The sequence below is a fragment of the Glycine max genome, chromosome 20 (genome assembly GCF_000004515.6).
Source record: "Glycine max cultivar Williams 82 chromosome 20, Glycine_max_v4.0, whole genome shotgun sequence".
Lineage (NCBI taxonomy): Eukaryota > Viridiplantae > Streptophyta > Magnoliopsida > Fabales > Fabaceae > Glycine > Glycine max.
The window spans coordinates 11486638-11558726 of NC_038256.2; the positions used below are offsets into that span (position 1 = coordinate 11486638).

At 33.6% G+C, this 72089-nt stretch overlaps 3 protein-coding genes across 3 annotated transcripts; all 3 read right to left on the reverse strand.

Annotated features, from left to right (window-relative positions):
• Positions 1-6565: 6565 nt before the first annotated feature.
• Positions 6566-10079, reverse strand: LOC100777079 (protein ETHYLENE INSENSITIVE 3). The gene is made up of 2 exons (XM_003555612.5): positions 9730-10079; positions 6566-8937 (listed from the first exon to the last, which is right to left on the reverse strand). The coding sequence occupies exon 2, from the start codon at positions 8820-8822 to the stop codon at positions 6948-6950; it is 1875 nt and encodes a 624-aa protein (XP_003555660.1). The 5' UTR covers positions 8823-8937; positions 9730-10079; the 3' UTR covers positions 6566-6947.
• Positions 10080-12556: 2477 nt separating this feature from the next.
• Positions 12557-13801, reverse strand: LOC102661778 (uncharacterized). The gene has a single exon (XM_006606692.1). The coding sequence runs from the start codon at positions 13799-13801 to the stop codon at positions 12557-12559; it is 1245 nt and encodes a 414-aa protein (XP_006606755.1).
• Positions 13802-70771: 56970 nt separating this feature from the next.
• Positions 70772-71266, reverse strand: LOC102661388 (uncharacterized mitochondrial protein AtMg00810-like). Its single transcript, XM_006606691.1, has one exon. The coding sequence runs from the start codon at positions 71264-71266 to the stop codon at positions 70772-70774; it is 495 nt and encodes a 164-aa protein (XP_006606754.1).
• Between the last annotated feature and the right edge of the window lie 823 nt (positions 71267-72089).

Genomic DNA, 72089 nt, shown 5'->3' on the forward strand with positions numbered 1-72089 from the left:
GTTGAGTTAATTGTGAAAGGTTTTGTAAAATTTCATCCTCTACATGTTAATTTAACCCTTTTTTTTATAAATTTCTCACAATTATTTGACTTCGTAAAAAGTTCAAAGTTTTTTAAAAATATTCTCATAATTAACTTAGTTGTGTTTGCAACACACTTCATGAGCATCGCTCTATTGTCTGTCTCTCTAATTTGATATTAGTGGTTAATTTTTTATAACGGTAATTAGACAAAAAGACCTAAGTAAAAAGAAATTAAAGTTTAAGAAACCAATTAAAAAAATAATCAGAAACCTAATTAAAAATTTAGTAAAAGTATGATTCACAAAATATTAAACCTTTTTAGTAATTATTTTATCTGTAATAGGTTAATATGTCATTTTGGTTGGAGAGGTAAGCATCTTACTTCTAAAATTACATGACCCTAAAACTAAATTAGTTGGCACTTGATTTCAAACCTAACAGAAAAATTGTTTAGTACGTTGGTCCCATTGAATAATAAGGTTCTTTCATATAAAGTGAGAGCACAATGTATGAGTATAACTTCAACGATGTAACATATGGATAAATCACGGGCTGATAAAAAGAACATCAAAAGCGAATAGAACCTATGAAAAACTTATTACCTTTTTCATTTGGTAATTGCCAAAATCTGTGTAATTAATCAAGAAGCAGTCGCTATCAACGAGTTTGTCACTTCAGAAATTTGACCTATTTCGTGCTTTTAGAATCATTCGCATTTTTTTATACCCGTTTGAATATATTTTTTTTTTAAAAAAAAAGGAAAGAGGGAAAATAGTTTAGCGACATTATACAAGTTATTTTAATTAACTTTTTATTTTTTATTAGTTGAAAAAAAGTAGTTATTTGATAAATAAATTTTTTTAAGTAACATCTAGCATTTCTTATTAGTTCGCCTCTAACTTTTTTTTAAAATACTACTTGAAATAGAAATTTTTAAAACTCTAACTTCTAATTTTTTATATTTTATTTCATTTTATTCTCACAATATTTATTCAATTTCTTTATAATCTTTTTTAAATATGTCATTTTATATTTTTTAATTATTTCAATAATTAATTTTACAAAATACTTATAATATAATAAATAGACTTAAAAATTTTCAATTGGTTTTCAGCTCCTAACTAATTTTTTAATTTTTCAGCTGGTTTAAGCCATTGTATAACTCTATATCAATTAGTTTTTAGAATAAAAAGTAGTGATGTTATAGGTGGGCTGCAATGCTGATAGTGAAAAAGTTGCTCACAATTATGTAGAACAGCAGATATAGAATGGCCCACTTCAATTTATGGTAATTAAATTTAGATGGAGTCATATGTACAATCTTGCTATGTGTGGCTGGAACAATTGTGGTGATAAAAAGACATTGTATTTGCTTTCTCATTAATTTCTAATTTTTCTAATTTAATAAAGCTTAAACCGATCAAGATGTTTATTATATAAACAATCAGATTGTCAACTAAATATGGGAAGAAACTGTGGCGCTTTTTATTTTTAAGAGTATCTATAATATATATGATTGTTTAAATTAGTTGATTATCTAAAATTTTTAGCCCTACGATATCATAAATTTAAAAACTTTACACAAAAAGTTACTTTAATACTAAAGTTGTTAGAATGAGTATTTAACTTGAATCACATGAAATTTTATAATTGAAAAATGATTTTTTAATTGATAAGAATGAATTAAACAACAATTACTTAAATAAATAACTCACTTAAATAACCCATTGTCAAGTTATCTATTCCAATTATAAAAAATTGTTAAACAATATTACTTAATTTTAAGCAATTTATGAAACACCCTGCGTTAGAGATCGTCTAAGAAGATAAGACTTCTCACCTTCATTTTTATTTCTGTTTTATCGTAGGACACACCAAAAGAAACCCATATGGCCAACAATGTTGTTGTTGTCTTCCTTTATATTTAAGTAAAACAAAGACAAAAAAGCATAGACTGGGATCCCAATCCAGTTTCTTCCTTTATGTGCTACATCAGATCCTTAAGTATCAATCAAGAATTTAATTTATTGTGTGTGTACTAAAAAGTCAACCACTTCTCAAAAGCTAACAAGTCTTTCAGTATGATTGCCACTTTTTTGTGTATGTTTTTTCTTTTATATTCTATCTATTTGGATTTAATAAGCAATCCCTCCAACAAGCAAGAAGCAATCCTGTTAGAGGATACATGATTGAGTATTAAATATAAATACCTCTTTTAGCATAGATTGGAACCTAAACTCACTTATATTGTGATTGTGAGAGAGACTTGCACCTTCTACTAAACTTAACTCTGATCGATTGTTTAAGTAAACTAAAGTTTTATCCACAAGTACTTTCAATTTGTTTGACATATATATCTTCATACATGTTTGTGGACTATAATTGGTGTTTGTTTCTTGTGGAATTGATAAAAAAAAAAAAAAGCGTTGCAAAGTGTCCAGGTGCTTGCACTTAGAACCCTGCATGTTCTTTTGTCAGATAAGTGTGTAGGACCTATGGCCATAAATAGGTTTGTCCTTTACAATAACTGGAAGACCAAAGGGAGTGGTCCTAAATGCCCTTCAAGATTGAGAACAAAGATTGAGAACAAGAACATGTTCTTGGTGCACGTCTACAATAATTTTTGGATTTTGACATTGTATATAGCTGTCAGAAAAATACTTGGGTAATAGTGGTGATTGGATAAATTCTTCTTAACAGTAACAACTTCTAGGTTCAAACTCCTAATATTTGTAGGTAATTAAAGACATGGCAATGGGGGCACGACACACACAGGTATATATGGTTTCATGTTCCTATTTTTAATGGGTATGATTTTTGGTTCTCATTCCCGTATCCAGTGGGTACGACAGGTATCGGATATAACCGTATCTATCCTATAATTTTTCAAAATAAAATTAAAATATAAAAATTTAATTTTAAGAAAAAAAATGAAACAACATTTAATTTTCTATGAAATAGCATTGTATATATCCAAGAAAAAAATTCTATAAACAACAACATTTGATTTTTAATTAAGTAATCTATGTTACATAAAATACAAATAATTTAATTATTACATAAAATACAAATAATTTAATTATTAAATAAAATACAAATAATTTAATTAAATCAAATATGAATAGAGAACAGATGTACATACTCATCCTCATTTCTCTACCTAATTTTAAAAATCGAGTATTATTCATTTTCATTCCCGATCAAAGAGGGAATTTCCATTGCCTATTTTTGCTGCCTGTATCAAAATTGGGATTTCCTTTTATTATACATTCATAATTAATATAATGAGTGTGAAGTCAATCCTTTGTTGTGAAGGTCATAATTGTAACAATATTAATGAGAGCCAGAGAAGCACTTGAACTAAGAAAATCACGTCAATAATGACTATTGAATGTGTAATCAATTTATGCAAGATTATTTTTATTTAATAATAGTTTTGAATTGTGTTAAATATATTTAAAGAAATTTCTATTCTGGAGTATATTTAAACTAAATAATTAATTAAAATTTTAACCAAAACAAATTAATTGTTATATTTGTGTAAATATTATTATTACTCCATACACAAACGACAAAGCATAGATAAATACACAGCCAACCATCCAACTGTCCATAAAGAACAAACACATAATTGCAAGTCTTCTTTATAAAGTGCTTTGAAACAAATCATCTGGTCACTAAGTTCCATAATGCATTGGAAGTGTCAGCCTACTAAGATGCTAAATCGGTGGAATTTTGCATCACCAAGTTATCTTTTCAATTAAAATAGTAATAAAAATACTAAAATCTTGACACTGAATAAACAATTCATATTACGGAAAAGAATATTTATTCTAATTTCCAATATTTAGTTACATGGTGTATTATTATAGGAATCATTCTTGCTGTTAGATATTATAACTTTAACAGAAATTGATCTATTTAGAATTAGATAAGAACGGGCCTATTGTGGAAGCTTATCAAATGTTAACAAAAGTTTAAGTAAAAAACTTCTCATTTTAAACATTATTCCACGATAAGGTCAAGTTAATTTCTCGGCTAATAAAAAACACTAGAAGAATGACATGCAAGCATAAACCACACATTTAACTCATGTAATGAATGTATTTTTCTATTTTTTATTGATAGAAATTAAATTTTATGTGCTTGAAGTTTATAATAACTCTTGCATATATATCACTTAACTAATTGAGTAAGATTCTTTTATAATTATTTTAGTTTAGTCATAATTACACAGTTTATCATTTAACTTTTATTATTTTATAAATTTAACTAATGTTGGTGTGTCAATAAAAAGTTACAAATTTATACTAAAGGATGTTTTGCAACCAACAACACAGTAAAATTGCAAAATTGAAAATATAAATGATAAAATTTGCAAAACAAAAACATAAATAGTAAAATTTGCAAAATAATGATAATTAAATGGTAAAATGTGGAATTAAGCCTTTAACTTTTTTAAATAGAGCCTTTAATTTATTTTAATACATACGAATATGTTATAGAAATAATTAAATATCAAAATATTGATATTTGATAATACAAAGGCTTATTAAACGAATGAACTTGAAGAGTCAACATAATCATTGCATTAATAAAATTGTCATATTTTTTTCTTTAAGTAAAAGATCATATGTATTTTTTAATTCATTACATAAAAAATTAATTTTATTCACAATATGTGATTATTACTGACTAAAAAAAATTATATACAATAAAAATCAAATACAAATTATCCCGTTGAATAAGATTATTTTCCTTTTATGTGAATACAACTGCACCTTATATTATGCGCCAACCCTATGAATTTAAATGTTCATAAGTTTGATTCTTACGTAAGCTAACTAATTACATTTTGAGAAAAATACATGTAAAGGCCCTAATCCCAACATAGATTAATCAAGATGCATGTAAACTGGTTTGGGTATTATACTAATTGGGTATTTATTTTTTTTACGGCTACTGATTGGGTATTAGCTATTACAAAATGGTATAAATATTAAGGTTTAAATCAAATTTTATATTAGAGCTAGTTTAGCTCTGCATAATATAGTTAAAAATTTATGAAAGCAAAAAATAATTTACTCAAACTTTTATCCAAATATACACATATATTCTGTGTTAGGGGCTTTTGTCATTACCTACTTATCACTATTTGACTTTTTGTTAAAAAAAATCCCTATGAATCTTACAGTGAACTAAGAAATTCATTGTCATTATTCTTAAAAAAATCAATTAGAAAAACATTTAATTAGCAAAATTTCTTTATCTTTTTTACTGTTTTCTTCGTCCAAATAAGAAAATAAGTCAAACCACAAAAAGTTAAAGCTCTTTATTTGCTGGTTTTTCAAACCAATGGGTTAAGTCAACACTGACCTCATACCCCTTTGTAATTTTTTCAACACGTGCTATTATTAACTACAATACAATTTCAAACAAAAACTTGTATTCACTGAATTTTATGACACCGGTGCCAATCTACATCACTAGTTTTCAACTCGACAAGTTCCTCCAATAACACGGAAAAGCAGGTTTTCTGGCATGAAAAATTGAACATCTGAAAGGGTAAAACCAAAACTAGCCACTCACAAAATCGAGTAAACCCCTTTTATTATTCTTAACATTGTTATTGGCAATGAATTTAGGTAAAGTTTAATCCTTTTTTTAAAAATAGAAATCTTTAAATAAAACATTTTTTAAGAGAAAAAAATCATGCACTAATCATGTATAATAAATAAATTAATTTTATAATGATTATCTTAAAAATCATATTAATAATCATTTGTAATTAAATAATAATATAAAATTATTTTACTTTAATACGTGACTAATAAATTCATTCTTCAAAGGGTAAAGCCTATTTCTTAAAAGATCATTTAGAATAAGTTCATTTTTATAAAGTAAATTAAAAAAGTTGGATAAAAATTTGTTTATGAAGTGACTCACACTCTCTTTCTCCTCTCACTTTGTGCTCTCCACAAACATTTTTTTAAAATTTTTTATTACGAGCTTTAATTTTAAATTAACTCCAAACAAAAAAAAATTAAGACAACCCTTAATCCTTGAATTCTCATTCATTTTATTCTTTTCTACTTCAAGTAATATTTTATGAAGTCAAAATTAAGAACCTTATCAAATTAGAGACTAAAATGAGCAATAACTATAATAATTTAAGGGAGACAAATTAAATTCACACAATAAAAACACTTGTGTATGTATTATGTTCAGCCGCCTTGACCAGGTTATGACTTCTTATGAGATGGCCTTTTCACTATCCATGACAAGACATGTTCAATGGTGGTGAACAATGAAAACGCCAATGACTCAGCAATAAAAGATGTTAGCAATGATGTGGCCCCACCACACACAAGCTCAACACGCAATCCAAAAGGAATTATTCAAACTAGGCATAAACCAAACAACTGTAATGGGGTCCATTTTCACATGGGAAAGGATAAGCATAAGAAAGGGACACAATAATGGACAAAACAAAATCATTCATCTATCCAACAACAATTTTATTTTTTAACCTCTTAACTAAAATTTAGAAGAGAACTTCATCAAATCTTATTTATGTCACAGTCTTACATAAGAGTAATAATATTTAAGTAACAACAAGATGGCTACACTGATATAGAAACACACAATCACAATTCACAAAGCTACATATAATGGGTAACATGCAAGTTTTTATTATATATTATTATTATTATGTATATAACACATACTAGACCTGCCAAGCTTAAAATATTATTTAGTTCTACTGGGCCTACAGGATTACATGTGAAGAAAATTGCAGTGAAACCCTTTTTCGGCCAAAGGAACTTCACATGATTAGGGGGGTGCCAACCCTTTTAGAAGGAAAATAAAAGAGTCCATGATAGATGAAGATGATGAGGAGGTTTCAAGCTTTAAGCTGTCATTTTCACTGGTACCAAATAGAGATATCAGGCTGTTTCTGAAGAGCATCCATCCCTACTACTCCTCCTTGCATATCCTCCTTGAAATCAAAGGATGCCAAATCACAAGGGGAACCAAACATCAAATGGAAGTTGTTGTTGTTGTGATTGGTCTCAAAGGGTGGTGCATTCAAAGCTTTGAACCGGTCAAATTGACCTTCCTCCCTTGCAAACATGTGATGATTGTTGTTGGACATGTTGGCTTCTTCAAAGAAGTTTCCTTCCATACTGATTCCTTGACTGCGAAAGAAGTTGTCATGTTGCTGCTGAATGCCTGGCTGAGGAAGGTTTGGATTTTCTGCAGATACATGGTTACTGGAACTTAGATTTTTGTTGCTTTGAACATTTGTATCATAGATTGACATAAGGTCAGTGATCATTTTCTTGCCATCTTCTGGAACTCCGAGTCCGGTTAGATCAATAACAGATGGAACCAAGTTAACAACAGACGGAGTAGTAGTAGGTTTTGGTTGAACAAAGGACTGTTGGGGGAATATGACCGGCTTTGCCTCATTAACATGAAAATTTGAACCTCCATAATCTGTTGAAGCACTGCCTCTATAAGGACAACTCAATCGATGGTTGTCCCTAGAATTTCTGTCAGCAAAACCATGGTGAATTTCACTGTAAGGGCACTGAGGTTGTTCGCATGTGTAAATTTTCTGATCCATTATCATGTTGAAGTCACCAGAGATCTTCCTCTTCCGAATGAAATCCAAATTTGTAACAGCCTCTCCCTTGATTGGGAAAGAAGGCAGTCTTCCCATCATTCTGTCCATCCCAAGATTCGGTGCATGAAGATTCTCAGGTTTGCGATCTTCGACGTCAAAGTTTGGCTCATCGTCACCCCCTTCAACATCATACTCATTGCAATCATTGATTACCATAGATCCACTACCTCCAGAAGAGGCTGCTAATGGAGGGCAATAATCCGGGTAAAGCTCACGCGCCAAGGCCTCCTCTTGATTGATTATTGCAAGCCAGGTTGCACTTTCCTTGGCTGTCATCTTATCTTGAAGGCATTTGGATTGCCTCACGAGCTTGCGAATTTTTGCGATATCAGGAGACATGTGCTTGATAACTGCAGTCAGAACACCAACTTTCCATGCCTTCTTCAGGTCATGAGGTTTCTTGTAAGGTGGAGGACCTTGATCTTTAGGCAAACCTATTTGGGGCCACCACTCTTCATTACCATTAGGCCACCATGGTGGAGGAACGCCCTTCTCCAATGGATAACGCCTCTGAGGAGGATCACAGTGCTGCATGAGTGCTGACAAGAGAGAACCCAAGGTTGTGTCTTGCAGCTCTTGCAAGGTGTGTGGTGTTGGACCGATCGGATTGCATCCATCATTCTTCCCCGGAATAGCGTTATCAGCTTGATACTTGGTTATGGCAGCAGGACCATTTCGATCAAACCGGACTTTGTCCTTCCACCATTCACGAAGATTATCAGATGCTCCAGTCACTGGCTTTCCCTTCTCTGGAATAATGCCATAGACAAAACCTTGGGCCTTACAAACCTCCATCATCTTCAGCATGTACTTCAAGATTCCATCTTGAGCCCTTGACATCTTTTTCCTCCTTGCTTGTTCTTGGGACTGCCTCTGCTTCACAGCATCAATTCCTTCCTTAGGTTTACTTTGCTCCTTCAATCGCTTCAGACGCATTTTGTCCCTCCACATCCTCCTCTCGAGCTCGTCTACATCAATTTCTTCATCACTATAATCATCCTCAACTATCACCTCTGGCTCAGTTTGCCGGGTGGTAATGTCCCCTTCTCCAAGGGGAGCAGAAAACATATCCAAATCCCCACAAAAACCCATATCTTCAAACATCATCATCGTTTGATTCCCAGAAAGTTATGGATTTGACCTGATGATGCAACTAGCAGGCTAGGTTTCAAACTTAACCCTTTAGCACTGTACACCTATTCAAGTGAACAAATTAGCTTTTCACCTGCAAGAAGCAATAAATCAAAGAACAATTAACACGGTTCAAAAATAAAATAAAAATACTTTGTCAGATAACGATAATCTTTAGATCAGAAAGTTTCAAAAATAGAAACTTCTACCATTCACATCCAGCAACAACAATATAAGCTAAAAACATCAATAAAAAGTGTCTCAAACTGGTAAATCAACACAAGAACAAACTTTAAAATTTCAATTACAAGGACAAATCACCACAAACTACTAGATCAGATATGTACAGGTCAAACCCACCCACGAATCAAACATGAAAACAGAAGTAACATAAGCACAAACTCGATGATGATTCAAAAAGATTTGCTTTATCAATCCTTCATGGAAATGTTGCAGCTTTCAGATAGACAAAAACGAAATAAGAAAACACAGAAACATTAGATAAATTGATAATAAGAAATTACCAAGCTAATTGATGAAACACACAAACACACGACAACCACCACCACACACACACACACAACATCACCAAGCAAAAAAAGAAACATTTTTATAAACATGGACAAAAAAAGAAAGAAACTTCACAATCACAAATCAAAAGGGTAATAGAAAAAGCCCAACCCAAATCACAAAACAACACAGACCCATGAATCAGATTGACGAAGCATATAAGCAAAAAGGAGTTGAACAGTGAAAAGGGTAATCCAAAAGAAGAAATGGGAAAACAGAATTTTATAAATATGGACAATAAAAGGAAGAAACTTCACAAACACAAATCAAAAGGGTAATAGAAAAAGCACAACCCAAATCAAAAAATAACACATACCCATGAATAATCAGATTGACGAAGCAGATAGCAAGAAGGAGTCGAACAGTGAAAAGGGTGATCCAAAAGAAGAAACGGATAGAACCTTGCCAGAAGATACAGAAATGGGTCACAGTGGTGGCCACAAGTCAAAAACATAAGAAGATGAAGAAGGGTGGTGTTGTGTTAGGACTTTCAGCAGGAACTAATGGAAGAAGAAGAAGAAACAGAGAAAAGGTGGGAAGAAAGAAAGCGAGAAGGAGAAAAGGGACAGAGAGTTGAAGATTATCCTGATTTTATTACTTTCAGAAAGTGGGGACAATCCAATCCTAGGTGAATGTGAGGAAGGTGGTGAGTTATTGGTGGGTTAAACCACAGTTTCAGGAAGATTAATTAATTAATAAATAAATAAAAATGAAGAGATTCTCACGAGTTTCATTGACCTTCTTCGGATTCCAGTCATAAATGAACTGCTCAAGCTTAAACAAAATTATTTAGTTAAGTTACTTTAGTTTTTTCATTCACCAAAACAAAAAAAAAAAGTTACTTTTTATTATTAAGACTGGCTTTAGTATCTGTATTTTGAAAATGATGATTTTGGTTTGGGGTTAAATATATTTTTTATTTCTTTAATTTAACTTTTTTTTTTGTACATGTAAATTTGTATTTTTTTTTCATTTTAGTTCTTTTGTAAAATATATTTATTCTTTTTAAAATTTTAATATGATTTAAATAATATTTTTTTATTGTTTAAAGTGTCATTTAATATTTTAAGGATAATAAATATATTTTATAAGAATTAAAATAATTTTTTATAGGGATGAAAATAAAAAAACATTAAGTTACTGGAAAATATATATTTAAGTTTTTTTTTTATTTTTATTATTTTATATTGGAAATTTTTTAGTTTTTTTCTATTTTTTGACTCATTTTATTTTTTAGTTTAGCTCTCAAAATTTTATATTGAGCGACGGAATTTGATTATTATATAAAAATGCATAAGGATAAGAATAATTGTTTTCAAAGTATAAGAGTTAAAATTAATTTTGATAAAAAAGAAAGGAATTGACGGAGATTAAACATAATTTACCTTTTTTTATTAAAATTTAGTATAGTTATAATTTTTGGACTTATTCAATTCAAAATAACTTGATACACGAAAACAACTCATTATTAATTGAAAAATGGAGGGACGTTTATAACATGGGTGAAGTCAAGGTTATCAAACTCGCGATTCTACATAGAATCGTGGAGGCTTCGTAAACTCGACTCGTTGAATCGAATCGTAGAATTGTAAGAGTTTACTCAAATAAAAGAATATATTAATATTCTTTTATATAAAATCATAAGTAAATATTTCAACCCTAAAATAAATAAAAATAATAAACCTTAACAATAATTCAATAAACTAACATAGTCCACAATCCACACTCAATTTAACATAAATTCACACTCAATTTAACATAAATTCATACAATACAAAACATAAGTTCTTAAATAAATTCACACTCAATTTAACATAAATTCACACTCAATTTAACATAAATTCATACAATACAAAACATAAGTTCTTAAAATAAAAACACTTAAAAAAATAATTCAAATGTCCATCAATCATCTAATAAAATCATCTCCAATATCATCACCACCACCATCATTTTCATCTCCATCATTTTCTAGCTCTTCCTCAGTTGAAAAATCATCTTCAACATTGTCATTCAATACCAAATTGTCAATATCAAATGCAACCAAAGTTGGATCAGTTAAACTTCCTCCAACCAAATCAACATTACTTCCGCTACCACTTTCTCCTAAAGGTTGCTCTTGCTCAACTTGAAAATTGTCTTCATCAAATATATCATCTCCCTCTTGTGTTATCCACTCATCATCAGATTCCATATCTTCAAATGGAAGAGCAACTGTTTTTCTTGTTTGTCTACTTTTGAGCTTCAAGTTGTACATGACATAAACTAAGTCATTCATTTTCTTTTGATGCAAACGATTTCTCCTTTTTGTATGAACCTATAAATAATAAAAAGTCAAAGTTTATAACTTAACTAGAGTCTAGAGTGCAAACTAAACAAAAACAAATATTAATAAACACAAATAAAGTCATGAAGTTCAATTACCATTTCAAATGAGCTCCAATTACGCTCACATCCAGAAGAACTGCAAGTTAAGCTCAAAACACGAATAGCAAACCACTTTAATTCTGGACATCCATCCCCGAACATTTCCCACCATTCTACAAGTGGCATAGTCTTCCTAGAGTTTATTGCATTCTCCATAGAAAAAAGACCTTTGGCAAAATGAAATTCAAGAAGCTGCCCATTAATTTTGTTCCTTACCCCAACATCCTTTACCAATCTCATCATACAAATAAATAATCCTTCTTTCACTTCTCCATTATCTTTTTTAAAATCATCTTCAAAATGCAATTGAGGATTAAGATAATATGCAGCTGCATGCAAAGGCCTATAAAGTTGGTTCTCCCACCTCTTATCAATAATTTCCCAAACAGGTTCATAATTACACAGATAAATAAAATAAAATAAATTTAGAATTAGGCATAGTCACATAGATAAATAAAGTAAACTATATTTTTAATTCAAAAAACTTACTTTTTCTTCACATTATTGAAGTTACTTTTAATCCTTTCCTTTGCACAATCCATCTCAACATATATGAAACCCATGGCAGGTTGTTGATCAGAATCCACCAATCGAAGGACTACCATAAGAGGGGCAGCAGCTTTGAGGCATATGGATACATTCTTCCAAAATCTATTATCCAAAACTGAATCTTCTACTTTTCTCCCCTCCTGTGAAGTTCCAAACTTACTTTTTTTTCACTCCTCAGAACTGAACAACCTCATCAAAGATGCTTTCATTTCATGGAGACAAGCTAAAGTCAAGTAAGCAGTTGCAAATCTAGTCATACCTGGTCTAACCAAGTCCCTACCATTTGTGTACTTCTTGAGCATGCTAATAAGCATTGTTCTACCATATATATAAGTTGTTATATTTCTTCCCTTCTTTATAGTAACTTCATGAACCTTCAAATGTTTCTCCAAGTCCTCGAGTATCATATCAATGCAATGGGCAGCACATGGAGTCCAATACAAATGCGGCCGAGTATGCATCAACAATTCTCCTGCTGCTTTGAAATTTGCAGCATTATCAGTAATCACTTGAACTACATTCTCTTCTCCAACAAATTTGACAACATCATCTAACATCTTAAAAACTTTGTCAGTTGTTTTTGAGATGTCAGAAGTGTCTAAGGAATACAGAAATATTGTTCCTTTTGGGCTGTTCACCAAAAAATTACAAATTGAACGCCTTTTTTTATCTGTCCACCCATAAGACATTATTGAACAACCAGTTCTCTTCCACTCATCCCTAAACTCTTGCAAACTATCATCAGTTTTCTGGACTGCTTGTTTCAATAGCTTCTCTCTAATATCATGATAAGATGGAGGTCTATAGCCAGGTCCATATTTCCCGATCATCTCACACATCTTTAAAAATGCAGGATTTTTGACAGCATTGAATGGAATGGCACTTGTATAAAAAAAATCAGCAACTTGTTCATCAACTAAAGGTTTCTCTTTTTTTTTCATCAATTGATTCAAAGTTGCTTGAACATTGCCACTTCCACTACTTGCACTACCTTCTTTTCCTTTTGAACCAAAACCCCTTCGTCCTTGTAAGTTGGTTGCCTCCTCTGCCCTCTCAACACTTTCTTCATCTTCATCAATACTATTCAATCTCTTTTTTTTTTCTTTTGTTGCTTTAGAATCAGCAACAATTTTCATCATTAGCAATTTGATCTCATCCGGCACCGTAGCACAAGGCTCAGAATCTTCTCTAGTCCCAGCAAGATGGCGCTTGAATCTAAAAACTCCACCACTCACAATCTTTGAACAATACTTGCATTTGAATTTCTTACCACTTCCATCAACATCAATCCCATGTTTCCACCCAATATCAGTCCTATTCCCAGGGGCATTTTTGTATTTACTTCTAGCAACCGAAGAAGAGCCACCCGCAGTTGTATCTCCACCACTTGAATTGGATCCACTTCCACTCATTATAACAAATTGGCCTACAAACAAATTAGGCTACAAACAAATTAGGATGCCTTGTCAAATCTAAAAAGAATCAATGTAAACTCCAAAATTGATTCAACCATTGTATCTTTTTTTCTCATCTAGAAGTTTGCGTAGATTTATAAGAAAACTAAAAAGAATTAGTGTAAACTCCAAAATTGATTCATCTAGAAGTTTGAAGTATTAAACTGGACCAAAAGTCCAACAAACTGGTCAAACCCAATTCCACAATAACCATAACTAGGATCTTGAATACCACATTGTGCTTCATAATATAAACTATCTACGACTTGTGCCCCGGACATAGGGAGGAATTTGTTGCAAAGTTAAAATTTCACAAAATATTTATGAATAATAATCTCTGAATATAAAGTTACTTTCATTTTCCTTAAAAATATGATATCCAATAATCCACCATGTTATGTGGGAGAAATGCTCTAATTTTTTTATGCATGGACCTGCCTTAAAAACAAAACATATAGGATCCACGTCAAACAATTGTCAATTTTTCTCTTATATCATATTCTACATGCATATTATATATATTATGAAATATATATATATATATATATATATATATATATATATATATATATATATATACATATTATATATTCTACACGTCAAACAATTGTCAATTGTCAATTTTTCTCTTATATCATATTCTACTTGTTTATTATTATTATTATACATTTTTTCAAAATATTGAAATAACTTTTACTATTAAATTTCAATTAAAACAAATGGTTATTTTAACAAAAAAACTAACAAAGGAAGGAAACAATGGTAATTTCTAATGACATTTTTTTATTAGAAGAACCAATAAAGAAATAAAAAAATGGACCTGAAAGACCAAAATGGAAGGTCAATATACAAATCAAAATTGTAATTTGTAGCATAAGATACAAATCAAAATGAAGTAGGACTCTGGTTTTTGCTTGGAACAGACAGCCTTCAAAAAATACAAATGAAGTAGGACACTTCACAAATTGGAATTCGTAGCATGAGATAACAGAAACAGAGAAATAGGAAAGGCAGAGAATTTAAGGAGACAGAATTAAATAGAAAAAGGAATATCAAGAGAACTACATAACATGACTTGTAAGTTGTAAGATTGAAATGAAATAAGGAAAATGATTGGGAAATCTTGTTAAAATGAAAAACAAATCCAATGTAGTTTATATAGAAAATAAACAGTTTGCAGCTGATGGAGCAAAATTGCAGGTTTCTTCTGGTCCTATTATAAAACAACAATGTAAAGTCTAATATAGATTATGAACTATATCACCTCTTTTCAACAACACTCAATGGTGCACTGTACTAACTCCAGAAGCCCTTACACTTCTAGAAAGCACGGGTTCACCACAATTGGTTTTATCTTTGACTTAGGAAAAACAAGCTTTGCAAAAAGATCTTAGCAGTTCTAAAATTGACAAAATCAAATACAAACTTATTCAAAAGGAAGATAACGATAATGAAGGTAAAGGTTTCAAATTACAGCCCCAAAGCTTTCCTATCTGATACACAACAGATTTGGCACAAGAAATGCCTAATCAAGTTAATTATACTTGCAAAAACACGTGAAATGTTATTGTCAACACGAATATGGAAACAAACTAATTGGTACATCACAATTGCCATTTCCCTGGTCAGCACAAGATTACACAGAAACAAATTTACAAGACAAAGCCAATATAAACATATACACACATCAATACATGAGTCCATACACACAAAGGCAAACACATTCACCTAATAATTGCCCTTAAAAGCACAAAATTCATCATAGAAAAATAAATGTGCATATCATCGACTATCTTATGTGCACCCTAAATGGTACTTTATTTTATCAGAGTAGTAGGCATGACAAACCAAACAGATAACAATGAAAACATTACAAGAAAAAGAAAAACAAGTTATTTATGATTGCCTCAAAACTAAATGGTACTTAATTTTAAGCGATAAATTTCTATACCAAAACTCTATAAGGAATATACATTAGAAATTGAAATGTATCTAATTTGTTTTGTTCCTTTCTATTCATTTCACTACCATCTTTCATTTTTTGATTTCATTACCATCTTGATCGTTGCGGCAAAGGAATGCAAAATGCAAGAAACAGTGAAAGCAAGCCTCGTATCATCAAAAGGGATTTCAACCTTCCCTGTGTTCCCCTTTAGTAACCAACAATATTTATTGCCTAACTTCAACAGTTTCTAATTTTCCAAACACAAGCAAATCAAGAGGTGTAAAGGTACATAAAAAAGAAAAAGAGGTGCAAAGGAAAAATGTCTTTCGGTTGTGTTATGCAATTGTATTGAGAAAGAAGAGGACTCAGAGGAGAAATTACCTTATTGTTGTGACTTGAAGCGAAGCTTGGAGCGACGGCGACGGAGGACCGCGAGGCAGCGACGGCGACGGAGGACGGAGGACCACGACTGAGGACTGCGAGTGAGGGCTTTCAAAGCAGAATAACGGTGAGTAGCAGCTTCAGCACAACACGACCACGGAGTCGCGACTCGTGAGTAAAGGAGTAGTTATGCTTCAAAATGACGCTGTTTCGAAAATTTCATGAACTCGCGGACTCGTCGCGGACTCGCGATTCTACCTAAACTCGTTCGAGTTTGCGCTAAATCGGACAAGTCTACTCCGATTTCGATTCTACTTCCGATTTAACTCGCTGACCCTTGGTAGAATAGTAAAATTGTACGATTTTACGAGTTAAATCGCGATTTTAACAACCATGGGTGAAGTCATATCTTTTCGGGTCCAAATGCTCTTTTCATCTTTTCATTTAATAAATAAAAGGCTAATATAACAAAAATATGATCAAATGATGGGGGTGTTCATAGGGATAGGTCACGTGCGAACTCAAACTGATCTAAATTAATTTGAACAATTTGGGTTAAGTTGGATCATTTATGTATTTGGATTAAAACTAAATCAAATTCAACAAAATCATTCATGTACGGATTGGGTCACGGGTTTAGATGTATAGATCTGTTTAGTCATTGAAATAATCCATGAACCCATAATTAAAATATAAATTTTATTATATATATATTAAAAAGGAAAAATTGCAAATTTTGTCCCCTAGTTATTTTCAATTTCGATTTTAGTCCCTCTTTAAATTTATTAATGAATTTAGTACCCCATTTATGTTTAATCCTGTAAATTTGGTCCCCAAGTCCAGATTTGGACATTGATTGTTACAAACGAAAATTGATTGTCACATGTCACATTCTGATTGGACCATAAACAGGTGCACCATTTTAACCGAGAGCGAAAGCATAAGAACCCTAATGTTTCTCATGGAAACATGGGGCATTCTTGGCAACCACCACACAAGAAAATCACCACCAGTGTCGACAGTTTCCCGACGAAAACTCTATACGACCATGTCTACGATGGCATGGCAAAGTTCACCGACAGCCACCACCACCACTCCCTCTCGTCGCGCTTTGAGGACTATGGGGAGATTTTCGCGAGCTTCCATGTGCCACACACCTCTACCTTTTTGGTGTTGGATCTTCCGGCGCTCGACGCCACGATCTAGGTTTTCTTCGACTCCTGAAACACCGCTTGTGAATACTCCAAAATCTTTTGTGGCGTCGGCAGCCTTAACTTTTGGCTCTCCTACGAGGACTTGTTATGCGACGGCGTTTCAGAAGAAAAAGAAGCCTGGTATGAATGAATGCGATCGTGGTCTTAATGTTTTCACCTTTTTACCATTTGGTTCTGAATATTTGATTAATGCATGATTTGTTAGTGTGTCAAATTTTGTTTTTGTTTGAGTTTTTGCAGTTTAGTGAAGACCAAACTCAATGTTTAGAGATTTTCTGATAAGCTTTTAGGGTGGGGGTAAAAAAAATTACCACACTCGATTAAAATGGCACACCTATTTATGGTCCAATCAGAATATAACACGTGGTAACCAATGTTCATGTGTAACAGTTAACATCCAAATTTGGGTTCCATGACCAAATTTACGGGATTGGGCATAAATGGGGGGCTAAATTCATTAATAAATTTAAATGAGGACTAAAATCGAAATTGGAGACAATTAGGGGGACCAAATTTGCAATTTTACTTATTAAAAATTAAAAAAATAATTTGACAATCAAGGAAGGTGTGGTAATGCATTATTTCCTTTAGTGCTTTTAATAAACAATAACAATTTAATAAGTTAGGGGATAAATCCACCTCGTCAATGCAAGAAGCCAAATAAATGTTTTTTATATAATTAAAATTTATGATAAATAACTTATATTGTGACATAAGACTAATTTAACAATTGTTAATTTTTTTAAAAAATATTGAAATTAAAATTTTAAAAAATAGAAAGGATAGAAAGAGATAAAAAAAATCCATAAAAAAAACATTAGTTGAAGATTTTTTAAAATAAGAATACTTTTGTTAAAAAATAACTCATAAAATTGGTCTAATTATTATCCTATTTTTTCCTTGTATATAAAAAGAACTAATTTTAAAAGATTTTTTTGTGGGATAAATTCAAAAACTTTTTTTTCTTATATAGGGCCAAAATTTGAATTTAACCTAATTTGGAATAGTTATAAAAATCATCTAAACCCGGACTAAAAGAAGAACCGACGTTCTGTTGTGTTGTGTCGTGCCGCTTTGTTTCTTAGACAGCATGTAACAATCTCTTCACTTCATAACAAACCATGTTTCATGTTTCTTTACATTCACTTTCGACTCTTGAATTTTCTTCACCAACCAACATAATTAACAACTTTTTTTATATGCCACTTATTTTTTAATTGTGTGTTGTGCACGTCACTTATTTTTATAAATATTATTAAAATTCTATGTGGTATCAAAGTAACTATTACGGTTAGATTATTGAGATTTATATTTGTTGATGTATTTGATACCCAAATAAAATTTGGTTATTTTTCTAATTTACACAAACCCTAATTTAGTTTTTGGAAAAATATATTGCATTGATATGGATATTTGTCCCGATCGAGATTTTTTTTTATCTAAGATGTGGTTATTTTATTTTGAGTGGCAGACTCCTAATTTTAGATTCCAAATTAGTAGCATATTTTTTTATTCTCTAGAATTGATTTATCGAGATCATATATTGTTTTATTTATTTTGAGCTTATTCTTAGAATTATTTCCTTGAGGATCCAAGCATTAGCCATTAGCATAAGGTTTTGGGAATTAAATAAAAAAGCTGAAATCAATTTGAAATTCTCCAACAAAGGTGTAAAGTGTTTTATTATGGATAGGTTCTTTAGGATTTGCAAATGAGACAATTGGAAAAGAAATGTGGTACAGGGAGTGTTAATGATTCATCTCCAATTCCACCAATTAGCAATCCCTCTTCATGTCATACTCAAAGTCCATCACAACAAGGGACAAAAGCTCCTTCATAACCACAAGGACACATAAACTCCACCCCAACAAGGGCAAGGACAACAACCTGAATCTGCACAAGCAGATGCAAGAAAAAATAAGCTGGTAAACCCCCTTCTAATGTTTGCATCAGGAACATTTTATTAAGAAGGAAGATGGTAGGCTTATTGTAAGTGTTGCCATGCATCATATGCAACAGCTAGTTCTATTTATGGACTTGAAAATTGAGAAGGCATGTGTTCCAAAAATGTAAGAAAAACCCACACATACATGTTGATAAAAGCAAAAGACAATTGTTTTTGGAAGTGATAGTGAGAGTGACCCTAATAAAGTTAGTATGAAACTTGTTGATTTTAATCAAGAGCAAACTCTAATAGCACTTGTAAAGATGATAACTATTGATGAACTTGCCATTTGTTGAAAATGAAGGGTTTAGGGAGTTCATGGAAGATTCTCAACCTAAATTTAAAATTCCTTCTCGTGTCACTATTGTTAGATATTGCATACATGTGTTTAATGATGAAAATGAGAAGTTGAAGCATGTGTTGTCTGCAAATAAACAAATGGTTTCACTTACTACAGATACTTGGACGCCAATTCAAAATGGATAATGCAAGTGCTACTAACTTGGCTATTTCATATTTAGCTAGAGCATCGAGTATTTGGAATGGGCATGCTTTGTTGAATGGAGAGTTCATGCATATGCGATGTTCTACTCATATTTTGAATTTAATTGTTAGTGATGGATTGAAAGAAATTGACCTATCCATTAGAAAAATAAGAGATGCATGTAAGTTTGTGAAGTATTCTCCAAGTAGATTTGCAAGTTTTAAGAGGTGTGCTGAAGAAGTAAGTGTATCCACTAAGTTTTAATACTTGACGTACCAACTAGGTGAAACTCTACTTATTTGATGTTAGATGTTGCTAAAAAATATAAGCATGCATTTTATCACTATGAGTATGTTGAGGTTGCATATGTGTTAAATCTCATATCTAGTGAAGGGGAAGGATGTCCCAAAGAGATTGATTGGCAACGTGCTCGTATTTTTATTAGCTTTTTAAAAACTTTCTATGATGCAACTCTTTCTTTTTTGGGTCATTGCATGTTACTGCTAACAGTTTTTTTAAGAAGCTGGTTAGTATTCAAAAATCACTAAATAAGTGCAGGCATAGTGATGACTTAGTGATACAAAGGATGACAATAAATATGTAGTTAAAGTTTAACAAATATTGGAAAAGTGGTGGAATTAACTACCTTTTACTTGTTGTTTTTCTTGATCCTCGTTACAAATGTGAGTACATTCAATTTGGTTTTAATCGTATGTATGTTGTTGAGAAGAGCATGAACATGATGAAAAAAATTAAAAGATCCTATTCACAAACTGATTCAACAATATTTACTAGAGCATTCCATTTCTGATTCTAGTAACTATTCACCAATTCTAGTACATTCATTGGCTTCAAACATGACCGCACAACATAATGATGACAAAGATGATAAGGATGATGATTGAGATGATGAATTTAGAATGAAAATCAGGGTTGACTTAAGACCCAAGCAGCCCAAGCAAGGGCTTTAGCCCCCCCCCCCCCCAAAAAAAAAGCCCCAATTTTTTAATTAAAATATTATAAGTAACTATTAATTTTTTTTATTGGTATTGTAAGTAACAATTAATGAGCAACAACTCTTCACCAATATCATAGCTTTATTTAGAAAAAAGAGATTTAATAGTTAATAACTAAAGAAATTCAAAAGCTTTTCTTTTATTTCTATTATCTTCCTATTCAATTCTAATTTTGTCATCTTTTATCACTGTCTCTCATATTTCTCTGTCATTTCACTTGTTTCTTCAGTTTACTTGATTATTGTTTCACTTTGACACATTAGCCAATAGCTCCTCAATACCTATTTGTTTATTTTCATCTCTTATGTGCATGTGTCTCTATTTGGAGGGTAGAGGGAAAAATTGACATTTCTTCCTTTTGAGTGTGTCAATATCAGATAAAAGCCAAAAATAAAACTTACTATACCCTTATTTACTCAAATTTTCTTTTGCTGATAATTATTACATACTTACATGTTCCTTTATCAAATTATAATTGCCTTTTCTATTGAAAAGTGTTAAGTTAATAATCTAAAATCTTATGCATACAGTAATAGTCTCATTATTGTATTGACAAATGACAAGTTATATATATATTATTAAGCTTCTACCCCAAATCTTGATGAATTGCGAGATTGATCTAAAAATAAGTTTATTTTTTATTATTTTATTAATGAATAACGATTGATTTCAAAATAATTTATGCAGGTTTAACAAAAAGGTTGAAATTCAGAAATTAAGTTTAAACACTTACCAAAGAAGAGAAAAAGACTTGAGACTTCAAGATACTACGATCAAGTTCATTTTCTTGACAACCAGAATCAGATTTTATTGTTTTAGCTCATTCTTATTTTATATACTCATCTTTGTAGTGTTTTACATATTATAATTTTTAATTTCATACAAATATATATATATATATATATATATATATATATATATATATATATATATATATATATATATATATATAAAATAAGTATGTCAACTAGAAAATATGAATCAGGCTATTCAAAACTTCAGAAAAAGAGAAGAGTCGAGGCTTTAATTGCATCACAAAAAGGAACTATGGATAAATTTATAAAAATAGATGAGAAAAATGAGTTAGAAAATAAAAAGTCTCATTCTTAAATTTGCTTTAGGTCTCTCAAGTCCTTGAGCTGCCCTTGATGAAAATGAAGAAAAAATAGGGTGAGGTGCAAAAAAATGAGTTAGATAGGTATTTGGAGAATGATGTTGAAGATGACCACGCTGAGTTTGACATTTTGAATTGGTGAAAATTAAAAACATTCAAATATTATATTATTTCCTGTATGACTAGAGATATATTGGTTATTTCTGTATTGTATCACCTGAGTTTGCATTTAGTACACGGGGTAAAATTCTATATTTATTTCGTAGTTGTTTGAATTTTACTACTGTTGAAGCTCTCATTTGTGTCCGAAATTAGCTGAGATCTACTAAGAAAAATGTTAATGACTTGCAAGTTGAAATAAATGAAGTGGAAAAAGATTGAATCAGGTGTGCAATCTCTTATTTCATCTTTTATATTTGTATAAAATATCAATTAATTTTTGTGTTAATAGTATTGTGCTTAGATTTTTACAATTGTTTGATTTGGTTTTAAATGTTGCAAGTATTGAGACTCTAAGTGTTAGACTACTAGTGTTGGAACTTCTTAAACTATTACTTTAAGATATATTGTTATTTGTTTCACCTTTTTTCAAATTTATTTTTTTTACCATGTTTATAATATTAATAGATCATATTTTGTTCATTTATTTTAACAAATGTGGTTGCAGCAAATCTGGTTGCAAGAAATTAGTTTGTAGAAAAAAATTGTGTTTCAGACTATTATAGTAAATCTCGTTGAAAACATTTTGTTTTAATTTATATTAGTTTATTTTAGAATATTATATTGATGGTGCTAAATGAATCAATTTTATTACTTTAAGACATGTGATAATATTGTATTAATTGTATTGAATATTTGAAAGAATCATGATATAAAATAATAGTTCTAAGAAAAAAAGATTAAATTTAAATGGGTAATCCGTTGGTCCGAATCGAATAAAACCGTTCATGAATGAATTGAGTTGAATTAGGTTAAAAAATATCTAAAATACTTTAAAGATGAAAAATAAAACAAACATATTTTTTCATGAATAAAATGAAAAAAAAAATATAAAAACAAAAACAAAAAATACTAAATTACATTACCGAAAAAAACATTTAAGTCTATAATAATATTATTATATTACTCACTAATATATAAGAAAGATGTAAATTCATCACATTCCAATGTTAATAAATATTATTTTTTTTCCTTAAAACACTTTAAATAATACTTTGGATGGTAAAAAAATATTTTGAACAATAAAATAAAAAAGAAAATATTATGAGTGCTTTAATGGTAAAAAATAAAACAAATATATTTTGTTAAGAGTAAAATAAAAAAAATTACAAAAATAAAAAATACTAAATTACAGAAAAAATATTTAAACTTATAATAATAGTATTATATTACTCACTAATATATAAGAAAGATGTAAATTCATCCCATTTAAATTTAAACGTTAATAAATAAATAAATAGAACCAATACCTGTGGGGTGTGGTGTGGGAATATGTCTATTCAATTGTTGATAATTGATAGGGCCACCGGACCATTTATTTATGAAATTCAAACGCATTACACACACAAAGGCTGGCTTAGTAACAAACAAACATTGAAGTGACAAGATGAAATATAACTAATTTTCAATTACTTTTTTTTTCTCCAACAAACAAGATTTCTCGTCTCTTTCTAATGTGAATAAATTATTATTATTATTATTATTATTATTATTATTATTATTATTATTATTATTATGACAAAAAATATTATGTACTTTAAATTTTTTTACAAGTATAATAAATTTATTAATTTTTAAAATAATTATCTTAAAATAATTCAAATAATAATTTATAATTAAATAATAGAATAAAACTTTCAATCCATATATATTAAACTTAATTATTATATATCTTTCCTAATTACCCGTGAAAATCAGTTTCATTCAATAACATATCATTGGCAAAAAACGTAAACCACAAATTGCAATTTTTAAGTAGATACATATATCCCTCTAAAAATAAAAGTAGATACATATTATAAGTTTATACCTAATTTTATCTAAAAAACGATTATACCTAATTTGCATATAACAAAGTTTTATCCCTATATGCAACTTATATTTTTTGTGATTATATTTATTTCATATATTATTAGTGAAAATAGAATATTGTTTTTTTAGATTTTAGATTTATTTACATATTTTATCATTTAATAATCATCATTTTATAAATTTTATCATGTAAGTTTTTTTATTGCATCACCCAAGTTGTTTTCACACGTTTTACCATAATTTGTTAATTTTCACACATTTTATTATTTAATTTTTTCTCATATTTTATCATCATGATTTTCATGTTTTTTTTATATTTTATCATGTTGGTAAAAAATGATATTATTTCATAAAATTTGATGACAAAATGATATTATTTTGAAAAGATACATTAGCACTTCATTGCACATTCAATGGATCTATACAATATGCAAAATTAAAAAATATACTAAAATGCACCAGAAAAAAACTAGATGGTTAAATTGTAAAATAGTGACAATGAGGTAATAAAATGTGCATTTAAGCCAACTTGATAGAGATTATAGAAAGAAATAAAAAAAAATCTTTATTCTTTTTTATTGTTGTATAATACTATCTTCGATTTTTAACAGTCTTTTAAGGTTGTTATATAAAAAATAAAGAAATATAATAAAAAATTACTCTAATAGAATAATTATGAAATTTCTTATTTTATCCCTTTTCTTTCCACTTTACAATAAATATATATCTAAATTAATTAAAAATTAGGAGAAAAATAAAATAATTGATAAAATAATAATTAATATAATTTTAAACTTTACAAATAACAGATAAATAACAACAAAAATTCTTAAAAAATCCAATATAATAACAAGCAACGGTCTGAGTTTAATTTTGCATTCTTAGAATGCATCGGTCGTAAAACTCAGTTTTATGATATTGGAATTTGAAACGAACAAAACTTAAAAAAAAAAAAACTAAATATTGTAAAATGTTTGGTATCCTATGTTTACTTTTTAATAAGGATCTATCAAACATCATATAATCCAATTTAATCCAAATACGATATCAAATCTATGACGATCGATACCTATGGGTAATAATATTATACGGCTGGATCGCGAATCAACTAAAAGTAACTGCTTGTGTATTAAATGATTTGTTTAAATTTAATATTATTCGTGACGATGACTTGTTATATAGAATAATTTATTATTTTGATCAACAATTATTATATATATTTTTGGGATTTTGCCTTTAGAGTCAGACACAATTCATTCTTGCATTCAAAAAGTTATGTCGTTTTTTTTAATGAAATTTTTAATCCTAAACATTCCTATATATATATATATATATATATATATATATATATATATATATATTCCATCATTCTAAACATTCCTTTTTTTATATATATCACATTTTTTTATAGTCACATGTCATTAATCTTATTTAGTTCACCATTAATTATATTACTATTTAATATTCAGCGATTTTTTTTTACATTATACTTAATGGGTAGAATTCGAAAGTATGACCAATTCAGATTGTATTTAATTTGCTAAAAAGTTATGATAGACAAATAGCACAAGATAAATAACTTAGTTACATGATAATTTTTTGTACTATATATCATTTGGTAATCAATGCATAATATAAGTAATTTTATGTTGTATCTTGTTTGATATATTTATATACTGAACAAACTAATGTAAATTTTATTATAATACCATTTTAATTGTGCAATTTTTTGTTTGCACTAGGAAAAAATAAAGAACAAGATTTTGAAACTTTTGAAATTATTTTATTATTTAACATAAAATTTATTATTATATTTTACTAATATTGATAATTTATTAATATTATGATATATTTTAATTCAGACCAGGCCCACCTTTCCTATCCATTTCAATTCTTCTTTTTATTATTATTATTATTATTATTGGGCTAGGGTTGGAATCGGGTCAAAGCGACTCAGCCTAACCCGCAAGTAAAAAGGAATGAGATTGGAAAACCCAAAGTGCATTAGCAACACCTTGACAAAGCAACAAAGAAGAGACACCTCCAAGGAAGAGGCACGATCCTTGATGCCACTGGGCCCAAGGCCTGGCAGGGCGAGGCCGCCATAGGGTCATGTGACGCGGCCTTGTCGGTATTGGCCAAAAGAAAAAAAAAAGCATAGCAAGAAGGAGGAAGATGACAATGGGGACATTTGAATAAATTAACAATGAAAAAAAAGAAATAATGAGAAAAAACAATAACAATAGTCCATACGGTCCTCGCCGGTGGCCAAGGTGCCCACCGACAAGATGAAGTGAAACAAACCAACAAAAAGAAGAAAGAAAGAATGGAAAACAAAAGGGAAGAAGAGGGAGATACGATGTTTGGAGAGGGAGGTTTGGAAATGAGGCACATATGGAAAAAGAAAAAAAGGTGTGGGATAATGAAAAGTCAAAAAATAGGAATAATATTGTATTTTTACTTTTGTTAGACATTGAACAAAAAGTCGTAAGGGATTTAATGAATTATAAGTTTTTGGGTATTTGTTCAGTCCATCATTCTTTATTTTATATTATCCCTTAGTCCTTTTTTAAATCAAGCATTGGACAAATATTTTTGTGTTATTGAGTCCCTTATTTTTCGATGAATCAAACACGCTCTTAATGTATAAGTAGCACAAGCACAAGTTTATAAATTGAGTTCTTGTAAAAAAAAAGTTTATAAATTAAGTTTAATGAGAATATTTTGTTAGTGTAAAAATTTAGACCGTCAACCAATTAAAAATTATCATCGGTATAATCTTTAAAATAGTTATTATAAAAATCTATAAACTTAAAATATTCTATGATAATATAAAATTATGTTACATTATCGATACATAACATATTTATTTTTTACCTAACTTTCTTTTCTTTATTTTGGCTAGCATATTTATTAATTTAATAAATATGCTAGCAAAAATGAAGAAAATGACATTAAATAAAAAGTAAATAAATTTATTTTTATATATTGTCGATGTAAAAATTCTTACACTATCAACTAATAAAAATTCTGATAAATATAACTTTTGAGATAATTATTATTAAGAGTCAACAATATCATTATACATATAAGTTTGTATAGAGGTTTGGCTCAATTTGTTGAGCATTATGTATTAATTGTTATAAACCTTCTAACATTTGAGTTTGCTTCTTGTCAATAAAAAAATACATATTAGTTTGTGATTAATTGAAAGTATAAAATTTCTTTATACTATTAGTGCAAATACTTTCTCTAGTCTCAAATATAATGAAAAATATTTTAATTAGTCTTAAATATAAGAAAATTTCAACTAATTTTATCTCATTTAATGCTACTATCTCTTAAATATCTTTTATTTAATTGAGGTTTTATTTCCAATGACTTTTTTAATCCAAATATCAAGTTGCAATGAAGGATAAGTTGGGAAAAAAAATCTAAATTTACATTGAGATTGATGCAATTAAATATGATTAATTAACTAACTTTCTTAGTTAGCGTAAATTATTTTTTTCTTCTTATATTTGAGTCCGGAGGGAATTTATTTATTCAACATTTAAAGAAGAGCCAAGATATTTTTCTACAAATGCAACAAATTAATAAATGCGCCACCTCCTTCACCTTCCCGCGATAGCAACCTTTTCCTCCACCGCACAAACCCATGCACCCTCCTTACGATGTCGCGCCACCACCTTTCCCCTCCTTCCTTTATATGTCACCATCTATGGGTTTGGGTGGGTTTCAGGTTTGGGGAGGGATATCTGTTGTGGAACAATAAATTTGGAATGATCATTTTTTGATTTACAAAAAGGTCATTTCAGAATAGTTTTGGAGCACTTTATTTCAAAATGGTCATTCTATAAAGTAATTTTTACCTTCCGGAATAAAAATAAGTGCTCCGAAGTTATTTTGGAATGGTCATTTCGGAAGTTAATTTTTTTACCTTTCAAAATAGTCATTCTAGAAGGTAATTTTTACCTTCTAGTAGGGTTATTTTTTGTCACACATAAAATGGGAGGTGCAAGATACAAGTTAAGAGATGCAGAGTTCAAATGCCCTGACCGAGTCAATCACATGACCAATATGACGAACAATCCAACCCAATCAAACATTCGATTTGGTCGACCTTGTTGAATCGATTTGAGTTTTAAAATTATGGTTTGGATACATTCCAATCTAGAAGTGAACTTGTGTTATTAAAATTCTGAACAATATTTAGAGACAGTTTTTAAAGTGTTTTTTTTATCTATACTATTCTCTAATTAAAATTAGAATTTTATCATAATAATTATGATTATAAAAGTTGACATTTTAAAGTCAGAGTTAAATTTTGAACTGAGAGTCCATTTTTTATTATGAAAGAATATCATTAAAAGCATCTAAAGAATTGTAACTATTTTTCTAAATTTTCATGTGGTATATGGGGGCTGCTCATACCTTGGAAAGCTTTATATCCATAGAATTTAACTTTTGGTGACTATCACAAGTCGTTCATGGTTCTAAGAAGACATGACATATACTGATTTTGTGTAGATGAATATATATTAAGTGGCTAGCTTTTCAGTTTGTTAACCTCTTATAGATCTATTGCCCACCTATATGACAAATGGTGGGATATGAAATTCAAATTGGAATTTGGAGGTGACAAGTAACATTTATGATCAGTTTCCGTAAAGAAGAGGATGGTCTATGATAGATTTTTATTTGAGTTCTAATTAATTGCACTAACACATGATCACTTGTATCATGTGTTTACTTTTTATTTTTTCATTTTCTATTTCCGTAACTGAAAAATAACAACTAAAAAAAAACAATAATCGGATATGTTAGTTGGAGGCTGTATTGGAATTCTAGGAATAGAACCTCAACCAAATTGAACAGCTTGAACAGAAGAACAAGTGTCAAGTGCATGTTAGTTGTCCGCGTTTAGATGTAAAAACTTCCAGTTTTCTGTCGAGCCTTGATTACACATAAACTTCATATTCATTTGCTAAATAGATATTTGACATTGTTAAAAATATATGTAGATAATATTATATAAAGTTATTTACTTATTTTAAGGACTTTGTGTTCTTGATAGTAATTGGGTAAAATACGCCCAATTCAATTAGTTGAGACCACCTCGACCAAGAATATAAGCCAACAATCATTATGTAGAGTAAGTAGGTTGAAAATTTGAAATCTACAGTGTCCTAAAGGTAAATATTTCCCGAAAAGGATCCTGAGCCCTGCATTTTTCCCCCTCTGTTCATCTTAATTAGAATATCCCTATAAGTGGTCTTAGCATTTGTCATTCGGAAGAGTGTTAAAAATATGATTTGTAACACACTCCTTCAAATACACTTTATTTAATTATAAATGTTAACTTAGAATATTATTAAGAAATTAAAATTAAAAATATACTTTATTAAAATATATAAAATTACGACTCTCATGATCTTTTTTGTGTTATTTTGTGATTCTTACTATGCATACTTTCTTATCTAATGCTCTTAGCAAGATTCTTGTCTAAATGATGGAAAGGAATCTAATTAACAAGATCATTATCTAAATGGTTAAAACTAATTGAAATAAAAGGAAAAAAAACATTAAATATGATGTTATACCCACCAAATTATATATCATTTTCAATATGATGTGATTACTTGTTTTCTTTTTACTTTAACGGACATTAGATTTAAATTTGTTTTTAGATAATTAAAAGTCTACTTTGCTTTGCGAAATTGTTTTCCATCATCATGTGATTGTGTTTTTTTAAAATCTGTGTTACAAAGTGTTTCTTTTAAATGAAAACTTTTTTATTACAAAATATTAAAAATTACTAAAATTATAATTCAATTCTTTTTCTTTTTCTTAATATTTGTCTTTATACATGATATGTCACTGATTTTATTATTATTTTATTATAATTTATGGTGATTAATTTTCTGATGGTTAAAACTGCTAAAAAAATTATTTTCCTGAATGTTTAAAATGAACTATACAGCCATAAATTGCTTTGGTCTTCTCTAATTTTCCTCATTCCTCTGTCAATCCAGATCAAACATAGATAAAAAAAATTAAAATCGAAATCAGTAGGGAAACAAGTCCATATCATAATCAAACAATTAAAAATCCAAACCCAAAATCATTCTTCTTCCTCTTATTGTTTGAAACCTAAACCGAATCCAAAACCCAGAGGGCGACAACGTGAGCCTTTCACCTCTCTGACTCTACATCACACCGCCACTGTAGCTTCGATCATTCCAAAAGTGAAATGCGACTTTTCTGATGATCCATTCGACGAATCCCAACATTGATTCGTAGAGGAACATAACGATGGAGAGGTTGCGACATTCGCTGTCGGAGACACCATGGTGGCCCTTGTCGCTTGTCAACGGGCTTGTGTTTGGGGGGTGGGGTCGTGGGTGGGCTTTTTGGGCAAAGGGGTGGTTGAGGGAGTTGTCGTTGAAGTGGTTCGGCTGCTAAAGGTTCTTCATCTGCCACTTGTGATGCACGACGATCACAGAGGCTGACATTACTCGAAAATGCAATTGTTAAGAATGAGAGCCAAGTAATTTCTGGCGGTTTTCATCTGCCACGAAATAAATACCCCGAAAAATAATTTGAAATTAATTACTTGCCAGCTTTAACACTTGATGGAGATTTTAAATGGTAGGGACGAGAAAAGAGGTATAATTTAGGAAGTGATCAATTTTTTTTAAGTACTAAAAGTGAAAATTCAAAAAAGTTAAGGAAAACAAAATATAATTAATCCTAAGAGAAATATGACTCGCAAATTTTTAGATTATTTTATCCTTTAACTAATTCTAAAACCCACTTTTCAATCAAAACAGGTATCATTAAAAAATTCTTAATCATAACTGTTATTTAGATCCTTTAACTATCCTTTTATTTTTATACAAATGAGGTACAGTATGCCTGTTTTAACTACTAAATTATATTGGTAAAAAAAAAACTATTCAATCCGGTTCTTATTATAAAACATCATTTTAAAAGAATTGATGGTGTTTTTATAAGGTATTTTATAATTCCTATGCAACATTTAATTTTTTTTCTCATTGATTGTTCTTACTAAATATTTTAAGTATTTATAATTTTTTATTGATAATAGTACATAATCCTCTTAGACTTTAATATTTTCACATTATTAATAACAAGTTAATGATTATTAATTAGGAAAAAATTGGAAACATTAATAACTTAAAAAATCAATAAAATCAACTGCATTAATTTTTTTTATTGGTTTGCATAATTTATGTGTAAAGTGTCTTGTAATAATTACTAGATCGGAGTACTAAATTATAATTCAAATTTCAATGACTTTTATTTTCGTATATGACATCTTAATTTTTCTATTTTCTTTCTTTCAATTTCCTTACCATTTTCCTAGATACCTTTCGGTAATGGGGCAAAACTAAACCACCTTTTCTATTTGCACCAAAAAAACAATTCACCTTTTCGTGTTGGCCGAAAGGGTTGTTGGGTTACATCGTTTGAAGCCATGTACTGGCCAATCTTTGTATTAATCTTATAAGCAATCACCATCAGGCATCAACAAAGTAATCACTTCAGAATTTTGACATTTCATGCTTAGAATTACTATTTCATCTTTTAATACCTCGTTTTTTTAATGGAAAGAGATAATTTAGGCCAAAGGGGAAAATAAATAGTTATAACCGCCGTAAAACTCAAAGTTAAAATGAAATTATGATTTTGCAATGCTGATAGAGAAAGTTGCTCACAAGTTTGTAGAACAGATAAAGTACGGTCTCTTTCAACTTATGATAAATTAATCTGTTAAACATATAATTTATTATTGTATATGTGTCACATTCTTAATTTGGTTTTACATCTAAAAACTTATTATTATTTTAAATAATTATATTGAGCTTTAAACTTTGGAACCTCATGCATCAGATCCTTTTTTAGTGGGCCGATCCTGTCACTTTAATATTTACACGTTTATGAATCAAATTAAGAAAACAAACCATTTTATAAACCATTTTGGGGAATCGCTGAAGCATTAAGGCTTTTATTTCTTTACTTTTGTTGGTCTGTTTCGTTCCTAGGTTGCATTGGTCGGTTAATAGTTATTTTTGCTAAAATATAATTTTTTTTCCAATTTTTTAAATATGTGATTTTAGTTCTCTTATTTTCTTATTAGAATATATTATTTCTCATTTTTTAAAAATACGTGATTTTAGTCTTTTTATTTTTTAATTGAAGCATTCCGTTCTCTCATTTTTTTAAAAATTGTAATTTTAATCTTATGATCAATTTTAGACTTGTTAATTTTTGTGTATTTTTTAATTATATTTTTAATAAATTAAGTTTGTTACAATTAAATAATTAAAAAAAAATTGTTATGTGAATAATAGACAAACATGTGTCCGTTAATGTTTAGGAAATACATAATCAACATTTAAAATTTGTTATAAAGATTAAAATTGTATATTTTTTAAAAGTGAAAACAAAATGTTTCAATTAAAGAATTAAAGAATGAATGATTAAAATCGTAAATTTTTTAAAAGTAAAAAATAAATATCTCAATTAAAAAATTAAGAGATTAAAAGTACATATTTAAGAAAATAAGAGATAAAAAATTACATTTTAACCAATCATCTTGATAATGTTATTAATATCTATTAACCCTCTTGATTGCACTTGGTCATTGTTCTTTTGTATTGTTATCTTTCGGGTATCTCTATCTCTTGATTTAGGTTTGCTGATTTAATAAAAATTTAAGAAAATGTTACAAATCAATTAAGAATTTATTGTATAGAGACAAAATTAAAATTATGCTGCATGTATAAGGACTAAAATAAAAATGCATAAATAGGTTAATAGTTAATTTGGAACTGTTGGAAATAACGTCATGACGATAGAGACTAAATCAGTAATATTTGTATAAATAAAAACTAATTTAATATGTCTTTTCATATGTAAACCAAATTGAAAATCTACACGCATTGGGACTAAAATATGTGTTTAATTAAGATGATAAATTTAGATGGAGTCACATGTTCAATTTTGCTACGTGAATGAAATAAAGTAAACAAAGGCAATAAGGTATAAGAGGCTCTGTGTAGGAGGGTTTGAGAAAGACTTGCCCTTTAACCAAGACAATTGTGATGAAAAAGGTATATATTATACTGAAAGTTTGCTTTTCAATGCCAAATTCTGTGTTTTTTCTTATTTAATAAAGGTTAAAGTTCAAAATCTTAAATGGGAAAAAACTGAGGCGCTATCCTCTTTCTTTCAAAAGATAAGATACATATCTAATAACCTTCATTTTTTATATTTGAATTAATCACAAATTTTATCATCAAAATTTCATTATTTTATAAATTTTAGTGTCAAGTTTTATTCTCTTAAATTTTATCATTTAACTTTTATAATTTTATAAATTTTACCAATAAAGTTTTTTTCCCCAAAGATTTTACCATTCAACTTTTAATAATTTTACAAATTTTATTATCTATTTTTTTTTTTTTTACATTTTATTATCAAGTTGGTAACAAAACATGTAAAGAGTCACTTTTGATATTTTTGTATATATGATATAATTACGATGTAGAAAAATAACTTTTTACATAAATTATAATTACAACTAATGTTGAAAGTTAAAATCATGTATCTTTTGTCCTTAGTGATAAAATGGGTAAAAATTAAAGACTTGGATGATAAAAGTTACAAAAATAAAATTTAAATGATAAATTTTGTAAAATAATAAAATATGAATGATAAAATTTACAATTATTTCTTTACATTTCTGGTTTTGCGGGCTATTTCACTTTCAGGCACACCAAAAGAAAGTCATATGGGCAACTATGTTTCTTTGTCTTCCTTTATATTTAAGACAGAAGCAAACCCTGACGATCCCAATTCAGTTTCCTTCCTTGAATACCAGCAACAGTTGAATTTATGTGTAATCAATGAGGCCATTTCAGTTTCACTAATAACTAATGTGAAGATATGTACAAAAAAAGTCAACCACTTCTCTAAATTATTGAATTAATAAGTCTTTAGTGAATAATTGCCACTTCTCTTATCTTTTTTTGGTTTTTATCTTCTAGCTATTTAGAGCTAAGCAATCACTCCAAGAAGTAACGGAAAGATGTCACTCTATACTTGATTTTTTATTATTTATGTTTAAACTATAGTTTTATTCATAAGTACTTCCAATTTGTTTAATATATCTACATACATGTTTGTGGACAAACATATGATGTTTGTTTGATGTAGAATTGAAAAAAAATTGTTGAAGTCTCCAGGTGCTTGCACCCACAGATGCTTAGAAATGGATTAGTAAGAACCCTGCATGTTCTTTTGTCAGAACTGTTTTTGAAGCATACATAGGTGTAGGACTCATGTCCAAAAAACAGTTTGTCCTTTGCAATAACCAGAAGACCAAACGGGTTGATCGAGGCCGTACCCGAATCAAATAAACATTAAAATGTAGTAACTAGGAAGTGATCCTAGGTCGTTTCCCAACGAGCAGTGACAAGCCAAATGTTCATAATATACTTGCAGTAACAGTAACAGTAACGATGGGGGGGGAGTTGTTTCCTTTTGTAAATTAAACAGCGAATATATGTGAATTAGAAAATATCAGAATTAAAAGACGTTGTTTCCCCTTGATTCACAAGCAAGTCTCTTATCCTAGGTTACGAGAGTTTATCCTTTATCAGTTTAACCACTTAATCCAACCTTAAATTAAATTACTAAGCGAAATTCAACATAAGGCATTCATTATGTGATTAAGCATCACATACACCAATTACTCATAAACGATCATTAAGCATGAACGTAAATTAAGCGCAGAGACAATTAATCAAGCACTAAGCATGCGTGAATTAAAAGCAACAAATTCAAAGTAATTAGTGAAGAGGAAAAACTAAACAGAATTTAACAGTAATAATAGAACCTCAAAGAGAATTGTGCTTGATCCTCAAGGGAAAACAACGCTGCGGACTTAGCCTTCCATTAACAAATAGAGAATGAAATTTTATTGATAAAACTAAAAGTCTGAACTGGAATTGTAAAAAAAACGAAAATAAAAGAGAAAGAGAAGAGAGACTAAAACTAAAAACGAAAAATAGAAGAGAGAGGAGAGAGAGAGAGTCTCCCGCGAGGGAGAGAGGGAGCCCCCTAAACTAGAACCTTGGTGCTGTTATATAGTTTTTTTCAGCCCCAAAGCTTACAAGTATGTTTTAAATCCAAGCCCATAAGTAAAATCAAATCAAATCTAGATAAGATAAGATAAGATAAGATCTAGATGAAATAATATCTAGATGAGATCAAATCTAAATAATATCTAGATAAGATAAGATCTAATTTTATAGAATAAATTAGTCTGCCCTCTTCAAGTCCAAGCCCAATTCTAGATTCAAGCCCAAGCCCAATTCTGGATTCAAACCCAATGCTTCATTAATTCCTGAAATTAGATTAAAAACATCAAATTAGTTGAATGGGCCCAAATAATAAAACTGCCTAATAAATTTGACAATTAAGACTAATCAATAATTAGAATGATGCAAAAAGGGTTTAGAAAATAGAAGAAAATGATGGCACATCACGGGTGGTGCTAAATACCCTTTAGGGTTGAGAACAAGAACATGTCCTCGATGCACACATTTATTAAATCTTTTTGGTCTTTGTTCACCATGTGTTTATGTAACTGTTAAATTAATACACGAATCAAGGATATTTGGATGTTAATGTCAAGTAAATTCACAAAAATGATTGATATAAGTGATAATTACTTTATTTAATCAAATAATTTGGAGTTTGAATCATTATTAGTCCTTAAATATATAATAAATTATATTAAAAAAAATATTTATTTTATATGCCTTCACGATCCTTCATATAAGTCTATTTAGTCATAGTCTAATTTTGTTTTGAACCCAAATTAGGCCGAATTGAAGCTTAGTAATGATACAGATTTAATCTGGGAAGTTCGTTAGCTCAACAATTATAGTCCGACTAAGTTCTCTAAAAGAAAACTTTAATTTTAACGTGTGTATAAGCTAAATAACTTGTGAAAATAGTTTTTTTTATGTGTTTATAAATTTTTTTATCTAAGCAAGAACTTAATTAAATAAGGCGCCATGACACATTTACGTAACGATAATTACACTTCTAAAAGGTGAATATATATCCTTTCAAAATCATACTCTTATATATATATATATATATATATATATATATATATAGTGTGTTTGGATTAGCTTTTAATTCAATCAAAGTTAATTCTAAAATCAGCATGAGATAAAAATATTAAGATTATATTTGGTAAAATTAACTAAAAAGTTAGTTGAAAGTTGAAAAACTAATTAGTAGTTGAAAAATTAATTTATTAAGTTATAAATATTTTGTAAAATTAACTATTGAAGTATGTGAAAAGTATAAAATGACATAAAAGTAATAAAATCATGATTTATTTTAAAAAAGTAATCAGAAAATTTGATAAATATATATATTAAAGATAAAAAGAAAAAAAACAAAAAAATAGAAATTACTAAAAAGACTTGTACAGTCACACAATTTTTTTATCTAATAAAAAAATTAAAAAATAATTAAAATGTGTTGCCAAAGATAATCTAAAAGTGTGTTTGAGAAACAAATGAATCTAATGGTAACTATGACACTTTCTACCCCATACATATATGTACTAATAAAAAGAAAAGAAATCATAATTAATTAATTTTTTTTAAAACACATTTAATACAAGTCTTTCAAAAGGGTAAAATGCTCACATTCACTTTCTTTTACATCATATTCAAACTTGTCCAAATAAATAATAAAGTCATCTCGGCTCAAACAAGGTCGCGTAAGACTTCATACAATTAATATAGAAACTTATACCCCAATGTTACATCCTATTAGAGCATTGTGTCCTGACGTCCTTCAACACAAGGTTCCTTAAAGCAATTCACCTAATCATCTGCTCCCCCGAATATAAAGTTCAAGATCATCACAGGATCCAAACACAAACAACACACAGGGAGTGAGTTATCACATTCCTAATTTATAGAGAAACAAGACAACTAGATATACATATCATATAAATGAGATACAACTTACTTAAACATAACTCATGTAATTCCACCACTTTGTAATTTAAAATTCACTTTTCAATCACGAATCACATTACGCATGAATCACACACTCCGATCAAGATATAATTACACATCAATTTCATAATAAACAATTAGCAAACGTATGCAACAGTTATGCTAAGACTCAAGCCTATATGCAATGCGATATCATGTAAGTGAAAAACCACCCTGAGACGCTTAGGAGTACATAACAAGACACACCACAACATGGGTATGTCAGGTTACTCTCACTAAGTAAAATCATAGGGAGACTAGTCAGGGTCACGCTGTTTTGCGAGAATGCTCCAACCATGTGGGATCGACACAGACTTAAAGGAGCACTCAAACCGGGTGTATTTACCCCCAAGGCCTACACTTCGAAGAGTCCGTCAGGGCCTCTCCCTCCTGATTCAGGTCCAACCCCTAAAATATTTTTTTTTGCATGCAAACACTATTCATGAATTATATAATACCCACAACCTCACACTCGTGTTTTAAACACGTTTAACACATTGCGCTATAATTTAACATTGGTTCCTAAATAGGAAACCTACACTTTTTCTTTAACACTGCGCATCAACACTTTTCTCAAGATAACACTGATCGAGTTATTGTATAATTCACAGCTCATAACACAAGTAATGTCACATCAAGTGTTAACCACACACTTATTCACAAACTAAAACTTGTTCACAATTTCAATCTCATAATGTCACAATCCACCATCACATGTTTACATGTATATCACAGATTAACACATATTCAACTTTTCACTTATACTCAATCTCAATAACAATATTATAATCTCAAAGCAACATGTTATTCCACAATTCATCACAAATTCAATTTATAGATACTGCTCATGAATTATACAATACCTACGACCTCACACTCGTGTTTTAAACACGTTCAACACATTGCGCTATAATTTAACATTGGTTTATAAATAAGAAACCTACACTTTCTCTTTAACACTGGTTCCTAAATAGGAAACCTATACTTTTTCTTTAACACTTCGCAGCAACACTTTTCTCAAGATAACACTGATCGGATTATTGTATAATTCATAGCTCATAACACAAGTAATGTCACATCAAGTGTTAACCACACACTTATTGACAACTAAAACTTGTTCACAATTTCACATCTCATAATGTCACAATCCACCATCACATGTTTACATGTATATCACAGATTAACACATATTCAACTTTGCACTTATAGTCAATCTCAATAACAATATTATAATCTCAAAGTAACATGTTATTTCACAATTCATCATAAATTCAATTTATAGACACTGCTCATGAATAATACAATACTCACGAGCTCACACTCGTGTTTTAAACACGTTCAACACATTGTGCTATAATTTAACACTGGTTCCTAAATAGGAAACCTATACTTTATCTTTAACACTGCACATAAATATTTTGTGAATATCAACACTGGTCGGGTTATTGTATAATTCACAGCTCACAACATAATTATTGTCACACACACACACACACACACACACACACACACACACACACACACACACACACACACACACACACACACACACACACACACACACACACACACACACACACACACACACACACACACACACACACACACACACACACCCACCAACCATAACATATTGATCATCATCGATAAGTCATTGAATAATATTATTTAGAATATAATTCACGTTAATAAAAAGAACTCAATTTTTTAAGGGTTCACACTCAACATAAGAACACATCAATTTCGCAGCCATTTCTCATTGGGACATCAACTGGTTCATCAAACATATATAATTCACAGTTATAATTATAAGGATAAAATAAAAAAATTACCGAAACACCCCAAAACCCATTCCAATTGATACTCTAAGGATCCCTACACATGTTCTCACTAATCCCCAATTGTGAATAACTCATCATTTACCTCTAAGCGGGCTCACATGTGCATTGTGATAGCAATAGCGACATCTCTAGCGATTTCCTGAGATTCCTCCAGTTTTTCCTCTGACTGCTCTGATAGGGTTCCTAAATGTCAGAGAGAAGGGGAAGGGATTGAAGCCTCTATTTTGTACTGTCTTTGTGTGATTCAGTTTTCTCTCTCCATGAATATTACTTTGCAAATCCCAACGGTGAAAGTGTGCGAAATTGAATTGTGAACCACATATCAAAATTTCATGACAATCCAATGGTTAGCGAAAAGAAAAAGTTGTGATAAAAAAGATTTTTCTCTCAGCTTCGACATCTTTATGGAATTCCCAACGGTAAGAATGTTTGAAAATAACTTCCGACCATGGTGCTCAAATTTCACGACGATCCAATGGTGAATGAGTCCGAGATCGTCATTTTTCTGAGATAAGTTTGGTGGTATGTGTTAGTCATCACTTACAACTAACTTTTGTATTGAAAAGTTTTATGAAATTTATGTCTTTTCCCTAATTTATGGTTCTTTTTGTAGGATTGTACATATTTTTTATGTTTAGTTTAATTTTACTCAGTAGATACTCCCAATATTGTGAATTAAGGTGGTTTAACTTCAGTTTCAGGTCAAAGGATGGAAAAAGAAGAAGGTTAAAGCAGTTGGTGTCTCGCTAAGCGAGGCATATGTGCTTAGCAAGGATCATCCGCTAAGCGAGACACTCAACTTGCTCAGCGGGTTGAGAGGATCTGGAAGAGAATCTACCATTCATGCATACGCCCAGCGCGCCATCAGCTCGCTCAACGATTTATTTGTCTCTTCTCGCGCTTAGTGCGCCCAGCTCGCTAAGCCAAAAGTCACTAACTCGCGCTTAGCGAGAAAATGGCGCTAAGCGAGCCTTTAGTATCAGAAAGCCCTTAAAAGACTGAAGTTGGCGAAAAAAGAGTAGGCTATAGAGGAGAGACGCAATAGAGCCAAAAAATAGAACGAGAGAGAAGAGCAAGGATGAAAAGCTTTAGCCTTTGAGAGATTTTGAGTGATTGTTAGGTTTTTAGAGGTGGAGGAGACATCCCCACCACTTTGTAATCTTACTTATCCTTCCAAAACCTGTTCTTGGGCTGAAAGGTGCTAACTTGCAATGGAAGGCTAACTCTCTCGTTGGGGGTTTCTGCTGAACTTTGATGTAAAATCCTTTACTATCTATTTAAAGTTGTTATTATGTGTTTATTGCTTCTATTTGCACTTAATTCTTGCATGCTTGTGGCTTGATCACCCATTTGTACGTAAAGTTAGGATTTTTGGCATTGGAAAGTGTTTTAAATCCTTAAAACTGGATAGAGCAGGCTAGAGAACTGTATGTCTGGACAGGGAGTGCAGAGATTTAGTTTATATTATGCCATATTCTTAATGCAACTCGTTTAGGCTAAGTTCGACGATGGATCTAGAACGAAGTTTAAATAGAGTTAGGCCATTCACTTGAGGAATCGTGGTTTGGGAGAGTTGTTTTCGGCATAGAACACTAAAACAGTCTTAAATAGAGAAAAATACTTAGTAACATCAAGTAGGTTCAGTAGGAAGACCCAACATTTTAATCATCTGTTTATCTCTCACATTTAGATAGTTAATTTTGTAGTTAAATTAGAACTATATACTCAATTTCTTTTTATATTTACTGGCTTTATACAAATGTTTACCTACTGAATGAATACTCTCTGAATGAAACAAGTTTTCTGTGATTCGATACTCGGTCCTTACCGTTTTATACTACTTGTGACTCAGTACACTTGCTAATTAGTATCGCAGTTAGGTGAGTGTGGAGCGAACAAGTTTTTTGGCATCATTGCCGGGAAACTTCTTTCCATTTGGGAAGTATAGTTTAGTTTGTAGCCATTGATTCTTTATTCTTTGATTAATTTTTGTGTGAATAGTTAGTTGAAATTTATTTTTCTCTTGATTTGGTTAACTGCTGCTCTTGTTAGTGTTTTGTATGCGAGGTAACCCTTCTGCAGGTGATTTAGCTCCATTGTATTTGGAGATAGAAGCTACTTGCAGGAGGAACAACACAGAGAGAAGAAGGAAAATACTGCAGGACAGGACAACACCACCAATTCCAGAGGAACCTCAATCATCTGAGTCATCTTATATTTTTCTAGAGCCAAGAGAATCAGAAACAGGTGCATATGAGGCTGACATAATGGCTGAAGATCAACCTAGGAGGGTTACCCTTGAAGATTACTCTAGCTCAACTGTGTCGCAATTCTTCACAAGTATAGCGCGACCAGAAGTTCAAGCACACAACATTACATACCCTCATTCCTTGATACAGTTAATTCAAGGAAATCTATTTCATGGCTTGCTGAACGAAGACCCATATGCACACTTGGCCACATACATTGAAATTTGCAATACAATCAAGATTTCTGATGTGCCTGAGGACGCAGTGAGGTTAAGTTTGTTCTCATTTTCATTGTCTGGAGAAGCAAAGAGATGATTGCATTCATTTAAGGGAAACAGTCTCAAGACATGGGATGAATTGGTGGAGAAATGTTTGAAGAAATATTTCCCCGAGTCTAAGACAGTAGAAGGAAAAGCAACCATCTTTTCATTTCACCAGTTTCTGGATGAGTCTCTAAGCGAAGCACTTGAACGATTCCATAGCTTGCTGCGGAAAACACTGACTCACGGATTTTCAGAACCAATTCAGTTCAACATTTTTATAGATGGGTTAAGGCCACAGTCCAAGCAGTTATTTGATGCTTCTGCTGGGGGAAAAATTAAATTGAAGACCCCAGAAGAAGCCATGGAGCTTATTGAGAACATGGCTGCAAGTGATCATGCCATCTTGTGTGATCGGACTCATATTCCCACAAAAAGAAGCTTCCTGGAGCTTTCCTCTCAAGATGCATTACTAGCACAAAACAAGTTGCTATCTAAGAAGCTTGAGACATTGACAGAAACATTGAGTAATTTGCCTAATCAATTGCAGGTTAATCAACCTTCACATTCAACTGTTTTGTAGGTTGGAGGTTGCAGCATATGTGGAGGAGCTTATGAATCTGGACGTTGTATTCCCTTGGATGACACAGCCCAAGAGGTAAATTACATGGGAAACCAAAACAGGCCAGGATTTAATGCAGGTGGATATCCAGGTTACCAGCAAGGTTCAAATTATAACCAGAATCAAGGGCAGTGGAGGTCCAACCCTGGAAATTAGTTCAACAAGGACCAAGGTGGACCATCCAATAGGCCTTAGAACCAAGGGCCTAGCCTCTATGACAGAACCACCAAGCTGGAGGGGAATTTGGCTCAGTTTATGCAGGTTACAATGTCTCACAAGAGCACAAAGTCGGCCATTAAAAACCTAGAGATCTAAGTAGGACAATTGGCCAAGCAACTAGCTGAGAATTCTTCTGGAAGTTTCAGAGCTAACACTGAGAAGAATCCAAAAGAAGAATGCAAAGCTGTTATGACTAGAGGCAAGAAGGAAACCATGGTGGAGAATGAAGGAAGGGTTACTGAAGAAAAAGAGCTAGTGATTGAAGAAGGAGAGGAAGAAAAAGAAAAAGAAGAGGATCAGTTGAGAGAGAAGTCAATAAATAAAGAATAAAAAGAAAAAGAAAAAGAGGAAAAAATGAAAAAAAATATAGAAAGAGAGGGAGAAAGGAAGACAAAGAGTGAGCTTGCAAGAGAAAAGAAGAAATAAGCTGTTTCTTATTCTGGGAAGGAAGCACCATACCCTCTGGTGCCATCAAAGAAAGACAAGGAGCAACATTTGGCTCGTTTCCTTGATATCTTCAAGAAATTGGAGATAACCATTCCCTTTGGAGAAGCCCTACAACAAATGCCACTCTATTCTAAATTTTTGAAAGATCTGTTGACCAATAAGAGCAAATATATCCACAGTGATAATATTATGGTGGAAGGAAACTGTAGTGCTGAGATACAAAAAGTCCTTCCACCTAAGCATAAGGATCCTAGGAGTGTTACTATTCCCTGTTCTATTGGTCCAGTGTCAATTGGTAAAGCTCTCATTGATTTGGGGGCTAGTATAAATTTGATGCCTCTCTCCATGTGCAAGAGAATTGGAGAGTTGGAGATTATGCCAACTAGAATGATACTATAGCTTGCAAATCGTTCTATAACAAGGCCTTATGGTGTGATTGAAGATGTTCTAGTTAAGGTGAAGTAGTTTACCTTCCCCTCAGATTTTGTTGTAATGGATATTGAAGAGGACGCTGAAATTCCCTTGATTTTGGGCCATCCCTTCATGTTAACCTCCAATTGCATGGTGGATATGGGGAAAGGTAAGCTGGAAATGAGCGTGGATAACCAGAAAATTACATTTAACTTATTTGAGGCGATGAAGCACCCAAATGATCACAAGGCCTATTTTAAAGTAGAAAGGGTGGAACATGAGATAGATATGGTATCTAAAGCCATGGTACTGCAGTCCATACTTGAAAAAGCACTAAATAACACTATAGAATGTCTGGCAATGGAAGAAGAAAAAGAAGTGCAGACTTGTCTGGAGGAATTAGATGGTGTGAAGGAAAAACCTGCTGGGCATGTGGTATTTGAAGAATTGAAGAAAAATAGTCCAGCAGAAAAGGCTAAAGTGGAGTTGAAGACCCTTCCTAAACATCTGAATTATGTATTTTTAGGAGAAAATGAAGCCAATCTGGTGATCATCAACAATTCTTTAAGGAAGGAAGATGAGGCTCAACTGGTAAAGGAATTGAAGAAACATAAGGCAGCCATTGGATGGCACATTTCTGACTTGAAAGGAATCAACCCTTCTTATTGTATGCATAAGATCAATATGGAAGCTGACTATAAGCCTGTAAGACAACCACAAAGAAGACTGAATCCAGTTATGAAGGAGGAAGTGCGGAAAGAAGTACTTAAATTGCTGGAGGCAGGTCTTATCTATCCAATCTCGGATAGTGCTTGGGTTAGTCCTGTGCAGGTAGTTCCCAAGAAAGGAGGCATGACGGTGATAAGGAATGAGAAGAATGATTTAATTCCCACAAGAACTGTCACTGGTTGGAGGATGTGTATTGACTATAGAAAGCTAAATGAAGCCACCCGAAAAGATCATTACCCACTTCCCTTTATGGATCATATGCTTGAAAGGCTAGCTGGACAATCATTCTATTGCTTTTTAGATGGATATTCTGGCTACAATCAAATTGTTGTAGATCCAAATGACCAAGAAAAAACAACATATACTTGTCCCTTTGGTGTGTTTGCCTACAGGCGAATGCCATTCGGTCTTTGCAATGCTCCTACAACTTTCCAAAGATGCATGATGGCAATCTTTGTTGACATGGTGGAGAAATGTATTGAAGTGTTCATGGATGACTTCTCCATCTTTGGTTCATCCTTTGATTGCTGTCTATCAAATTTAGAGAGAGTGTTGCAATGATGTGAAGAGACAAATTTGGTGCTTAACTGGGAAAAATGCCATTTCATGGTGCAAGAAGGTATTGTATTGGGTCACAAGATCTCTGTGAGGGGGATTGAAGTTGATAAAGCAAAGATTGATGTGATTGAAAAGTTACCCCCTTCTGTTAATGTCAAAGGAGTGAGAAGCTTTTTAGGGCATGCTGGGTTTTATAGGCGGTTTATAAAGGACTTTTCAAACATTGCCAAGCCACTTAGTAATTTGCTCAACAAGGACTTAGTGTTTTTATTTGATGAAGACTGTTTGAAAGCATTCAATGCCCTAAAGACCAATCTAATGTTTGCTCCTGTGATTATAACACCAAATTGGGGTCAAGAGTTTGAACTAATGTGCGACGCAAGTGATTATGCTGTAGGTGCTGTCTTGGGCCAGAGAAAAGGCAGAGTATTCCATGAAATTTACTATGCTAGCAAGGTTCTGAATGATGCTTAGATTAATTATGCTACCATAGAGAAGGAAATGCTCGCAATTGTTTACACATTGGAAAAATTTAGGTCCTACTTGGTGGGGTCAAAAGTGATAATTTACACTGATCATGTGGCCATTAAGTATTTGCTGAATAAAGCTGATTCCAAGCCTCGATTGATCAGATGGATTTTGTTACTCCAAGAATTTGATCTAGTGATCAAAGACAAGAAAGGATCTGAAAATTTGGTAGCTGACCACTTGTCAAGACTAGTCAATGAAGAAGCGACCCTGAAGGAGCTAGAAATAAGAGATGAATTCCCTAATGAATCATTATTTATGGAAAATGAGAGACCATGGTTCGCAGATTTGGCTAACTTCAAGGCAACTGGAATCATCCCCAAGGATTTGACTTGGCAACAAAGGAAGAAATTCCTACATGATGCTCGCTTCTATATCTAGGATGATCCACATTTGTTCAAGATTGGTGCTGATAACCTTTTGAGAAGATGTGTAACAAAGGAAGAAGCCAAGAACATATTATGGCATTGTCATAACTCACCATGTGGAGGACATTATAGTGGAGACAAAACAACAGCTAAGGTTCTACAATCAGGATTCTTCTGGCCAACACTTTTCAAGGATGCTCATGAACATGCCACTCATTGTGATCAATGTCAAAGGATGGGAGGAATCTCTAGGAGAAATGAAATGCCCTTGCAGAACATAATGGAAGTGTAAAATCTTTGATTTCTGGGGAATTGATTTTGTAGGTCCTATTCCTCCATCTTTTGGAAATGAATATATTCTTGTAGCTGTGGATTACGTCTCCAAGTGGGTTGAAGCAGTGATAGCTCCGAAGAATGATGCTAAAGCTGTGGTGAAGTTTCTGAAGAAGAATATTTTTGCACACTTTGGGGTGCCCAGAGTCCTAATAAGTGATGGAGGCTCTCATTTTTGTAATAGTCAACTGCAGAAGGTGTTAGGTCACTATCATGTCACACACAAAGTAGCCTCACCTTATCACCCACAAACAAATGGCCAAGTTGAAGTTTCCAACAGGGAATTGAAGAAAATCTTGGAGAAAACTGTGGCTTCGTCGAGAAAAGATTGGTCAAGCAAGTTGGATGATGCATTATGTTCCTACAGAACTGCATTCAAAACATCAATAGGCCTATCCCCATTCCAAATGGTTTATGGCAAATCTTGTCACCTACCTTTGGAAATGGAACACAAAGCATATTGGGCTCTAAAATTCCTAAATTTTGATGAGTCCTTATCAGGTGAAAAGAGGAAGTTGCAACTCTTAGAGCTAGAGGAAATGAGGATGAGTGCTTACGAGTCTTCAAGATTGTATAAGGAAAAATTTAAGGCCTATAATGATAAGAAGCTGCTCAAGAAGGAGTTTAAGCCAGGACAACAAGTATTGCTGTTCAATTCAAGATTGAAATTGTTTCCAGGCAAGCTGAAGTCTAAATGGTCTGGACCATTTACAATCAAGGAAGTCAGGCCGTATGGAGTAGTAGAATTGTTTGATCCTCAGTCAGAGACTCCAGATAGGACATAGGTAGTAAATGGTCAGAGGTTGAAGCTTTACCATGGTGGAAGCATAGACAGGTCAACCACCGTCCTTCAAATACAAGACCCATGAGGTAATATGTGTCAAGCTAGTGACGTTAAAGAAGCGCTTACTGGGAGGCAACCTAGTTCTCTTTTCTTTTTATTTTCATTAATCATTGCATATAGTTAGGATCAACTTGTTTGTGATTGCTTGAGTAAATCATCAACATGTTTTGCATAAACATATGGGGTTGTTAAAGCTTCTCTGAAGTTGTGGATGAGAAATAACTTAGAAATTTTTTCAGTCATCCACTTGCTCAGTGCGCCTTGTGCGCTAAGCGAATCATTATGCATGGGCTGAGCGAGTCATTGCTCGCACTAAGCGCATTAACCCCTACCTATTGGCTGATGGGGTGTCATACCCTAATTTCGTCCGGGGACCTTTGCTTGATGACATGCGGCCTTTCTTTGGTCCTTGTGAGGTGCTTGGCACCCATCATTAGGCAATTTGTGAAATTCCAGGACATGTCGGAAAACCAAAAAATATTGATGCACAATCCGTAAGTTTCCGTGACACACCGGAAATCAAATGGAAGCATCGTTGCATAATTAAGTGAGATTCCGTAACATTTCGTAAGTCAAAAAGGGGATGATTATGTAATCCGCAAGGTTCCGTAACATTACGGAAAGAAAACAAGTATCGTTACGAGATTCGTAAGTTTCCGTAACTTTACGAAAAAAGAATCACCAAAAAAGGTAAGGGGGTGAACTTATCAAGATAGGGGTGTAAATAGCAATTCAAATCTAGGCCCTTCCAGAACATTTTGGAAGTTGGGTTGCTTAAGGAGGAAACAACTGGGCGGCAAGCTCCTCCACGTTTTTGAAAAATGGTTTTCGGGGCTTCCGCGGCTTCCGTAATACTTCCGTAAAATTTCCGAAAACCTTGGGTAAGCATATTCCACTTAACATTGGTGAAAGGGAAGAGAAAAAAAGATGAAAATCAAATTCGAAAACAGTTCCGTAAGGCTTCCGTAACTTTTCCGTAAAATACGAAAAGGGGGGTGAACTTAGTAATTCGGGTGCGCTTAGAAATCTTTTTCATTAAGTCAGAGGACTGCATGTCCTCACCTTCAGAGGGCTACACGCCCTCGCCATCAGAGGACTGCGTGTCCTCACCTTCAGAGGGCTACACGCCCTCGCCATCAGAGGACTGCATGTCCTCACCTTCAGAGGGTTACACGCCCTCGCCATCAGAGGACTGCATGTCCTCACCTTCGTAGGGCTACACGCCCTCACCTTTAGAGGACTACACGTCCTCGCCAACAGAGGGCTGCACGCCCTCACCTTGAGAGGACTACACGTCCTTGCCAACGTAGGGCTACACGCCTTCACCTTTAGAGGACTACACGTCCTCGCCAACAGAGGGCTGCACGCCCTCACCTTTAGAGGACTACACATCCTCGCCTTCAGAGGACTCCACGTCCTCACCTTGAGAGGACTACACGTCCTCGCCTTGAGAGGACTACACGCCCTCGCCTTGAGAGGACTACACGTCCTCGCCTTGAGAGGACTACATGTCCTCACCATCAGAGGGCTGCACGCCCTCACCTCTAGAGGACTACACGTCCTCGCCTTGAGAGGGCTACCTGCCCTCGCCTTGGGTACTAGTTACCCTCACCTTCAGAGGACTACATGTCCTCACCTTCGTAGGGCTACATGCCCTCACCTTTAGAGGACTACACATCCTCGCCTTCAGAGGACTGCACGTCCTCACCTTGAGAGGACTAAACGTCCTCGCCTTGAGAGGACTACATGTCCTCACCATCAGAGGGCTGCACGCCCTCACCTCCAGAGGACTACACGTCCTCGCCTTGAGAGGGCTACTCGCCCTTGCCTTGGGTACTAGTTACCCTCACCTTCAGAGGACTACATGTCCCCACCTTCATAGGGCTACACGCCCTCACCTTTAGAGGACCACACGTCCTCACCTTCAGAGGGCTACACGCCCTCGCCATCAGAGGACTGCATGTCCTCACCTTCGTAGGGCTACATGCCCTCACCTTTAGAGGACTACACGTCCTCGCCAACAGAGGGCTACACGCCTTCACCTTTAGAGGACTACACGTCCTCGCCAACAGAGGGCTGCACGTCCTCACCTTGAGAGGACTACACGCCCTCACCTCCAGAGGACTATACATCCTCGCCTTGAGAGGGTTGCACGCCCTCACCTTTAGAGGGCTACGTGTCCTCATTTTCAGTGTGCTCCACATCCGCACCTTAAGAGAATTTAAGGTCCTCTATCCTTAAATGCTTAACCAAGACTTGCACTCCCGGTTAAGGGACCAGTAGTTTCCTTTTAACGGTTCCTGGGCCACCCCCTGATATTGGAGGACGGCCAACTGTGCGAGCACAACCAGAGAGGGAGGCTATCACACAGCTACTATGCATACCGGGGCAAGATTTCACCCGTGCCGCTGCAAAGAGACGAGTGCGGATCATGCGCACCAACATGACCACTCTTACACAGATATAGATGACATTGCTACTTAGCAACATTCTGCCCAGCGACCGCAATGCCAATCTCCCCCTGCAAAAGTATCAGTTGGTCTGTGTCGTCCCAACATGGGTAAGTATGCATATGGTTCAACTGATTTCTGATACCATCTATTGTTTGCAGGGATCGCACCCATAAAGACACCCAGTGGACCTGAAGAAGTCCAACAGGGCCCTGGGGTTTCCAGCTCTGGTTACGGGCCTCTGTCGGCCCTACAGGGCGCCCGTTCCCCCCAGCAAGTTCATGTCGTCGTGGCATAGGTAAGTATGCACCTCCCCCAACTGATTTCTGATGTCATCTATTGTTTACGGGGATTGTGCCCGCAAGACACCTAGTGGACCCGAAGAAGGCCAACAGGGTCTTGGAGTTGCCAGCTCTAAATACGGGTCTCTGTCAGTTCTAGGGAGTGCCTGTCGCCCCCAACAAGGTCATCAGGTCCCCCCTACCAATCGAGCTTTCATCAAGAAGTTCTGCGTCTCCAGGCAGGCGCACGGCGAAACACCACAGCAGCCTGGCGATGGCCGGCAGCGGGCAACAGACGCACCGCCATCACCTCTAGAGTTCACCTCTGCTCATCCACAAAAAGGTTTGAGTATTGCCTACACCACATGGCCGACCAATAGGCGACCAAGTCCAAAGCCAAAGGTAAGCAAAGTACTAGGTCAGTGACCGACAAGTCATAAGGCGTCCAGCTCAAGACGTTAAAGAAGCGCTACTAGGAGGCAACCTAGTACCTTTTAAATTTCTGCCTGCTATTTGATCACTTTTTATAGTAGGACGCACCTAGTTGCTCATGATCCTGGGAATTTAAATAAAACAAGCGCAAGCTCGGAATGTAGTCATACCTTACAAAACATATATATGTATGTTTAGGTAGTGAAAATACCTTAGATATGCATGTATGTAAACAAAAAAACACTTCACAAAATATATATATGTATGTTTAGGTAGAAAAATACCTTAGATATGCATGTATGTAAACAAAAAACACTTCACAAAATATATATATGTATGTTTAGGTAGAAAGATACCTTAGATATGCATGTATGTAAACAAAAAATACTTCACAAAATATATATGTATGTTTAGGTAGAAAGATACCTTGGATATGCATGTATATAGCAAAAATACCTTACAAAACATATATATGTATGTTTAGGTAGCAAGATACCTTGGATATGCATGTATATAGCAAAATACCTCATGAAAAAAAAAGAGAAGAAAAAAAAACAAACAAGAAAAAGAAATAAACAAATAAAAAAAAAGAGAAGAAAAAAAAGAGAGAAAAAAGAAAAATAAGTTGTCTAGCTGAAAAACCAACATGCTTTTGAAAAGAGATGACTTCCAACTTTTCTTTGAAGAAAAATTCGCTGATCATAGCTAGTTTTTGGGGAAAAAAAATGTGTGTACACCTGAAGGGTGAATGCTGTGGAATTTTCCCGGACGCCCGAAATGGACTTGGATGAATGCACAAATGGATAAAAGAACATATTTTGGAAACATTGGGTTGACTAAAACAGAGGAAATGAATCCTGAGCCCTAGCATCACATGACCATAAAAATTTGACACTTGAGTGTCCGCATAGGTGCATGCATGACCAGTTTTGCATAAAGTTTCCAAATCATCATTTTTGCATTTGTGTCATGGAAATAATGTGGGGCACCCCTTTTATCCTTGAGCCAAACCAAACCCCGACATGTATCATGTCTAGCCATTCTACAAACCTTGAGCCAAAATCATGACTCACTATAATCCTTACCCTCGGAAGCAAAAAAGGAAAGAAGGAAAATTTCCAATCAAAGAGAAAGCAAAAAGAAAAGAAAGGAAATTCCCAATCAAAGAGTGGGAGAAAGCAAAAAGAAAAGAAAGAAAATTCCCAACCAAAGAATGGGAGAAAGTAAAAAAAGGAAGGAAAGAAAGTTCTTGATCAAAGAAACTAGAAGAAATGTGCAGAAAGGTCTTTTGACCAGACAATATCTGAACAATACAGAATTGTCACCAAATGAACAAAAGAAAGAAAAGGAAACCATGACCTAAAGTGGTCTTCTCCCTTTGATTACCAACCAAAATCCTGTGCGTCGGTGACTTGTTCGCCTCGCGCAAAACCAAAACAGAAAAGGAAAAGGGGCAAAAACACACAAAAGCCGAAAAACCCACCAAAAGAACCCATTCCCAAGGGAAGCCCTATTGATCCATGATCACGCATGTAATTTTTGATTTGATAGGAAATAATTTGCAAAGTCAAGTCATGACATATCTATGGTTCGGAATTAGGATGAAACACTTACCTGTGCGAGATTGATACACTTTGAGTGATTTTCTTCTATTTTTGTTGAACCCAGTGTTTCCTCTAAATGGTCATTTAGAAACGAAATGCTAACATCCAAAATCTCATTTATGGTTATGAGAAAATTTCATCAGCATACTCTCCTTCCCCGGTAGACGCATTGTTTTTCACTCAAAAAGGCATATGCTGCTCTAATCAGTTGGAATATTTGTCTCTTTGCTAAAGCATGTTTGCATTTTAGTGGAGAAAACACCGAGACTTTTTCAAGTCTCACAAGTTATCAAGAAGTACGTAGGTCTGAGTTCCTCATGGGAGGATACGTAGGAGCAAAAGCCTCGCTTTTGTCGACCGCACCGCTTTCTGTTACCATGACCCAAGAGTTGGTAGCCCGCGGAGACACCTTACGGTTATCCGCACCTCGAGTGTGATTGATAAGCAGAGGCCAATATGGTCATCTGCGCCCTTTCCGGAGATGTAGGCATCTTCTGGTGGAGACTTTTTCAAGTCTCACAAGTTATCTAGAACTATGTAGGTCTGAGTTCTTCATTGGAGGATACGTAGGAGCAAGAGCCTTGCTTTTGTCGGCCGCCCCATAATCTTTGTCATACTGACCCTGAGGTCATGTGACATGCACCCTTGTGTCATCCAGAGGTGGCGGGCCCGATGACACGCGGAGATACCTTACGGTTATCCACACCCTTTTGTCATCCAGAGGCGGCGGGCCCGATGACACGCAGAGACAAAATTTGGTCATTCTGTACCCTTGTGTCATCCAGAGGCGGCGGGCCCGATGACACGCAGAGACAAAATTTGGTCATTCTGCACCCTTGTGTCATCCAGAGGCGGCGGGCCCGATGACACGCAGAGACAAAATTTGGTCATTTTGCACCCTTGTGTCATCCAGAGGCGGCGGGCCCGATGACACGCGGAGATACCTTACGGTTATCCGCACCCTTGTGTCATCCAGAGGCGGTGGGCCCGATGACATGCAGAGACTGACATAGTCTTCTGCACCTTTTGTTCCTCCGGGAACAACAAGTCATTTACATGCGGAAATTTTATGGTCACCCGCGACTCTCGTCAACCGAGAGGAACGAAATTAGTGTCATACCCTAATTTCGTCCGGGGATCTTTGCTTGATGACATGCGACCTTTCTTTGGTCCTTGTGAGGTGCTTGGCACCCATCATTAGGCAATTTGTGAAATTCCGGGAACAACAAGTCATTTGCATGTGGAGATTTTATGGTCACCCGCGACTCTCGTCAAATCGAGAGGAACGAAATTAGTGTCTTGTCTTTACTTTCCTTTTATCTCCAATAAAAGACAAGTAAAGAGGGGCAACTGTCATACCCTAATTTCGTCCGGGGACCTTTGCTTGATGACATGCGACCTTTCTTTGGTCCTTGTGAGGTGCTTGGCACCCATCATTAGGCAATTTGTGAAATTCCAGGACATGCCGGAAAACCAAAAAATATTGATGCACAATCCGTAAGTTTCCGTGACACATCGGAAATCAAATGGAAGCATCGTTGCATAATTAAGTGAGATTCCGTAACATTCCGTAAGTCAAAAAGGGGATGATTATGTAATCCGCAAGGTTCCGTAACATTACGGAAAGAAAACAAGTATCGTTACGAGATTCGTAAGTTTCCGTAACTTTACGAAAAAAGAATCACCAAAAAAGGTAAGGGGGTGAACTTATCAAGATAGGAGTATAAATAGAAATTCAAATCTAGGCCCTTCCAGAACATTTTGGAAGTTGGGTTGCTTAAGGAGGAAGCAATTGGGCGGCAAGCTCCTCCACGTTTTTGAAAAATGGTTTTCGGGGCTTCCGCGGCTTCCGTAATACTTCCGTAAAATTTCTGAAAACCTTGGGTAAGCATATTCCACTTAACATTGGTGAAAGGGAAGAGAAAAAAGATGAAAATCAAATTCGAAAACAGTTCCGTAAGGCTTCCGTAACTTTTCCGTAAAATACGAAAAGGGTGGTGAACTTAGTAATTCGGGTGCGCTTAGAAATCTTCTTCATTAAGTCTTTGGGCGGCAAGCACCTCCCTTTTTTTCTATAAATAGGGGAGGGGGGAGCTGTTTCAAAATGTTCAAGACCCCTTTGGCTATGCATATCGGCTATTTTGGGCAAAAAACACGTTTTCGTGAAGAAAAATCGAGTCGAAGTGCTTCTGTAACGCTTCCGTAAGCGATTCTGTGGAAATTCTTCATCGTTCTTCGTCGTTCTTCACCGTTCTTCATCCATTCTTCGTTCATTCTTCGTTCTTCAACGGGTAAGTTTTCGAATCCGAGACTTTCAATTCATTTCTTGTTTTGTGTACTTTCACTTTAATTTCGTTTACTTTCAGTTTTCTTTTCTTCCCTTTTGACGTGCTTAAGCCATTTATTTAAGTCATTTCTCGCTTAATCTAAAAATAAAATAAATTTCCACCGATCGTTTGAATTGTATCATCCGTTAATTTTGGTTAAAATGAATTCCGACCGTTCGGTCATGCCGTAACCACGTTGGAAATCAAAAAAAGAGGTAAAATAATAATATAATAATCAAAAAAATATTTTTTAGTAAAGTAAAGCGAAAAATCAATTGGACGTTTTCCCTTTGGGATTTCTCATTCTTAATCGAATTGACTAATAACTAAGGTGAAACTAAGACTAAAATCAACTCGCCTAGTCAAGCTCGTCCACAAAAATAGGTTTTTGAAAGTTTATCACTTCAATTTCTTATTAAGTAAAATGGGTCATTTTTAAGGTCCAACGCCTTAAAATGATCACCTTTCAAGTAAAAAGAATCACTTGATTCACGCATAAGAAAGAACTACGTAGGTCTGATTTTCTCATCCCAATTGAGGAATACGTAGGAGCAAAGGGAAACACCCTTGTCGACCACAAAAAGAGAAAAAATATAAAAAGGGTATAAAGGATATAAGGACATAAAAGGGAACGTAAAAATCAAAGTCATGTTTGCACATTCGATTAAAGGCTGTCGTCCCTTGTGACGGACGTGTGGGGTGCTAATACCTTCCCCGCGCGTAAATACAACTCCCGAACCTTTCACTTAAAAGTTCGTAGATCGCGTCTTTTCCGGTTTTTCCGACGTTTTCCTCAAATAAACGTTGGTGGCGACTCCGCGCGTATTCCTTTCGTGGAACACGCATCCCGCGAGTCACGCGTCGCCCTCCCGCCAAAGGGTAGGTTGCGACATGGGGTCTCGCTAAGTGAGACCTGTTCGCTAAGCCCAAAAACCTATCTAGAATTGCATTTAATGGAATTGGGCTAAGTGAGTCATCTCGCTAAGCACACTGCGCCGTCTCGTTAAGCGCAACCCTGCGCTAAGCACAATTCCTTCTCTGTCTGGACCTTCATGTGAATTGGGCCCAGTGGGTCAGCCCGCTAAGCCCAAATCCCTCTCGGGTTTGGAATTGTGCTAAGTGAGACGTTCTCGCTAAGTGTGCCCCACTATTGCATCAGGATGCATTTAATTCGCTAAGCGGGAACCTGTTATGCTAAGCAAAAGTTGTAGACCAATTAGAGCTGCAGATCTCGCTAAGCGCATACCCTTCACGCTAAGCCCAAATCCTTCTCGGGTTTTCTAATTTTTGAATTAGGCTAAGCGAGTTTGTCCTGCTAAGCGCGTGGATTTAAAATCTGAAAATTCAAAAGTCACTGAGTGCTCGCTTAACGAGTCACTCGCGCTAAGTGAGACAGTCGAAACTGACAAAAATAAGACTTAACTGCTCTGGGCAGTTTCTTTTATGCACTTTACAAATTTCTTCTACTTGCATCTTTGGCATTTCTGTACTCATTTGCATTGCACACTTACTTTCTCTGCTTCTTGCTTCCAACTTGCATTCTCTACTCACTGCAATCCAAGTAAGTACTTCTTACTTTGCCTTTTTAATTTTCGTTTTTGAACCTTAGGATAGAAGCCATGCTTGGGTTTTTAAATCTTTGATTTTGTGTTGATTCTGCTGTCAATAGAGTAGTTGTTAGAAAGCATAGTCTTAGGGGTTTTAGTTCACACACAATGTATGTTGTTTTGCTGTGAATTGCTTAGGTTTTGAGGCCTAATAGAGGCCTGTAGTTGGGGGCTGCAAAGCCCTAATTTTTCTAGAATTTTCGATGCTCTCGCTAAGCGGGCCCGCACGCTAAGCGAGTTCATCAATTTTTGATGAATTTCTGGGTTTTCTGATGAACTCGCTAAGTTGGCCTTGTCCCGCTAAGCGTGTTCATCATTTTTGTTTGAATGTTTGCATGTCTGTATGAACTCGCTAAGCCACCCACTGCACTTTGGCTTAGCGAGCGTTTAAATTTCCAGATTTTTGTTTGTGTTCGTATGAACTTGCTAAGCCGGCATTCTGCACTTAACGAGTTGTGTTGCTTGGGTCAGAGTCTAAGAGGCTTTTGGTCTTCTGTTGGTGGCTAAGCGAGTCAGTCTCACTAAGCCACCATGCCTCTGTAGCTTGAATAAGTCTGGGCTAAGCGAGTCAGTCTTGCTAAGCCTAAGGCAATTTAGTTTTCTAAGTTTTTGTTCATGCGCTAAGCGAGTCAGTCTCGCTAAGCGCAATTTCTTCTCTGTTTTGGAATTGGGCTTAGCGAGCCTGCTCGTGCTAAGCCTGTGTAGTGTGCTGGCGCTAAGCGAGTCAGTCTTGCTAAGCGCAATTAGCTCTCTGTTAGAGAATAAGGCTTAGCGAGCCATGCTCGCTTAGCCATTGTGCTGTGTTAGCTAAGCGAGTGTGTCTCGCTTAGCCAGAATCTATGTTTTTGTGTTGTCGTGCTAAGCGCGCACTGCACGCTAAGTGAGTGATATTATTTTAATAAGGTGCGCTAAGCGAGTCAGTCTCGCTAAGCGTCCAGTCTGTTTTTTTGTTTTGTTTTTCTGATTTCAGTTTGAAATAAAACCCATTTAACTTGATTCCTATGATTCTTTTTGATGCAGATGGCCTCTAGGAAAAGGAAATCCACTGCCTGCCGGTCCTAGGAGCCTTACGACATTACCAGATTTATTTTTGAGGCTGCCTGGGAGAGGTATTCCCAGAACTTCACTCCCGGAATATCCTTCCGGAGAGGAATGTCACTCTTTATGTTACAGAATATGATGAGTTCCGCCGGGAGCTCAAGAGGCGATGCTGGCATAAAGCCTTGACCAGGCAGATGGATCGACACATAGATGTAGCCCTGATCAAGGAGTTTTATGCTAATTTGTATGATCCTGAAGACAAATCCCCCAGGCAAGTCAGAGTGCGGGGGAAGCTGATCAAGTTTGATGCCACCTCTCTTAATGCCTTCCTTGAGACGCCACCAGTTCTTCAGCCAGGGGAGCGGTACACTTCTTATTCCATTTTCTGCCGATCGAGCCCAGATCCTCAAGAGCTTGCTTCCAAGCTCTGCATTCCAGGGCTCGAATTTGTTTTGAATGCTGAAGGGGCACCCTGGAAGCTCTTGAGGAAGGACTTGACTACTCAGGCGCAGACCTGGAGTGTCCTGTCCTATTCTAACCTCGTTCCCACCTCTCACACGTTCGATCTGAATATGGACCGGGCGAGGTTAGTTTATGGACTGGTTATGCGGATGGACATGGACTTGGACTCGCTCATCTCAGGCCAGATCTCACAAATGGCCCAGTCCAACTTCTCTCGGCTTGGCTTCCCAACCCTCATCATTGTTACAGGGTAGAGCAGGCTAGAAAACTATATGTCTGGACACGGAGTGCAGGGATTTAGTTTATATTATGTCATATTCTTAATGCAACTCGTTTAGGCTAAGTTCGACGAGGGATCTAGAACGAAATTTAAATAGAGTTAGGCCATTCACTAGAGGAATCGTGGTTTAGGAGAGTTGTTTTCAGCATAGAACACTAAAACAGTCTTAAATAGAGAAAAATACTTAGTAACATCAAGTAGGTTCAGCAGGAAGACCTAACGTTTTAATCATCTGTTTATCTCTCACATTTAGATAGTTAATTTTGTAGTTAAATTAGAACTATAGACTCAATTTCTTTTTATATTTACTGGCTTTATACAAATGTTTACCTACTGAATAAATGCTCTCTGAATGAAACAAGTTCCCTGTGATTCGATACTCGGTTCTTACCGTTTTATACTACTTGTGACTCAGTACACTTGTTGATTGGTATCGTAGTTAGGTGAGTGCGGAGCGAACAATATGCAGAAAAAAGAGGATTTTGGGAGAAGGAGAGAATAAAACAAAATTGAGAGAAAGAGGAGGCATGTCAGTGTGAAAACTGACCTAACACGTCTATATTTATAACTAGGGTACTTACAACTTATCATTTACTCTATTTATTTATTTTTATTATTTTATAAAAAAGAACTCTATTTTATTCCCTATCAAATGAATAAATAAAATACTTTTTTTTTTCTCTCAAACCATTATTTTAATTAATAAAATTATTTCTCCTTATTTATTTAATTACAAAAGTTTCATGATTTTTTTTAAACTCTATTTATTTTAAATGAAAAACTTTTTTAATAATTTTTTTTAAACTCTATTTATTTTAAACGAAAAACTTTTTTAAATTAGTCTACGAAAAATAAGATGTTACAAAAACAAACTTTTAGGTAAAAGCTACAACATAATTGCTTTGAAAATTTTGGATTAAAATGCACAATTTTTATGTTCAGCATGATTTCAATGCTAATTCAGTGATGTTGAATTTTTTGAATCGGGATTGAACCCAATCTATGTGGCCAAATTGTAAAGATAATAACGATGCGGACTGAGGAAGTCAATATTTCAATGCTAATTCAAACAACTTTTAACTTTTTTCAATTTTTCATGATGATTTTGAAATTCTGTGTTTGCTTAGGTGCCAAAGGAGAGTGATGCACGTCCAATTGATGCAAAGAAAACTAGTTTTTGCATCAACTATACAGTTTGGGCGTGAAAAAAATACTATTATGTGCGATATCGATGCAATTAACTCTCTATCTTCGTGAATGTGAACTCACCAAAGTGGAGAGTCAAAGTATTATTTCGCCGCCACTTGCCTCCATGATGGCTTCTCGTCATCTACCTTCTCCAGTTCATATATATTTCAGAACTCTTTATTTGATTCTTCTTTTAAAGCATCTCTCAAGTTCAAGACGGAATGCAAAGTAACCAGTATTGAGTCGATTTATCAAAATTGAGATTACGTTTAGCTGCATATTTTATTAGCTTTTGTAAAGCAAAAATTATAGTTTTCAGCCTTCAATTTAAGTAGAAGTTAATCCCTTGCGTGAAGTTCAATAATTATTAAGAAAAGGGAGAAGCTCCTGCTGTGAAATCACACATGAAAAACCAACAATAGTTAAGACAAATAGTTACAACATGCGTCTTTTAATTTAAATTTTAGTTAATCTTTAAATATTAAATAAATCGTGTTGAAAAAAATATTTATTTTATTTCCAGTGTTTAAGATTTTTAATAAAAATTAATCATCACTTTCAACATAAAATATTTCATATCAATATAATCTTTTTAAAAAAATCACACAAATTGTGGTTACACTGAACAATTTAAACTTAACAAAAAGAAAAATAATCTAGCTGTTAAATTTGTGTGAATGTAATTATTCAATACACAAACGACAAAGCTTACAAAAATACACACAAAGCCAACCATCCAACCACCCACGATGAACAAACAGCATAACTGCAACTTTTTTTATAAAGTGATATGAAACAAATCATCTGGTCACCAGGTTCCATGATGTATCTGAAGTGTCAGTCTGCAAGATGCTATTCTCAGTGGAATTTTGCATCACCTAAGTTATCTTTTTAAAATTAAAAGAAAAAGTCAATAATTTTAATAATGAAAAACAATACCAATTAAGAACAATATATGAATAATCTTTCCTAATTCTTAGTACTACGATAGTATAATGGGCTCTTTTAAGTTTTAACGTTACATGGTGTATTATAAGTTTATAACAGGAGTATCTTTCTTGCGGTTAGATATTTGATAACAGAAATTGCTCTATCCTGAGTTAGATATTCTGAATTTATTTTACAACCTTCTCAATTTTTGTTGGGTGAATTCAAAGTATCTCCTTCAGCGGATACTAGTGATGGCTAATTCTAAGATTTTGACAATTATTTAAGTGGCTGATTTTTTTCAAAGAACAAAGTTATATGTCACTAGTTGCTAGTGCGTATGCACGGGTCACTTGTAATTTATTTTATATGAATCTTCATTTATTCTATAATACAGAATTAAAATAAACACAAATATATGTAACATTAATAATAATTAGATTGTTTGCATTTTTGAAAAAAACTAGATTACTCATTGAGGAAGGCAATGATAGTAAACAAAAAAAATAACCTAAACTTAATTTAGTCACTATTACTATCATTGTTATTCCAATCCTTTTGTCTTCTAATAATAATTTCCCAAATTTGTTCATGATATCTGTAGTAGAATGAGATTTCATCACCATGAGAAAAATTACTTTCTTCAAGGAATTTATACCAAGGTTGCAGAACATATGTTTCGTCAATTCCAATATCAAGAACAATAATATTCCACTGTAATAGAGGTCCAAATTTGTTAGTGCTTAGCTTTACTGAGCTTTAAAAGATTGGCTAAAATTTTGTTAAAACATAAGCACTTAGACAATGAAGGAAAGCTGGAGTTGCTGCACATGATGTCCAACGTTATGTCAAGGAATCAGATTGGGCTGCACAATGCACAAGGCAAGATAAAATGTCAAATGAAGAATTGAAGCTGCAGGATCCACGATGTCGGACACGATGTCCTGACATCCGGCCCGAAAATACTGGACACATAAATCTGTTATATCTTTAACAGATTAATGTGCAGTTAGCAACAGATTTGGCGATCTATCTTTAGGAACGAATTAAAAGATAATTAAAGTTCGAATTACAAACTTGAATAGTTCGTTCAGGGATTAAAGATTAAAGATAAAAACTAAAAGATCAAACTTGATCTTTTAGATCTTTAAGTGCAGATTTTTCAGGAGAATGATAGATCTCATCCAGCGCAAGCTGTTGCAGCCCAGATACGCACACTGCTATATAAACATGAAGGCTGCACGAGTTTTCTACCAAGTCCGGGATTGAAGAGTTATTTTGTGAGTTTTGGGACTTGAGTGTTTTGTGAGCCACCTTGATGTTACCCTAACATCAAGTGTTGGACCTGAGTGTGTAGAGTTGATCTCTTGTTCAGAGAGCAATCTCTGGTGTGTCTTGGATTTATTTGTAAACACGGGAGAGTGATTGAGAGGGAGTGAGAGGGGTTCTCATATCTAAGAGTGGCTCTTAGGTAGAGATTGCACGGGTAGTGGTTAGGTGAGAAGGTTGTAAACAGTGGCTGTTAGATCTTCGAACTAACACTATTTTAGTGGATTTCCTCCCTGGCTTGGTAGCCCCCAGATGTAGGTGACGTTGCACCGAACTGGGTTAACAATTCTCTTGTGTTATTTACTTGTTTAATCTGTTCATACAGTCAAACATCATCTGCATGTTCTGAAGCGTGATGTCGTGACATCTGGTACGACATCTGACCTCTGTATCAGAATTTCAAAATTTTCTAAGGATTGTCATGTGGTGATCGCAGACATTTAGATGTCTAGTTACACAGCTTGGAAGATTCTGCAAAAGAGGATAAATAATAATTATATTTAATTTTGTATTTATATGAGTCATAATAAATTTTTTGTTATCATTACCAAAGGGTGCGGTGCGTCAATCATTGATTGTGTTATTTCAAGTGTCCAAATATGTTGCCTGGATATCATCTAGGGTCTTCCGGAAGTCTGCTGTTCCAGCGGTGGACTGAAATGAAGGTCGAATATTGAGATGTGGTCGATTGCAAAGAAATGGATGATGGTAGATTCATAAATGGCCAATTCTTTTCTAAACTGTTTCAGACCTTCAGTAAAGAAATTTTTTCCCTTATGGAGTCTGACTCGGATTTGATATACAACTCCATTATATTTGAAACGGACATATTCGGGATATTCTGGTGCCCACTGAATGTGGTAAAAAAACGGGACTTTTATGATGTCCTGCAAGAAAATATTGAATGTAAAATTATAATAAATAAGGTGGAAAAAAAAAAGAAATGAGTTTTAATCCAATATTACCCTATCATTGTGGAACGTGGCTCTAAACTGCATGAATGCTGGTTTTCTGATAAATGGAAGTTCTACCTAGAATGAGATTGGACATAAAAACCAACATAGCTATATTATTCAGATAGATAATAATCAAACATGTGGAGTTAGGAAGAAACAAAGCAATAAAGTTTAATCTATGAAGCTGGTACAAAAAGTGTAAATATAGTTAGTCATTTTAGAGCAGTAAAATTGTCGAACAATATATTAGGTTCTGGCATTGCTGATCAGACATGGAGGAAGTTAAACAACATTGTAGGTTGGCGAAATGATAGAAAAATGGCGTGATTTGATACAAATGAAGATATGTATTGTAATTTTGTTTAGTCATTTTAGAGGCATGTGTAATTCTAGATTAGGACATTTAGATGGATATAACCTTGTACAATTACTGATCAAACATACAGGGAATTAAAGAAAATTAAAGTTTTATGGAATGCTTTAAAGATGCATGCAAGAAAAAGTCATCTCGAGCAGGAGTGTTTTCATTGTTATGCTGATAGAATGATGAATAACAAAATTTAATGAGGGAGGTTAACATGCACAAACAAACACGATATGAAAACAACAGTTGAAATAATCAGTATAGTCGATAATCTGAAATTATTTAATATGGTTTCGTGAGCTAGAAAATTCAATTAAGACCTAAGTTGTGATATGGCAGTTTTAGGAATGGACGATAAGAGTAAGCAAGAACATGAATGAAATCTAAGAAGCAAGAAACCTTGAAGTTAAAGCAAAGCCATCACAAAATGGAAGGTGTGAGCAGGTGAAAAAATCGAGTGGCAGTGATGAAGATACAAAAATGATAAACAAACTGAGAAAAGACAAAAACAGAGGAAGCAAGGTTAGAATAGTTGAAGCAATGCTTGAGAATGCATCCCAACATGCATGAAAAAAAAAATTTCCAAAGTAGACAAACTGAAGGTCATACGAAAACAACAGTCCAAATAATTGATATAGTTCCTAATCTAGAATAATTTTAGACATGTCGAATGGATGTCAACTATAAAACATAAAATATATCGGTGCATGCATTGAAAACATTAACTGAGAGAGAAGAAAAACCCGATAAGGATTCCGCAACCAAGTTAGGAAATTTGAAATGTAGATAATAAATTTCATCATAGAATCAGAAATAGAAGTCAAAATCGGAAAGAATAGTCTAGAAATTTACTTTGTTTGAAGCAGTCGATGAGTCTGAACTCATAGTCGGAGCCCAGTCGCTGTTGTTTTTTAGCAAAGTTGAAAGAGGTAAATGTTTGTAAGGAAATGGTGTTTGTGGAATAAATTAGACAGTACTGGAATTGATGTGTCGAAAGCTGGCTGCTATAATTTTGTATCTAACTGCATGTTAGAGAATGAATAAGCAACTATCGAATATCATAGCATACAAACTAATAATTGAGAATATATATGAAATGGATTAACCTTTTAAGATTTGCAAAGACCTCTTTGAAGACAACATTGGTTGTAGAATTTGAATTTTTTTTGTCTTTGTCATGTATTAAAACTTTAAGGCCTTTTTTGATTTTACCCTTGACAATGCCACATATAATTGTCCATGTGAGAAGACAGGTTTAGGTAAATAAAGGCCCACTGAGGATAGTGATTGACCTTGGGACTTGTTATTTGTCATTGCATAAGAAAGTATTATTGGGAACTGTCTTCTCAAAAGCTTAAAAGGACATGGTGATTGTGAAGGAGACATAGACATTCTTGGAATATAAACATTCTGACCAATATTTTTGCCAGAAATTATATCAGTTGCAATCACATGTTTAGCTAAATTTGTAACAATTAATCTAGTGCCATTACATAGTCCTTGAGTTTGGTCTAAGTTTCTTAACAACATGATAGGTGATCCAATTTTGATTTTGATGTTATGATTCGGTAGACCAGATGTTGTTAATGAATTAAGAAATTCTGTTGTTAGTGATCAGAAATGAGAACTCTCTAGTGTTTCTGATTTATCCACATAATCAGCACTTAGATATTCCATTTGGTCACCTGTGATTTTTTATCAGGTTATCATATTAGATAAAGAATAAAAAGAGTAAAAAATTAAAAGATCAGTATGGAGATAAAATATTGAATAGATTTGATTACTAATCCTGCAAAATGTTTCATAAGAATGACATAGAGTCCAAATTTATATATAATAAGAATTGGATTAAGTATTTTATAATCACCTGGTATCAATGATAGTATATAATCATTAACTTGTTGTATGGTTTCATTTGTGGAAGCTAATATGGCTCTGGTTTGAATATACATATATATGTATATGACATTTGATACATTCTGAAATAAAATTGTTACTTAAAAAAATAAACTAATGAATTCAAACATTTACTCAATCTATGTTTGAATGGAACGAAAGAAGATAAAAAAAACCGCAATAATAATTGTTGAACTCTACTTTTTCTGTATTTTCTGTTTTCTGTTAGTTTTTGTTAGTTAGTTGGTTTTTTTGTTATAGTTAGTTGGTTAGTGTTTTCTGTTATAGTTAATTTTTTTGTTATAAACTCATCAAGCTCTATATAAGCTATTTTTCCTTCTGTATTTGGTGAATAATGGAATAATGAGAAATGCTAAGCATAATGCTCTTTCTCTTCCAAATCTATTTCTTTCTTCTAGTTTTATTTTTTCTACATGGTATCAGTTGATATTTCTTTCGTTGTGCTCTTGGTTCCTCCTTGCAACCATTATTGTCGTTGTAATTCCTTCCTTTTGAATCAAATTCTTTCGGCATCCTCCTCGTTTATTCATGGCTGATAATGCTGTTATCAATAACACAACTTTTGCCAACCTGTTGAATCCCTATTATACTCATCCCAATGAGAATCCTGGTGTTGCTATCGTTGCTCAGGTTCTCAACGGTGCCAATCATCACTCATGGTCACGTGCTATGCTCCTTGCCCTGAAAACCAAGAAGAAGGTCCAGTTTATTGATGGTTCTTTGCCTCGTCCTACTCTTAATGATCCCAATTTCACTATTTGGGATCATTGTAATACCTTGGTGGTTTCATGGCTTCATCATTCGCTTGATCCATAAATCCTGCAAACCATTATGTGGATGGAGAATGCTTTGGATATTTGGAATACTCTCAAGAAACGCTATTATCAAGGTGATGTGTTTCGTATTAGCGACTTAGAAGAAGAGTTGTATCTACTTAAACAAGGTGATGCTACTATCACTACCTACTTTAAAAAATTGAAAGGTTTAATCCAAGAATTAGACAAGCAAAGAGCCACAAAGGATGTACCCTCCCTTGTTCTCTTTGAACAACCAAGTAGATGTACCCTCTACTTGAAGTGAACCACAAAAGATGTACCCTCCCTTGTGTTCACTATTACAACCAAGAAGCTACCCGCTTCTTACACAGAATTCTCAGACGGTTAGTTCTTTGAATTCAGTGTTTGGGCAAAGAATTCTGAGACGGTTAGTTCTTTGAATTCTTTTGGCAAGAGGGAGAAGGAATGAATCGAAAGAATTCTGAGACGGTTAGTTCTTTGAATTCTTTTGGCAAGAGGGAGAAGGAATGAAGAAAAAGAATAACACAAGTTTTTTTGCCAATGAACTTTTCTTGACAAAGAAAGTATTGAACAAAAACTCTTAGAAAGATGATGAGAAATGAATTAGAAAGTTTCTCTTTGAATGAAAGGAATCTCTTTCTAAAATTCGTGCCATGGTCACATATTTATAGCCATTTGATGGCTCTTGAAAAACCAAGTTAAAAGTTGTGACTCTTGGCAATTTCTTGAAAACTAGTCACTTTAAAAGTTGTGACTATCTTGAAAACTAGTCACTTTAAAAGTTATGACTCTTTTGAAAACTAGTCACTTTAAAAGTTGTGACTCTTGAAAAAACCTTCAGAAACTAGTCACTTCAAAAATTGTGACTTTTGGTAATTTATTTTTCAAAATCAGTCACTCGTAATCGATTACCATTATAGTGTAATCGATTACACATCAACAAATGTGACTCTTCATGTTTAGATTTGAAAACCAACGTTCAGAAACACTGGTAATTGATTACAAATATTGTGTAACTGATTACACAAACTTGAAAATGTTTTATGACAAGTTGTGACTCTTGAAATTTGAAATCCAACGTTTAAAAACATTGGTAATCGATTACTACTTTGTAAAACAGTTATAAAATTGTTTGGACTTCTGGTAATCGATTATTGCCTTCTGGTAATCGATTACCAGAGAGTAAAAAACTATGGTAAAAGATTTTTCTTTGAAAAATTCTTTTGGACAAATTGTGCTATTCAATCTTTTCTTTTGAAAAAAATCTTTTTATACTTATCTTGATGCTTTTCTTGAAGTTCTTGCATATCTTGAGTCTTCTCTTGAATCTTTACTTGAATCTTGATTGAATGACTCTTTGATTCTTGAAACTTGCTTGAATCTTGATTCTTGTCTTGAGTCTTTGGCATCATCAAAATAAGCTTGGAAGCTTTGCTTCCACAGAAAGAGGTGGCTACAGATACTTCATCTACAACTTTTACACCAGAGCAACATAAGGCTCTCCTTTCTTTATTGCAACAAACTTCACAAGCCTCTTCCTCTCACACCACTAATCAGCTGATTAGTTCTAATAAGAATGACAATTCAGGTATATTTTGTGCCACTCTTCATGCTTCAAGTTCCAACATAAACTCTTGGGTTCTTGATAGTGGAGCTACTGATCATGTTTGTTTTTCCCAAACTCAGTTTCAATGCCTTAAACAAATAAAACCTATCCTTGTTAAATTACCTGATTGATCTCAAATTCAAACCAATTTGGCAGGCACTATACATTTTAATGACCAGTTTTACCTCACTGATGTCTTGTTTATTCCTTCTTTCACTTTTAACTTGATTTCAGTTTTAAAACTCATTACTAATCTGCATTGTTCCCTGAATTTTCACCCTACTAGTTGCTCTATACAGGACCCCTCCTCATTGAGGATGATTGAAGCAGCTGAATTGAGAGCTGGGCTATACATCTTGTCTTCCTCAACAACTAAGTTTTCCTATACTTGTAACATCAATACTATTCCTTCCACTAAATGCAATGTTTGGCATAATAGGTTAGGACATCTTTCTCATGATAAACTTGTCAAAATGACCAAATTGTATTCCTCCATTGACTGTACAAACTCCAATAAACCTTGTGACACTTGTCATTTTGCCAAACAAAGAGGTTACCTTTTCCTGATGGCATTACTGTTTCTTCTCAATGTTTTGATTTGCTGCACATGGATATCTGGGGTCCTTATGCTCATCCTTCATTTCTTGGGCACAAATATTTTCTTACTATTGTTGATGATAAAAGTAGATATACATGGATCATTTTTCTAAAACTAAAACCAGAAGTTGCAAATCATATCAAACAATTTGTATCTATGATTGAAACTCAGTTTTTTGTCAAAATTAAAAGCATTAGATCAGACAATGGCCCTGAATTTGCACTGAAAAATTTCTATGCTTCCAAAGGCATTCTCCATTAGACCTCTTGTGTGGAGACACCCCAACAAAATGGGATTGTGGAAAGAAAACATCAGCATCTTCTTGTTGTGGCTAGAGCTTTACTTTTCCATTCTCATTTACCTATTTTCTTTTGGACACAAGCTATTTCACAGGCTGTTCATATAATAAACAAATTGCCAACTAAATTTTTGCATCAAAAATCTCCACATGAAATTTTGTTCAAATGCATTCCATCTGTTTCTACCTTCAAAGTTTTTGGTTGTTTATGCTATGCCTCAACACTCAAGGCTAGCAGAAAGAAGTTTGATGCCAGAGCAAGAGAATGTGTATATTTAGGTATTCGAACAGGTGTCAAAGGTCATTTACTCTTTGATCTTACAACAAGAGAATTTATTGTTTCTAGAGATGTTATTTTCTATGAAAATACTTTTCCTTACTTGCATAATTCAACACCTACTGATTCACCACAACATACTACACCTATTTCTCCTTCCTCTTCATATAATTTCTTGTTTGATCAGCCTTTTCCCTTACAAAGTAAGCTTAACTTGAAAGTGATTACAACTATTTCTACAGTTTCATGTTGCTTATTTTAATGAAATATTTTCCATTAGCAAACTAATTCAATTATACCAATTACCATGCAAAGATAGGTTAGTATCATGAAATTATCAATTGTAACAACTTCTCTTTCTTGTCAATTAGTTGTTTGTTGTAGGATTAGATGTGGAAATGCTGGTTTTTAGGATAATCTAGAGGCATCTTCATTTTTCAAGGGCAAGTAGATTATGTCTCCTTCAATTTCAAATGCCCATTACGATCATCTAAAAAGATCTCTTTATGAAATTTACTTCACAAACTTCCCATCAATATTATAACTTGCAGACATTTAAGCATTTCAATCACACAACTTACTGCATAAAAATTACAAAATTCATTTCAAAAAGCCATTCATTATCCTGTTCATACTAGTGAAGAATAAAATAAAACACACACCCTTTTCTGTTCTGCAAAGAATGCCCTCTCTCAAGCACATACTCAATTCTTTGATTCTGCAATCCCTGGATGGTCCAGGTAACACTAGCTAGCTAGCCAAGGCTGCACAAATGCTATTCTATGACCCTGTTCTAATATTACATTTTCCTATAATTTAGTTATTATTTGGTTTGCATCTCCTCTTAATTTGCTACCAGAAGTTACTTATACATGCACAACCAAAGGGGTCCACCGCATCTCTCTCATTTATGCTTGATAACAAAGTAAAGAAACCAAAGTTCTTATAGAAGAATAAACACTAGCACCTACAGTATAGGGTCTGTTCCTAACAAATTTGCAAAAATGCCCACAGTACAAATTAACGAAATCAAACAATGAGCAATGAGCAATGAGCAAGAAATCAACGAAACCCAATCAAGTCAAAAACAAAACCAATGAAATAAAAAAACTATATAAAAAACAAATCACAAATTAACGAAAAAAATGAACACACCGTGGCACAGCGAGAGTGTGGGTCAAAATCGCAAGGGAACGAGACTGTGGGTCGAGATCGGAGTTTTTAAAACCTCTGAGGAAAGACCGAGAGAGAGGAGTGAGTACCCGCAGAGAGAAGAGTAAGCGCTAGAACTGGAGAGAGGAGAGAGTACGCTTTGAGGAAATTGAAATTCTTTGGCTTTTAAGAGAATTTCATATTACTCATTTTTTGTTAATTAAAATTCCCTATTAAAATTCTAGATATTCAATATCTCATTTAAAATGAATTACTCCATTGAAAGTATCCATCCAAGCACATGGTTAAATTTGGAATTGAAGTCATTTGCTTTTAAATATGAAATCATTTGTTGTGGGAGATGTTTAAATTTCATATTTTAGATTTATTGCTTGGATTTTCTTTTGTTAAGATATTATTTATTTTATTGATGTAATTGACTAATTATTGAGATTTTATTTACATTTGTATTGAACTTAATTTGATTGTATTATATTTTTATTAAAATTAAAATTCTTTTAAAATTAGGCCCGCGGACCGGCCCATTTGACCCTCGGGGTCCGCGGGGCGGATTAGATCGGTCCGCTACTAATGCGGGCTTATGCGGGCGGGCCTTACGCGGGGCGGGCCGGCCCGCTTACCCACCCCTAGATAAAAGACTCCAAGAAGATTGGGCCAAAGATGCAAGAGAAGGCCCTAGGGTTCTCATGAGCCTAGGGTAGATTTCGGGCCCATGGGCTAAGTATAAGCCCACTTATCTTTGTACATATTAGATTAAGGTTTCATTAATTCTGGTCCTTGTATTTAGGGCTCCATAATGTAGGTAGAGTACCCCAGAAATATAGGATTTTTCAACCTTTGTATTTTAGGGCACCTAGACTAGTTTTTGTATTAGGGGTAGTTTTGTAATTTCACACGCACTAAGTGAATATTTGATGTGTGTGGTTGGAAATAAATTTAATTGAATTGGTAGAAGCCCAATCCAATTAAATTTTAGAGGGGGAGGTGAACATTTGCTTATCACACCCCATTGCCACATCATATAGTCACACTTTGTGCATGTCCTTCATGCTTTACATGCCTCATGACACCTAAGCACACTTAGTGGAGAATCTTGGAATTGATCTTGAATTAGTGGGCTGAACCATAACTAAAATTCACTAATCATAATTAGTAAAATTTTGGCTCCACAAATTCAATTTTAAATTCAAGTGAAATTTGAATTGAAATTCAAATTTCCCTCCAATTTTGTGTGACACTTAGGCTATAAATAGAGGTCATGTGTGTGCTTTTTTTTAACTTTGATCATTTGAATATTAAACTTCAGATTTCAGAGCTCTTTTAGAGCACAAAATTTCATGCTCTTCTCTTCCTCTCCTATCATTCATCTCCTTCTTTCTCCAAGCTCTTATCCATGGCCTCCTATGGTGGTGAGCTTCTTCTAGACTCATCTTCTCCTTGAAGTGACGTCTCCTCTCTCTCTTCCTTCTCCATTCCGCTGCCATTCATCTTCCAAGAAGCAAAGGAATCCATTGATGAAGAAGATCCGAGGCCTACAAGCTCCAATGGAGCTTACATCACAAAGGGTGTTACACTTGACATTTACTTTAATTTACAATTATTGATTCTTTGTCATGACACAAAATTGATACATCTAAATTGTTTAGGTAACTAGTAACAGAAGCTCATTTCTTTACGTTATTTCTCCAAATTTTATTGTCTTTATTGCTCTATTGTTCATTTAAATTCTTTTACCTTATTTGATTTAGCCTTTCTATCACTCCATGTTAAGAAAATGGTATCTGGTGGCTTTCATTGATACGAAACAGTGAATAAATACATGATCCTCTTTACCATCTTTTCATGATTATTGAGGACAAAATATCATAACAAAATCACAAATAAAAAAGGTGAAAATATACAGGGATTTGGATCAATTATAATTTAAGTTTAAATCATAGCTAATCCCTACAATTAATGGATTCTAACACCCCCTCTCAAGTTGGTGCATAAATGTCACACATTCCCAACTTGTCAAGAGAATTACTAAGGGTCTTGGATGCTACTTCCTTGGTCAACATATCAACAAGTTGTTGTTCTGATTTTATAAAAGGAAAGACAATAATACCATCTTCAATCTTTTCTTTGATGAAATGCCTGTCAATTTCCACATGTTTTGTACAGTCATGTTGGACAGGGTTGTTAGCAATCTCTATGGCTGATTTATTATCACAGTAAAGCTTCATTGCATCCTTTTGTTCATATCCAATATCCTTCAAGAGACTTCTAATCCATAACAGTTCACATATTCCAATTGTCATCCCTCTAAACTCCGCTTTAGCACTTGATCTAACAACTACTTGTTGCTTTATACTTCTCTAAGTTACTAGATTTCCTCCCACAAAAGTGAAGTAGCCAGCGTTAGACCTTCTGTCATCTGCTGATCCAGCCCAATCAGCATCCGTATAACCCTCAACTTTGAGGTGACCATGATTTGAGAATAACAAACCTTTTCCTGGTGCAGATTTTAAGTACCTTAATATCCGTTCAACAACATCCATATGTGGTTTTTTTGGGTCATGCATAAATTGGCTCATGACATTGACTGCATACGCTATGTTTGGTCTAGTACGGGACAAGTAAATTAGCTTTCCCACTAGTCTTTGATATCTTCCTCTATCTGCACTGGTTGCGTCAGCACAATAAAAATTCTTGTGGTTTTGTTCTATGGGAGTATCAATTGGTTTACACCCAAGCATTCCTGTTTCAACTAACAAGTCTAAAGCATACTTTCTTTGAGAAAGAAAGATACCATTCTTGGACCTTGCAACTTTGATCCCTAAAAAATATTTGAGATCTCCAAGCTGTTTCATGTCAAATTCAGAAGCTAAATGTCTCTATAAGCTTAAAATTTCATCAGGATCATTTCCAGTCATAATCATATCATCAACATATATTATCAATGCAGTGACTTTACCTTGATTATGCTTGAGAAACAAGGTGCGATCAGAATTGCTTTGTGTGTAATCGAAAAACTTCATAGACTTTGTAAATCTTCCAAACCAAGCTCTTGGTGATTGTTTCAATCCGTATAGGGCCTTTTTAAGATTACACACCAAAGGAATATTTGAGTACTTTGGTATATCGGGAGGAGGATCCATATAAACTTCTTCCATTAAATCTCCATGTAAAAAATCATTTTTTACATCAAATTGAAGAAGTGGCCAATCTTGATTTGCTGCTAGTGATAATAACACCCTCATTGTATTGAGCTTTGCAACTAGTGCAAAGGTTTCTTGGTAATCAACCTCAAAGGATTGAATGTAACCCTTTGCAACTAGCCTTGCTTTATATCTCTCCACACTTCCATCAGCTTTATGTTTGACAGTAAACACCCATCTACAACCAACTGTATTATTTCCATTCGGTAAGGTTACAAGTTCCCAAGTAGCATTTTTCTCCAATGCTTTCATTTTTGTTTTCATTTCCTGGATCCACCTAGAATCTGTTAGAGCTTCCTGCAAACTACTAGGAGTAAAGGCAGTAGATAATTGAGATACAAAATTGACATATGACTTGGATAGCCTTTCAGATGACACATGGTTCTTTATGGGGAATTTGACTTTATAATTAAGAATGAGTTCTTTCATACCCTAATTTCGTCCGGGAACTATCGTTCGTTGATCTTTGGATCCT

Coding starts and splice junctions, on each gene's coding strand:
- LOC100777079 (XM_003555612.5), bottom strand. CDS start 8,822: ATGATGATGTTTGAAGATATGGGTTTTTGTGGGGATTTGGATATGTTT.
- LOC102661778 (XM_006606692.1), bottom strand. CDS start 13,801: ATGAGTGGAAGTGGATCCAATTCAAGTGGTGGAGATACAACTGCGGGT.
- LOC102661388 (XM_006606691.1), bottom strand. CDS start 71,266: ATGAAACAGCTTGGAGATCTCAAATATTTTTTAGGGATCAAAGTTGCA.